The sequence below is a fragment of the Zingiber officinale genome, chromosome 9A (assembly GCF_018446385.1).
Source record: "Zingiber officinale cultivar Zhangliang chromosome 9A, Zo_v1.1, whole genome shotgun sequence".
Lineage (NCBI taxonomy): Eukaryota > Viridiplantae > Streptophyta > Magnoliopsida > Zingiberales > Zingiberaceae > Zingiber > Zingiber officinale.
In genome coordinates this window covers 9,396,645-9,468,733 of record NC_056002.1, presented here as the reverse complement: position 1 = coordinate 9,468,733, position 72,089 = coordinate 9,396,645, and the positions used below count along the sequence as shown (strand labels likewise).

General features: G+C 39.5%; 4 protein-coding genes and 1 long non-coding RNA gene across 5 annotated transcripts; 3 read left to right on the top strand and 2 right to left on the bottom strand.

The window, feature by feature from the left end:
* The first annotated feature begins 24,557 nt into the window (after positions 1-24,557).
* On the top strand, positions 24,558-28,888 carry LOC122020577 (IQ domain-containing protein IQM3-like). Its single transcript, XM_042578552.1, has 9 exons — positions 24,558-24,974; positions 25,082-25,196; positions 25,324-25,389; positions 25,796-25,884; positions 26,802-26,889; positions 27,468-27,614; positions 27,736-27,828; positions 28,061-28,162; positions 28,286-28,888. The coding sequence occupies exons 1-9, from the start codon at positions 24,712-24,714 to the stop codon at positions 28,739-28,741; spliced, it is 1,419 nt and encodes a 472-aa protein (XP_042434486.1). The 5' UTR covers positions 24,558-24,711; the 3' UTR covers positions 28,742-28,888.
* Positions 28,889-32,464: 3,576 nt separating this feature from the next.
* Positions 32,465-33,429, top strand: LOC122021505. Its single transcript, XM_042579628.1, has 2 exons — positions 32,465-32,883; positions 32,985-33,429. Exons 1-2 carry the CDS (start codon positions 32,472-32,474, stop codon positions 33,134-33,136), a joined length of 564 nt encoding a protein of 187 aa, XP_042435562.1. The 5' UTR covers positions 32,465-32,471; the 3' UTR covers positions 33,137-33,429.
* A 1,727-nt stretch (positions 33,430-35,156) lies between these two features.
* LOC122021273 lies at positions 35,157-36,544 on the top strand. The gene is made up of 2 exons (XR_006122492.1): positions 35,157-35,448; positions 35,541-36,544. It is a non-coding gene; the product is annotated as an uncharacterized LOC122021273 (long non-coding RNA).
* Positions 36,545-41,974: 5,430 nt separating this feature from the next.
* LOC122018595 lies at positions 41,975-43,943 on the bottom strand. Its single transcript, XM_042575960.1, has 4 exons — positions 43,639-43,943; positions 42,964-43,550; positions 42,370-42,885; positions 41,975-42,286 (listed from the first exon to the last, which is right to left on the bottom strand). Exons 1-4 carry the CDS (start codon positions 43,868-43,870, stop codon positions 42,140-42,142), a joined length of 1,482 nt encoding a protein of 493 aa, XP_042431894.1. The 5' UTR covers positions 43,871-43,943; the 3' UTR covers positions 41,975-42,139.
* Positions 43,944-57,134: 13,191 nt separating this feature from the next.
* Positions 57,135-67,386, bottom strand: LOC122019015. Its single transcript, XM_042576526.1, has 3 exons — positions 67,156-67,386; positions 66,313-66,755; positions 57,135-57,519 (listed from the first exon to the last, which is right to left on the bottom strand). The coding sequence occupies exons 1-3, from the start codon at positions 67,384-67,386 to the stop codon at positions 57,135-57,137; spliced, it is 1,059 nt and encodes a 352-aa protein (XP_042432460.1).
* Between the last annotated feature and the right edge of the window lie 4,703 nt (positions 67,387-72,089).

The following is a 72,089-nucleotide window of genomic DNA, read 5'->3' as shown; positions in this document are numbered from 1 at the left end:
ACCCAAGTCTTTCATAGCAAAACAATGAGCCAATTTAGACTTCAAGAAAGCAATTCCATCAGAATCATCACTAGTAATAATCATGTCATCAATATATAATGATAAAAGAATACAACCTGCACTCGTACATCTGACAAACAATGCTGAATCATGATTATTAGGATGAAAACCAAACGAAGTAATCACTGTAGAGAACTTCTCAAACCAAGCATGACGTGCTTGTTTAAGACCATAAAGTGCTTTACGAAGCTGCAAACTTCACCAGGTTTGTGTGAAATACCAAGAGGATGTGTCATATAAACTTCTTCATGAATATCACCATTTAGAAATGCATTCTTGACATCCATCTGGGATATTCTCCATCGACAAACAGAAGCAACAACAATCAGAGTACGAATAGTTGTCATTTTTGCAACAAGAGCAAATGTTTCTTCATAATTCATGTCATACTCCCGAGAATAACCTTTAGCAACAAGATGAGCTTTGTATAGTTCGATAGATCTATCAGATTTAGTTTTTATCTTATATACCCAATGAGAACCAATAGTATATTTTCTTGGTGGCAATGGAACCAAATCTCATGTATGACTCTGATGCAAAGCAGTTAGTTCCTCAGTCATAGCACTCTGGTAAAGTGGGTTACAAATAGCTTTTCTATAGGATTTAGGCTCAGAAAGACAATGAATAGATGCAACAAATGAAGCAAAAGAATTAGAATAACAAGAGTAAGCAAAATCTGGTAGTTTAGTAGACTTACAAACACGAGTGGATTGACAACGGTGGAGAGAAAGATCATCCACAACCTCAGAATATAATTGGGTAGTGGAAGAAGAAGGAACATGTCGAGCGGATATCTTGGGAGCCAAAGTACCAGATTCAGTTGAAATACCAGTAGAATTTGTGGGTGAATCTTCCTCAGTATCGGTATTAAAAGGATCAATGCAAAGCAGATATGACTTTGTCATATTATGCGAACTAGCCGGAATAGAAAAGAATTGAATATACTCAAGAAACACAACATGACGAGAGACATACGATTTTTTACTAATGGGATCAAAACAATGATATCCTTTTTGACTAACACCATAATCGAGAAAGACACAAAGAGAAGATCGAGAGGCTAACTTATTACGCTCTGCATGTGGACGAAGGACAAAGCAAGTATAACCAAAAACACGTAAAAAAGAATAGGCAGGAGCATACCCATACAATTTTTTGAAAGGCGACAAGTCTGAATTGTGTGAGGTTGGAATTCTATTAATGACATGAGCAGCAGTAAGGATTGCTTCCCCCCAAAAGGCACTAGGAACACTAGCAGACAATAAAAATGAACGGGCTATTTCAACAAGATGTCTATGTTTTCATTTAGCCAATCCCTTTTTGTTCAGGAGTATCTGTACACGAGATTTGATAAATAGTACCATCAGAAGTAAGTAAATGTAAAAATTGATTCGAAGTGTATTCACCCCCCAAATCACAATGAAATACTTTATGACACTAGATTGTTGAGTTTTCACAAGAACTCTAAAGTTATTGAAAATTGTAAGATAATCAAACCTGTGTTTTGTAAGATAGATCCAAGAGTAACGAGTACAATCATCAATAAATCGAACATAATACCTTGACCCCCCTTTTGTAGGAATAGGAGAGGGTCCTCACACATCAGAATGGATAAAATCAAATGGAGTAGAAGAAAAAGAAAGACTTTTAAAAAATGGTAAAGTAGAAAATTTGACCAGTTTACAACCACTACAATCAGAAATATCAGAACTTTTTAAAGGTCCTAATGCTTCTGTAGAGGCTAAAAACTACAAACGAGACGTTGAAACATGACCTAAGTGAGAGTGCCACAAATAAAAAATAAAAGATGAACGACTCAGATGAAAAGATGATAAATCTACACTTGAAGCTATAACTTCTGGTAATTTGAGTTGATCTAAAACATAGATTCCTCCTTGCTTATGGCATGTCTCAATCAACCTCTGAGATTGCGGGTCCTAAACATAACAATTGAATGAAGAAAAAGAGATTAGATATTCAGACTTATATAATTGATTAACAGAAATAAGATTTAAAGTAAGACTCAGAATATACTAAACATTAGTAAGAGATAAAGAAGATATAACAATTGAACTAACACCTACTAATGACATAGGAGTACCATCAGCAGTCACAATAGATATAAATGAACTGGGAGAAAAAGAAACAAAAGATGACAAATTGGATGACATATAATGGGAGGCACCAGAGTCCAAAATCCACAAGGATGAAGATATACTTGAAATACCAAACGACGACAAACCTATATAAGAGGAAACTGACATGACAGAAGGCTGTGAAGCAAGGAATTGTTAAAATTGCTCAAACATATATGAATCAGATTTCCATGAAGCATCTGCATGATTAGGCATGATGACAGAATGAATAATTCTCAGAATAACTAAACTGTAAGAATACACATTTGTATGATCCGTAAAAACTGATGTTAGGATAACTCGTGGTCACACAAAGAATCTAAGACAGAAAAAGGATGTGAAATGTAGAAATCAGTAACACAGGGCGTCGGTGTCGAAATCAGTAGAAAAGGACATCAGTGTCGAAATCAACAAATAGGGCTTTAGCACCGAAATCAGTAGAAAAGAATGTTGGCGCTGAAATTGACAGCATAGGACGTCTGTGTCGAAATCGGCAGAAAATAGCATCGACGCTGAAATCGACAGAAAATAATGTCGACACTAAAATCGGTAGGATAGGACGTCGACGCTAAAATCTATAGAAAATAGATGTCGATGCCGAATTTAATAACAGCAGTAGGAGACGACAGCGACAACAGGAAGCAATAATAGGGGCGGTAGAAAAAATTAGGTCAGAGAAGGAGAACCACTCTGATACCATGTAGAAATTAAGAGAAGGAAAAAACTAATCATATTATTAGATCTTAAAATTGATACAGAGTATAAGGTCTTATATAGTTAAGTTAAGAAACCCTAAACTCTATAAAAAAAGTCCAAATTACCTTAAAAATTATAAACAAACAAATATATAATCTAACATAGATGACCATTCCAAGATTTAAACTACTTTTAAATTGATTCATGGATAATTATCATGCAATGATCCCTCAAGATTAATGGATAGCTTATGAAACTTACTCTTTGGATTTTTCTAATTAACTCATTTTAATTAAACACATATTTATATAATGTAATATATTCTATTCAAATTTACAAATGCTCCCTTATCTATCTACTCATCTAAAGTCGACTTATAAAATAAACAAATACGTGACGTTCCATTGTGATTTTAATTATTATCATTTTATTTTATTGTTTCTTTGATCCTTATCTTCCTTAAGCGATGTAATAGTTAAGACATAGGATATTGTCATATAAAATCTTGGGATTGAAACTTGGTATATCCGAGCATGTCTTCCCCTATGCCTTAGTTACTTGCACTAATAGCTAGTAGTCACTCATGATTTATCTCATCCGTATTGACTTAGGGACAAGTTGGTGAAGACATTAGGAGCGAGTAAATCGCCTTTTTTGCCACATGTTTTTATCATCTTAAATATGTATCATACATGTGCATACATATATGTTGATGTGGGAGTTAATCAAAGGCGGCCACATGGCACCATAAGTTAATAATCCTACTGAGATGACAATCAAAGTTAATAGAGAGTCGTTTTATGATTCTGTAGCTCCCTAACTCCAAAAAGGACCTGGATCCACACAACCCAAACTCCTTGCAAGGTTCCCCGACTCCAAAAGGTTCCTCGACTCTGAAGGGACCCCCGACTCCAAAGTGATTCCCAACTCTGAAGGGACCCTCTACTTCGAAGAGATCCTGACTCTGAAAGGCTCCTTGACTCTGAAGGTTCCCCGACTGTCACGTCCCGGAGGAGTCCCTGTCCGAAGAAATTTCGGCAGCATCTCCCCTGTATGACGAATAATATGAAACTTTCTACATATCCATATACCTCAGCCACATGCGGCTGGAATAACAACAATAATAAAATACAACACACAGGCATTCCACGTAGTTTAATAAGAAATAAACAAATCAGTAATACCATGACTCGAAAACAACCCTACTCCACTACACTCATAAAACTCAAATCCGATTTTTCCTACTCCACTACACTTATAAAACACAAATCCGACGAACTCACCTCTTCTGCCGTCCAGGCAGACATGTAGTAGAACAAAACCAAATCATACCAAAATTCATTTACAATAAGAATCCATACAAGATCCATAAGTAAAACCAATACAAGACTAAGACATAGTCTGATAGAGATAAAAAAAAATAACAACTCGAGATCAGCAGAGGACTAGCACTACGTGCAATGCGGACTAGCGACTGGAACTGCTCCGGACAACTTCAACCTGAAAATATCAACGGAGGAGGGTGTGAGTCCAACACTCAGCACGTACAACTGATATGCATAATAAAGTAAATAACAGACAACACTAATCATGCGTACAGTCTCCTGAATACGAGAAAAATAAATGCAACTGAAACAAAAATAGGAGAAAACTGTACTAACCAGGACCAAGGTATAAAGGTAACAGGGTCGTCAAACCGAGGGTGTCATAATCCTGTATGCATGTCAATCATATGCATCCATATAAATGCAGCAAGTAAATGCAGCAAACACAAACAATAAATGCACCATGCATATGATGCCAATGACATGGTCACCCCTGACTCCAGTCAGCCATCTCACACACAATGGTGAGTCCAAGTGGGTAGAGCTATGACAACCGTGCACTCTGACATCACTGCCCATGATGAGTGACCGAGTGGACGGGATGCTGTCGGAGTACACACATACTCCTACCCCAAATCATAAATGGGGGAGCGCAATGCTCTCATCTCCCGGTATACGATGACGGGGAGGAGTCTCTGCCGGCTACCACGCTGCGTCACACTACCCATGAGCGGACCAACGGAGTCAAACAAAGTCCAACTGCCTACCGACTACCACGCTGCTACACTAAACCAACGGAGCCAAACAGAGCGGAACTGTCTGCCGGCTACCACGCTGAGTCACCAGACCAACGGAGCCAAACAGCAGAACTGCCACACACCTGTCTGATATACCACTAACCCATGAGTGGTGGTGTGTACAGATACATGTAACTGGCGATGTGCTCGACAATAATGGAGCAGACAATCGCACAGCATGCAATCATGCAAGATGATGCATGACACTAAACATGGCAATATCATGAACAACATAACAATAACCATATAAATAAATACAAAGTATGTACCACAGGACAATGAATCAAATGGAAGGTACACCGATAAGATAGGGTATCAAATAAACCCTAGGTCCTGAACATAATGTATAATATGGTTGTGTCACTACCTTTATAGTCTGTATGATCAGGTAAATAATAACATGCAGTGCATAATAAGTAAACAAGCAAACATGTAACAGACCATGTAGTAACCAACCGAAACAAATGGAAAACACAATCATTGCTATATGTTAAACACATTATTATGCATATCAAAAGACATAAAGTCAAAGTACCCACCTCCAATATAGATCAAATTGAACCAATCCGATGTCGATACGCCCATCTCGAATCACAGTCCTGTATCACCAACATAATATATTTTATTTAGATACATTCTTATAAATAGCTAAATAAAATCTCTTATACTAAATTAGGGTAAAACCCTAATCCACAAACCTCAATCTGTCTAATTAAGTTAAATCCAACGGTTAATTAGGATTAGTTTTCCTAATCCCAAATCAACTCATTGAAATAATAATCCATACCTAAATCAATTACACTAATCATGAAGTCATAACTTCTTAATTGAACTACTCTTACCTCTACCTCATTGCTAGAACAGAGGTGATTGACTGTCGGATGTCCGACACATTTCTTCAAACACCGAACGACCACATTCATGTCTCCAACCCCTGCATAACCAGAGACGAAGGAGTTAATTAACACCTCATTGCTCACAGACATAACTTCGAGCACATGGTGGACTGATCAAGTAACACGCACTTGGAGTCCATATCAATGAAAAATTACCTACATAGAGGTTGAAGATAATCCCTAACCTGACAATGTACGCCAGGAACTGTGGTTGTGGTCGGTGGAACAGGTGGTGGCAATGAATCAGAGGAACAATAGTCCACGAGGCAAGAACATCAGCATAACCAGTGGTGAGTAGGTGATTGGCTCTGCTCCCTGTGAGTACTCGGTGTCCACGACCAAGAGTAGGTAAGCGACAGCCAACGTCGGCACTGCTCTGTGTGGGAAGAGGGCGACACTTAGGCACCGGTGCTCGCCCTCATAGCCACAATCACGGCTCGAGCAGGGAGAATAGCGGTGGATCAGGTGCTAGGGCACCTCTGGAATGAAGAGCGCGTGCTGGTGCTCCGAAAAGGAGAACAAAAGGGCCGACGCTAGGGTACTCCTCGGAGAAGTAGCCGACGATGGTGCTAGGGATAAGGAGAAATTGGCCGGCAACACTGCTGTTTGGCGCAAGACAGCTGCGTCGGGATCACTTCGCGAGGGCGGCTGTCGGCAGAGGAGAGGAAGCTTCTGTGGGCGTTGGCGCCATCGACAAGGAAACTAGGGCACAGCAGCGATCGGGCAGTGCTCGGGTGTCGCCGAAGAGGAGGCGTCGACGGGAGATCTAGGGCACGGTGGCGTCGTCGGCAGAGACAAGAGCGAGGAGGACAGTGCTAGGGCAGAGAAGCGGCTCGGCCGGCGGTGGCTCGTGCTCGCTGGCGCTTGGGCAGGGACAGAGGAAAAGGGAAGAAGTAGAAGGAGAAGGGCGATCGGGTTGGCTTGGGAGAAGACAACCGCAAGGGTGCGGCGCAGGTTCGGCGAGGATCGGGAAAAGAAATGGGAACAAGAAATAAATGAAAAAGAAAAGAAATTAAAAAGGAAATTAAAACATTTTCTCAATTAAATGGGTAGCCTAAACAGGTTTTCCCGGGCCCCGTTTTTATCCTCGTTAACTCGTCCATACGAGCTCCGAAAAATTTCCAAAAATTTCAGAAAATTTCCTTATTAATATTTCGCCATTTTTCGGTATTTTACACCGACTCCGAAGGTTCCCTGACTCCGAAAGGACCCCTAACTCCAAAGAGACCCTTGACTTCGAAGGGACCCCCTACTCCGAAGAGACTCCCAATTCCGAATAGGTCCCAGACTCCCTAAAAGATTCCTCGACTTCGAAGGGAACCCACTCAAAGGTGAACGTTAGCCATCTCTCATGGAAGATGCGGATAACGTCGCCATTTAACCCGAAAGTCGTGGGTAATGCCTTCATTTGTTTTAAGAGAACTGGAAATCATGGGAACGCAATCGTCACTCTATAAAAGGTAGCCCACTCTTGTGGAATTCCGGCCGAGCGGATGAGGCACAAGAACGACAGGATTGTTGACGAGCGGACTAAACACAGTGGAGCCCCGCAGAGCGGACGGGACACAGGAACAACCGAGCTTTAGCCGAGCGGCCAACCCTATCAGCCTAACAGCATACTGTTGGATCAGATAAGTGTTGGTTGCTACTCGGAAAACCTAGAGGTTCCACTGTACAAAAATTTTGTACAAAGGTCTGAACCTTTTCCTAGCTACCATGTGTTCTTTTAAATTAAATTTTGGATCACCTGCAGAACTTAACACTTTTGATCCAAAACTTAATCTATATGTTCTTTTAGGTTTAGACTTGGATCTCCTGCGGAACTTAACACGTTCGACCCAAATCACCTTAAGTTATTAATTCCATTAAATATTAATTTCCATAATTGGTTCCCAGTACTGACGTGGCGAGGCACATGGCCTTCTTGGATATGGGAGCAACCACCACCGACTAGACAAAACCTTTTATAGAAAGCTAATATTTAATTTCCTAAAATAACTTTAGGTTAACAAAAAAAAAACAATCAAATCACAAGGAAAAGAAAAACAAAAAAAACACTATATCGAAAACAAATTCGAAACACTAGAATCGTATGCCTCTTGTATTTGGTATTATTTCCATAAATAACTAGCATGATGCGGAAAAGGAAAAACTACTAGTTATACCTTCTAGAAAGACCTCTTGATCTTCTACCGTATTCCTCTTCTAACCTCGGACGTTGTGTGGGCAACGATCTACCGAGATGAGAAACCACCAACCACCTTCTTCTCCTCCAAGCAAGGTTCGGCCACAAAGGAAAACTTCACCAAGGAAGAAAACCAAAACACTAACCAAGCTCCAAGAGATGCTAGCTTCCTCTCCTTCTTCTTCTTCTTCTTCTCCAAGTAGTATCCGGCCACCACAAGAGCTCCAAGGGAAGAGAAGGGTTCGGCCACCACAAGAGGAAGAGAGGGAAAGGATGGCCGGCCACACCAAGGAACAAAAGAGGGAGAGAAAATAATAGAGGTTGTATCTCATGAAGGCACCCCTACCCCTTCTTTTATATTCCTTGGCCTAGGCAAATTAGGAAATTTATTTACAATAAAATTTCCTTAATTTCCTTGACATGATTTATTTGAGAAAAATAAAATAAAATTTCCCAAATAAACTCTAATGGCCGGCCACATCAATGAAGGAAAAAATTAGACAAGTTTTAATCAACAATTAAAACTTCCTAATTTGTTTCCGAAAATTTTAAAAATAAAATTTCTCTTTAAAAATCTCTTCATGGTTGATAAAAGGAAATTTCTATAATTTTAATTTTATCAACATGTAGATAATTTTTAAAGAGAAAATAAAATAACTCACCAATCTACAAATAAGGAAAGAGATCTAATCTCTTTCTTTAATCTTTTGTAGATCTTTTACAAGAAAGATATTTTAATTTTAATTCTCTTTAATAAATTATCTCTTCTACATAATAAAAACTAAAATTAAAATCCCTTTTTAATTTAATTTGGCCGGCCCCCACTAGCTTGGGTTCAAGCTAGGGCCGGCCACCCAATTTTATACCTAGGCCGACCCTAGCTTGGTTCCCAAGCTAGCTTGGCCGGCCCCTTATTGGTGGGTATAGAAGGTGGGTATAGAACTCTATAAATAAGAGGCTACGATAGGGACCGAGAGGAGGAATTGGTTTTGGTCTCCCGATAAAATTAAGCATCCCGTGTTCGCCCCGAACACACAACTTAATTTTATCAATAATAATTCATTCCACTAGAGAACTATTATTGAACTACCGCACCAATCACAAATTACATTTTTGGGCTCCTTCTTATTATGAGTGTGTTAGTCTCCCTGTGTTTAAGATATCGAATGACCACTAATTGAGTTACTGACAACTCATTTAATTAATATCTTAGTCCAAGAGTAGTACCACTCAACCTTATTATCATGTCGGACTAAGTCCACCTGCAGGGTTTAACATGACAATCCTTATGAGCTCCTCTTGAGGACATTATCAACCTAGTATCTCTAGGACACAGTTTCCTTCTATAATCAACAACACACACTATAAGTGATATCATTTCCCAATTTATCGGGCTTATTGATTTATCGAACTAAATCTCACCCATTGATAAATTAAAGAAATAAATATCAAATATATGTGCTTATTATTATATTAGGATTAAGAGCACACACTTCCATAATAACCGAGGTCTTTGTTTCTTTATAAAGTCAGTATAAAAGAAACGACTTCAAATGGTCCTACTCAATACACTCTGAGTGTACTAGTGTAATTATACAGTCAAGATAAACTGATACCTAATTACACTACGACTTTCTAATGGTTTGTTCCTTTCCATTTTGGTCGTGAGCTACTGTTTATAATTTATAAGGTACTGATAATATCATCTTCTGTATGTGACACCACATACTATATTATCTACAATATAAATTAATTGAACAACTACAACTAAATGTAGAAAATTTGACCAAATGTGATTCTTTATTCATAATGAATGTTTACAAAGCTTAGACTTTCAGTATACACTCCAACAATCTCCCACTTATACTAATGACTAAGCTGTCATATCTTCTACCATACATCTGATTCTCATTCCCTCCACATGCCGATCAAAAGCTTTCGCCGGAAGGGCCTTAGTGAAAGGATCTACCAGGTTATCTGCTGATGCAATCTTGGCGATGACAACTTCTCCTCGCTTCACGATATCTCGTATCAGGTGGTACTTGCGCTCTATATGTTTACTTGCCTTATGAGCTCGTAGTTCCTTCGAGTTTGCAATCAGCTATTATCACAATAAATTGTGATAATTTTGGGCAAACCAGAATCACATCTAAGTCCATTAGAAAGTTCACGAGCCATACTGCTTCTTTGCTGCCTCAGAGGTGCTACATACTCAACTTCCATGGTTGAGTCGGAGACTTCCGCTTAACACTCCTCCATGAAATGGCTCCACCTCTAAAGTAAACACATAGCCGATGTAGACTTACTATTGTCCCTATCGATTGGAAATCAAAATGTAACCCACAGGGAGCAAATCGTCTGCTTGGTAAATTAGCATATAATCTCTAGTCCTTCTCAGGTACTTTAATATATGCTTTACCGCAGTCCAATGTCTTTGTCCAGGGTTACTCTGATATCTGCTGACCATGCCCACGGCGAAACAGATATCAGGTCTCGTACATAGCATTGCATACATTAGGCTTCCTACAGCCGAAGCATAAGGAACTGCTTTCATGTCCTCTATCTCTTTCGAAGTCTTTGGAGACATCTCTTTAGATAGAGCTACTCCATGTCTAAAAGGTAAGAAACCTTTCTTGGAATCCTGCATGATAAAACGAGCAAGGATTGTATTTATATATGAAGCTTGGGATAGACACAACATTCTTTTCTTACGATCCCTTATAACTTTGATCCCAAGAATGTGTGCACAATCTCCTAAGTCCTTCATATCAAATTGTTTGGACAACCATACCCTTATGTCTGATAATACCTTGACATTGTTGTCAATTAACAAAATATCATCTACGTATAGTACAAGAAATACCACCACGTTTCCGTTACACTTCTTATATACACAAGACTCATCCGGACTTTGAATAAATCCATATGACTGAATTACTTCATTAAACCGGATGTTCCTAGATCTTGAAGCTTGCTTCAGTCCATAAATGGACCGATTGAGCTTACACACTAGATGCTCTTTGCCTTTTTCAATGAACCCTTCTGGTTGCTTCATATGAATGTTTTCTTCAAGACTTCCATTAAGGAAAGTTGTCTTGACATCCATTTGCCAAATCTCATAATCCATATGAGCAGCAATGGATAAGAGTATCCGGATAGACTTAAGCATGGCTACCGGTGAAAAAGTTTCCTCATAATCGATTCCCTCTTTCTGAGTATACCCTTTCGCAACAAGCCTAGCTTTGAAAGTTTCTACCTTCCCGTCTGTCCCTCTTTTCCTTTTGTAGATCCACTTACATCCAACGGCTTTTACACCATCAGGTGGTTCTACAAGCTCCCAGACCTTATTAGAGTACATAGACTCTATTTCAGAATTCATCGTCTTTTGCCAAGATGCTGCATCTATATCTTGGAGTGCTTCGTCATATGATCGGGGATCAGGTTCATGTTTACCCGGGATCAAATCCGAAGACTCTCCCAAAAACATGAATCTCTCAGGCTGCCTCACAACCCTCCCACTACGACGAGGCACTGTCTGTGGTTGTGTATCATGTGTGACACGTGTTGCAGTCTCTTGTGGTACTTCATCTTGTACTGTTGGTACTAAAGTAGACGTGTCCTCTCTTAGTTCTTCTAAAACAACTTTACTACTGGGTTTGTGATCCATTATATAGTCTTCTTCTAAAAACTGGGCATTGGTGCTAACAATGACCTTCTGGTCTTTAGGACTATAAAATAAACCACCTTTCATTCCTTTGGAATATCCTACAAACACGCGAACTTCTGTACGGGATTCTAACTTATCAGCATCTGGTTTCAGCACATGTGCTGGACTACCCCAAATCCGAATATGTCTTAGACTGGGTTTTCGCCCATTCCACAATTCTATGGGAGTAGAAGAAACTGATTTAGAAGGTACTAAGTTCAAAACGTATACTGCTGTTTCCAGAGCATATTCCCAAAACGAATTTGGTAATTCTGAATAACTCATCATCGATCTAACCATCTCCATAAGAGTCCTATTCCTTCGTTCTGCTACACCATTCTGTTGGGGTGTTCCAGGTGCAGACAATTGGGATTGAATCCCGGCCTCTGATAAGTAATTCCTAAACTCTCCTAAGAGGTATTCGCCACCACGATCAGATCGTAGTGTCTTGATACTTTTACCTAATCGTTTCTCCACATCAGCCTTGTATTCTTTGAACTTATCAAAGCACTCGGACTTGCGGCGCATTAGGTAAATGTATCAATATCTTGAATAATCGTCTATGAAGGAGACAAAATATTCAAAACCTCCTCTTGCTTGGACAGACATAGGACCACACAAATCAGAATGAACCAATTCTAACACTTCTTTGGCTCTATACCCCTTGGCCTTGAACGGCCTCTTGGTCATTTTTCCTTCTAAGCAGGATTCACAAGTTGGAAAATTTTCCAACTCTAATGAACTCAAAAGTCCATCGGCTATAAGCCTCTGAATCCTACTTAAGTTAATATGACCAAGCCTTAGATGCCAAAGATATGCTTGGTTCATTTCCGAAGGTTCTTTTCTCTTATTAGAATTAGAAGATGAGTTATAAATTTCCATGTTTTTCTTTGTGGAAGAAATTGGATTTAAAGTATACAAATTGCCAACTACTGCACCAGAACAGATAATCACTTTATTTCTTTTAATAACTACATCGTTACTAAAGGAAACTGAATATCCATCTGAAAATAGTTTAGAAACTGAAATTAAATTCTTTCTAAAACTGGGTACATAAAGACAATTTTTTAATTCCTATTTCTACTAAAAGATAAGTAGACGTCTCCCACTGCAACAGCTGCCACCTTAGTAGCATTGCCCATGTAGATGGTAATTTCTCCTTCAGATAGTCGTCGGGTTTCCTGGAACCCCTGCAAGGAATTGCAGACATGATCAGTGGCTCCCGTATCTACACACCAGGTGCTGGTAGATAACACCGCTAAACATATTTCAACAACTAGAGCATGAGATATACCTTTGTTTTGGTTCCTACGAGGATAGTCCGCCTTCCAATGCCCTGACTGCTTGCAAATGAAGCACTTGCCCTTCGGCTTCTTCACTCCAGCTTTAAATCCCATACTCTGAGATTTATTCACTTTCTTTGCTGAGCCAGCTTGTTTCTTCTTCTTCTTTCCTCTTGGTTTAGAAGTAGAACCATTTTCAGCATAGTGAATTTGAGAATTGTGACGAAATAATCCTTCTACCGCTTGAAGTTCTGTCAGTAGTTCCCCTAATGAATAAATCCTTTTATTCATATTATAGTTCAGGCAGAACTGCTCAAAACTTCTAGGTAGCGTTTGGAGGATCATATCGATCTGGGTTTCCCCATCAATTTCTCCTCCAAGGATCTGTATCTCGTTCAGATAAGCCATCATCTTTAGGATATGATCCCTTACAGGAGTACCCTCTTGCATGGTGGCTGTCATTATCTTTCTCATGGCTTCTTGCCTAGAAGCCCTATCCTGATGACCAAAGAGTTCCTTGAGATTGTTCATGATATCATAGGCTGTTGGTAAATCTTGATGCTGATGTTGCAATACATTTGACATTGAAGTCAAAATGTAACACCGCGTCATCTCATCTGCTTTTACCCATTTCCTATGATATTCAATCTCCTCTTGGGTAGATTCACCACTAGGTGCATCAGGGCACTGCTCAGTCAGTACAAATTTATAGCTTTCAGCAGTAAGAACAATGTCCAGGTTCCTTTTCCAATCTATGTAATTAGGTCCAGTAAGTCTGTTTTGTTGAAGTATGATGGACAGTGGGTTGAAAGTCATCCTAAGAATCACAAATAACTTTTGGTCAGAACTCTAAATTTAGAATAATATTGATTACTCAAACAATACTATTTTAAATTAACCAACACCTTAAAACACCGTGAATTTTGTATGCCACGTTAGTGTGAACGTATACAAATTCAACATTTGTAAAAGGAGGGTTTTATCCCATTAATTTTATTATCTTGTCAACCTAACTTTTTGACAAATAAAATTAATAGTTGGTATCATTTGGCCACACAAATAATAGCAGTGACTCCGTTGTGAAGGATACTATTAGATATGTCTAAGTGTATACCATTACTTGACACTAAGTCCATTAATAAGATTATGCCCCTTCCGTTGGGGAAGATCACACGCTCTTAATTAACTTCCTATAGTCATCCAAAAATGGAAGTCTGTTCTAGTGATCCGCAAGCAAGCTCATCCGTTATGGAGGAAGGCACTCAGAGCCAACGCGCAAGCTTGTTTGCATCACTTACAAACCAGTAATGGAGACCATGGGATTTATTTAAAATCCCTCTCCCACTTAGTTATTTATAAATGAGGAATTTTAACTATGCTAGCCTACTAAAACTTGTAAACTAACATGCACACACAGCATTATATAAAAGCAATAAATAGAAAATTTAATTTTCAACTATTATGGCTTTTATCTCTAATTGTCCTCCGTGTGTTGTCATCCCAAGCTGCTGCCATATTTGGCCACCGCCACCGGGTCTAGCTGTCGCATCCATCTTGCTCCTAGTTCCGCTGCGCCTCTGGTCCTTAGAAGGTTCCACGCTTTGCAAGATTCGATCCGCGACATAAATAGAATTTTACATTTTGATCCTATATTCCATAAAAGGAATGTACATGTATCTAGATCAAAAAATAAAATCCTAATAAAACTAAATACAACTCCTGCTGTATTTTAATACAAGCATGCACACACAAATAAATGCCCTTGACATGTCCAAGGGTCCAATCACACACATAATAACTAAAAGCCATAATAGTTGGATCCCGCATCCACAAAGTTAGCACATCCTACTATTATCCTGCCTAAATTATGTATGACATGTGCATAATTAAACTAAATACCAAATACACAGAGGCAAAACCCTAGCTCTGATACCAATTGATGGTTGCTACTCGGAAAACCTAGAGGTTCCACTGTACAAAAATTTTGTACAAAGGTCTGAACCTTTTCCTAGCTACCATGTGTTCTTTTAAATTAAATTTTGGATCGCCTGCGGAACTTAACACTTTTGATCCAAAACTTAATATATATGTTCTTTTAGGTTTAGACTTGGATCTCCTGCGGAACTTAACACGTTCGACCCAAATCACCTTAAGTTATTAATTCCATTAAATATTAATTTCCATAATTGGTTCCCAGTACTGACGTGGCGAGGCACATGGCCTTCTTGGATATGGGAGCAACCACCACCGACTAGACAAAACCTTTTATAGAAAGCTAATATTTAATTTCCTAAAATAACTTTAGGTTAACCAAAAAAAACAATCAAATCACAAGGAAAAGAAAAACAAAAAAAAACACTATATCGAAAACAAATTCGAAACACTAGAATCGTATGCCTCTTGTATTTGGTATTATTTCCATAAATAACTAGCATGATGCGAAAAATGAAAAATTACTAGTTATACCTTCTAGAAAGACCTCTTGATCTTCTACCGTATTCCTCTTCTAACCTCGGACGTTGTGTGGGCAACGATCTACCGAGATGAGAAACCACCAACCACCTTCTTCTCCTCCAAGCAAGGTTCGGCCACAAAGGAAAAACTTCACCAAGGAAGAAAACCAAAACACTAACCAAGCTCCAAGAGATGCTAGCTTCCTCTCCTTCTTCTTCTTCTTCTCCAAGTAGTATCCGGCCACCACAAGAGCTCCAAGGGAAGAGAAGGGTTCGGCCACCACAAGAGGAAGAGAGGGAAAGGATGGCCGGCCACACCAAGGAACAAAAGAGGGAGAGAAAATAATAGAGGTTGTATCTCATGAAGGCACCCCTACCCCTTCTTTTATATTCCTTGGCCTAGGCAAATTAGGAAATTTATTTACAATAAAATTTTCTTAATTTCCTTGACATGATTTATTTGAGAAAAATAAAATAAAATTTCCCAAATAAACTCTAATGGCCGGCCACATCAATGAAGGAAAAAATTAGACAAGTTTTAATCAACAATTAAAACTTCCTAATTTGTTTCCGGAAATTTTAAAATAAAATTTCTCTTTAAAAATCTCTTCATGGTTGATAAAAGGAAATTTCTATAATTTTAATTTTATCAACATGTGGATAATTTTTAAAGAGAAAATAAAATAACTCACCAATCTACAAATAAGGAAAGAGATCTAATCTCTTTCTTTAATCTTTTGTAGATCTTTTACAAGAGAGATATTTTAATTTTAATTCTCTTTAATAAATTATTTCTTCCACATAATAAAAACTAAAATTAAAATTCCTTTTTAATTTAATTTGGCCGGCCCTACTAGCTTGGGTTCAAGCTAGGGCCGGCCACCCAATCTTATACCTAGGCCGGCCCTAGCTTGGTTCCCAAGCTAGCTTGGCCGACCCCTTATTGGTGGGTATAGAAGGTGGGTATAGGTGGGTATAGAACTCTATAAATAAGAGGCTACGATAGGGACCGAGAGGAGGAATTGGTTTTGGTCTCCCGATAAAATTAAGCATCCCGTGTTCGTCCCGAACACACAACTTAATTTTATCAATAATAATTCATTCCACTAGAGAACTATTATTGAACTACCGCACCAATCTCAAATTACATTTTTGGGCTCCTTCTTATTATGAGTGTGTTAGTCTCCCCGTGTTTAAGATATCGAATGTCCACTAATTAAGTGAGTTACTGACAACTCATTTAATTAATATCTTAGTCCAAGAGTAGTACCACTCAACCTTATTATCATGTCGGACTAAGTCCACCTGCAGGGTTTAACATGACAATTCTTATGAGCTCCTCTTGAGGACATTATCAACCTAGTATCTCTAGGACACAGTTTCCTTCTATAATCAACAACACACACTATAAGTGATATCATTTCCCAATTTATCGGGCTTATTGATTTATCGAACTAAATCTCACCCATTGATAAATTAAAGAAATAAATATCAAATATATGTGCTTGTTATTATATTAGGATTAAGAGCACACAGTTCCATAATAACCGAGGTCTTTGTTTCTTTATAAAGTCAGTATAAAAGAAACGACCTCAAATGGTCCTACTCAATACACTCTGAGTGTACTAGTGTAATTATACAGTCAAGATAAACTGATACCTAATTACACTACGACCTTCTAATGGTTTGTTCCTTTCCATTTTGGTCGTGAGCTACTGTTTATAATTTATAAGGTACTGATAATATCATCTTCTGTATGTGACACCACATACTATATTATCTACAATATAAATTAATTGAACAACTACAACTAAATGTAGAAAATTTGACCAAATGTGATTCTTTATTCATAATGAATGTTTACAAAGCTTAGGCTTTCAGTATACACTCCAACAATAAGTGTGATAGAGGGGGGGGGGTGAATATTGCGCTCTTTTAAAACTTTTCTTTTTCTTTGGAAATCAGAATTGTGCAGCAGAAATTAAAATAAAAGACAAATTCATTTACTTCGTTCGGAGTCTAGGTCGACTCCTACTCGAAGGCCCACGGTCCTTGACCACACCGATGGGCAATCCACTATAACTCTTTTTTCCGAAATCCTCGAAAAGAAGCAGATCGTACAAATGAGCAAGATAGTAACAATCCTACTATCTTACTAATGAAATAATACAATGCAAGCTAAAAATTAATATACTGACTAAATGTAGAATTTGAAGCTCGGTCGGTACTTCCGGATGGAGTAGTTTGAAGAGTTGCAGTGAGCTTGCAGTACGAACAGCTTGCGCAGAGGTGAGCCTTTTTGTAATCAGAAAAGTTATTTTTTGCCTTAAACCTCGAGCCCCTTTTTATAAGTGCCTTTGAGGTTCGATCGACAAATCCCTCTGTTCGGTCGACCAAACCAGCTCCCTTCCTTCCTGGCTGGACTCTAATGTTGGCTCGATCTTTTGCATTAACTGCTCATTAAGGGTTCGGTTGACCGATCCCTACTTTTGGACAACCGAACAGGCTCCTTCCCTGTTCGTCAAGATTTGCCAAGATCCTTATTTAATGGTGCTTTAATGTTGATTGGTTCAGTCGACCGATCCTTTGGTTCGGGATCAGCTTTTTTTTCCTTTTGCTTCTGATCAATGCTGATGAACTGGATTGTGTTGAGTCATCATAGTTCGTTCGACTGATCCCTACGTTCGGTCGACCGATCCGGCCGAACCTGTAACACAGAGTTAAACAAAGTATCCCTGCAACACAAAGGTTAGCACAGTAATATATATAATGCATGAGTAATATTAGACAGTAGAACTGTCTTAATCTCAACTTGGAAACTCTCCCGATTTCTTCAGTTGGATCAACGACCTTAGGTTGTTCCCTTCAGGAACCCGACCTCACTGTCGCTCCTCCAATTGTTTATCTCAACTTACCTACCAAACATGGTCCTCTAGACATGTTTGGACCTTGCCTGCTCAGTGTCTGATCGCCTGATCCACTAAGACTTTTCCTGCAATACTATATTAGCCAACAACAATAATAGTAATACAGAATATAATGGTAAACCTAAACCTAGATTTACCGAGATCCGCTGGTCCGGTCGACCGCGCGCGGCGGACCGGAAACCATCCGATCAACCTTGCTTAGAGTTCACTCCTCCAAGGCTTCCCGTTACCTAAGGTTACCACCCCCTAGGGTTTTCTCAACCTGGCTTCACTCACAATGACTCAGTATTCGGTTACCCAGGGATCAGGTCCTCTAGACCTATCCACATGGCTTCCACGATATACCGAGATTTCCCTTGCCTCAGTATTCGGCTACCCAGGGAGCAGGTCCTCCATACCTATCCACCTGGCTTTCACGATATACCGAGATTTCTCTTGCCTAGCCTACAACTAGGACTTCCCATGATCAAGCTCCATTAAACTTAAACAAATTTGTCGGACATTAAAACCTTGGAGATCGATTGCACCAACACATACTCTCTCTCTGGTATCCATCGACATCCTTTTGGGAGTTAGTGCCGCCGACACCGGGCATGTACAACCAGAAGATCGTACGGTGGAAGCTTCTACTGTCACTTCAGAGATATGCTCGGCCCGTTGCGGTACTATGTCAAGGATACTTTACTGACAAGTCTTTTCAGGGAAAACTTTGGAAAGTATGTTCATTTTGGGGAGCGTGCACGCGCGCTACAGAAGCTCTATATAAAGGGGGGGTCCAAGCATCGGCAGAGGTATGCAATATTCACTGTTTGCGCTACAGTCTTCTTGTTGCTCCACCTTATACTTCATCATCGGTGACTGACTTGAACGTCGGAGGGCCAACGCCGGGGACCCCTTCCTTGGCTCGGCACTGACGTAGTTTGTGTTGCAGGTCTGAGCAGAGTCTATAGGTGGTCAGCGGGAGCGCCACATCTCTAGCATTCCATCTCATCGACTTTCAGACAGGATCAGTCGAAAAGAAGATCATACGACGGAAGCTTCCACGGTCACATCAGAGATATGCTCAGCTCGTTAAGGTATGATGTTAGAGACACTTTACTGACAAGTTTTTTCAGGGGAAACTTCAAGACGCGCACCCGCCTGGGGAAGCATGCATGCGTGCTACAGGAACTCTATATAAAGGGGTGTCCAAGCATCGGCGGAGGTATGTTGGATACACTATTTGCGCTACAGTCTTCATTCTTGTTGCTCCGCTTTCTACTTCATCGTCGGTGATTGACTTGAGCGTCAGAGGATCAACGTTGAGGACCCCTTCCCTGGCTCGGCATTGATATCATCTGTCTTGCAAGGCGGAGCAGAGTCCATTGGCAGTCAGCGGGAGCGCCACATCTCCAGCTTTCTACCTCATCAACTTTCGGATAAGGTCAATGTAATAGCGCAAAATAAGGGTAACGTTAGATAATCGCAAAAGCAAATTATTATAACAAACTCTCTTTTATAAAAATTTAATTTAATTTAATTTTTATATCATATATTAAACTGATAAAAATAGATACTACACTTGATCTTAGCAAAGATTGAAAAAATTATATTTTCTAATGTCGTCGGGGTATTTATAGAAGCTTCTCTATTTACGTTGTTATCAATCCTAAGATGTGAGACTAAAGAAAACCATGAAAATACATATTTTTCATATAAAAAATAATTAAGAAAATTACTAATAAATCTTAAAATCATTTTAATAGGAAAAAATATTAACATAATTTAATTTTAAATTTCATCAAAATTAATTATTAAATGATTCATATTCTTAATTAAATAGTAAGATATTTTAGTATCTAATTTTATTTTTTAAACTTATATATATAATATTTTCACGTGATTATAATATATTATTTTTAAATTTTTAGGGATCTAACGAGGTGATATCAGATTTACGTACCGCCAACAGCATCAGTTTTTGCAGTATTAAAACTTTATATAAACTGAATTGATGGTAAACGTGGAAAATACTTTAATTATATTATGGTTCTAAGAATATTTGATGAAATATAAATTTAAAATTTATCATTCGATAATTCGAATTCTAAGATAATATTGAAAATAGTTAACTGAATACTGAAAATAGTTAACTATCTTGAGGTAAGGTTTAAAAAATATAGTATAATAATTAAACAACATAATTATAATTGCAAGTAAAACACCAAATAATATTGACATATGGTAAAGATATATATAGTTGACTAATGAAATATTTAAAATACACGAATACTTTCTTCTAAGGTGGGGAGACGGATAAGGTCGGGGTGAGAAGAAAAAGGAGAAAATGAAGGAAGGTGAAATGGAGAAGAAGGATTAAGTAAAGAAGCAGAAAGTTATACAAACAAGCAAAAATTATATGAGAAGTTTATCTCTCAAACGTATTAATTGAAATAAAAAAATGATATTGTAGGTTCTATAATACGATACATTTTGTATCTTTTGAAAATTAATCATAAAATTTATTGTAGACATATGTTAAGAGAGAAATTACTAAAAACTATGAGCATAAAAATTATTAAAGATTTAGATAAAATAACAAAATCTCAAATTTGTTTTAATTAGAAAATTTTATTTGATATTTAATTGAATTTATCTATTAAAAAATTTACATTTCTTTTTTTTATAATATATTAATATTAATTTAGAATATTTTATTTATTTTTAAAATTATTATATTTTTATATTGAATATTATCTATCATGTATAATAATTATTTTTATCACCAAATATGTGATTCTCCAGATCTAAAATCCGACATCGGTTCCACATAAAATTTACTCTCTCACTGGTTTCTTTGGGCAAAGTTCTAAAGAATCTAATGAATTATTGAACTTATTAAATGAATAGTTAAGTAATGGATGAACAAATGCCTGGCGTAAATTAAATATCACGTACCAATTAAAAAAAATAAATGAACTCGTATGTGAACCCTGGGCCACACTTACATATAAAATTCATGCCCACGGTTGGTGCACCAAATTTAATGTGGACGTGAGCGGTACCTAGGAGAGGCAGTCAAAGTTGGACAACTTTTGTGCCATGTTCCCATTCTTTGTATTAAGGAAAACAGAGAGAAACTTCCCATCGAAGAAGCTGCAGGGAAACTACACTCTCTGGGACACAACTGTGGCCGACAACTAGATCATCCATCTACCTTTTAATCTTTTTTTTTTCCCAATTGAACCCGTGAAGATTGAACTGAGTGGCAAGTCAAACTTGTTGATCTTATTAGTAAAGAAGCAGAAGTTTGCAGGAAGACCGGGAATGATGAAATTAAAGATGGAGAATAAATTATGATCCAACAAGTTAAGAACGGAGATTAAGCTGAGATTTTGAAAAGAAATGAATATCCTACTCTAGATCTTCTGGATGATCACTACACATCAATGGAGTTCGATTACAAGAGCTAAAGTAAAAAAAAAACTGAAGAAAGCACTTTAATTACAATAGAAGCTGATTTGAAAAAAAAAACAAGTCATGCAATTTAGTCAAATTAACTATCTAGTCTGCATAGATTTTTTCTAAATGGACTTACTTTTTTTTTTCATTAGAATTTATTAAGGTATGCCTTATTGATGTTTAAAGAATCATCAATTTTTTAAAAAAAATATATATTATTTTTTAAAGTTTATTATGGGCCGGGTATTATGGGATTTTTTTTTTTTTTGTTGGATTCACATGAGTTTCTCATGGTTGTTGGCTAGTTTTAAATGGCAATGAAATCATAAAGAATAAATTATTGACAGACAGAGTCGCAGTCAGCCTGTGCATGTGACAACGGCTCCAGCTGACTTTGGGTCTGCATCCTGATTCCGACATTAAAAAAATAAAATTGATAAATCCCTTTAGCCGCTAGTTTTGAACTAGTGAAACTAATGGTTAGCGCATGAAATGTTATCATTATAAAGTATGAGGTTTGAATCTCGATAAAGTCGAGGTAAATATCTTCTTTATGTGTTAGTCACTATTCCAAAGACTAGTAGCCGCCCGTGATTTACCTCCTCTGTGTTGACCTTGGGACGATTGGTGGAGGCGCTGGGGAGCGAGCGTATTCGTTTTATTTTTTTGCCACCATAAGTGATCGATTTAATTCTATAGAATTTTTTCATCCGTTATTAAGATAAATAAAAAAAATATTGGAGATGGTTAAGAAGCTTAATATTTTTTAGTTGTGTGTCTTATTTAGAGAATTTTGTTTTATAAATTTGTCATAGATGCCCTGTCGCTGTATAGGATTATAAACGAATCGAGTCGAGTTTTAAGATGTTCAAGTTTATTTGATAAGGTAACTGAGATAAACTGAGTCGAACTTAAAATGAACTAAACCTTTGAAATGATTGTTCAAATTTAACTTACTTTATTTTTTATAAACTTGAACTTGTTTGAATCTTGGTCTGAGTTTGGTTCTTTTAGATATTATCGAGCTCTCAATTCAAACTTGGCTTAAGCTTGATTCGAACTTAGTTTATATAAATATTATTGAGCTCTCAATTCAATTTTTTAAAATTATTTGAAATTTTTAGTTGTCTAATATATATATATATTTATTTATTTATTTATTTATTTATTTATTGAATGGACATAAATAATATTTTACCAAACTAAATACTAAATTTATTCATAAATATTTAATTTATTTACACTCGTACAATACCATATTCCCGCGGCCCGATTCCTCATGTTAGACCCATAATGGAGGCGTAAGTTAATAAATAATCACTATCCTTCGGGATAAAAATTAAAAGGATAGTCCTAATTATTACCGTCATTAAAAAGATATTTTTTATAAAAAAATTTAAAAACATTTCATCATATTACTAATATCATCAAAATATCTAACAACTATTATAATATTAAAAAATTAATTTAGCTCGAGCAAAAAATATTATGTGGGATAAAAAAACTCCTCCCATCCTCTAAAATTATTTTAATTTTTTAATTAATTTGATAAAAAAATATATAAAATATGTAAATTTTTAGTAGATTTTATTTTGAGCTTATTCATTAATTATATATATATATATATATATATATAAATAATTTAGATGCTCGGACTTTAATCTAGATTTATCCACGGGCTGAGTCCTAATCAGACCCAATTCAACCCATACTACATCCTAATTGGATGGGTCAATTAAGATTCAAGGTCCATTAACCTGTCATATGTTTATATATATAAAATTTAGTTAGTGACTATATGTAGGGTGGTCGATCCAGTCCTATAAAAATTTTTCATTTGTCATCAAAATAGTAAAAGATCAAATTATGAATACTTAGGTGACGATATAAATATTCTATTGTAGCACCCGCCCAGGACAAAATAGATCATTATCAAGTATTTTAATCAACGGGACTATAATTATTAATATCTTTGTATTAGTTAGTTATTTAATAATGAATTAATAATTTTTTATTATATTACTATTTTTAATAATTAGACATTATTAAGTATCTTAATCAACGGGACTATAATTATTAATGTCTTTATGTGTTAATTAATTATTTAATAATGAATTAATAAATTTTTATTATATTATTATTTTTAATAATTAGAACATTATCAAGTATCTTAATCAAGGGACTATAATTATTAATGTCTTTATGTGTTTGTTGGTTATTCAATAATGAATTAATAATTTTTTATATAATTATTTTTAATAACTAGAAAAGAGTAAGGGAGATATTTATTTATTTATTAGTTAATTTATAATAGTTTATTAGTAAATGATTTTTAACTAATAATTTTTTAAAATCTTTTATGAATTTATGATTTTAATTGTTTTTAATATAATAATTTTGAACAAGGATAAATCATGATGAATCGTAATCGAACTGTGAATCGGTTATTTTGAATCGTGAATCAAATCGTACGTGGATTTATCAGGCATCGTCGAGTCGAACCGACAGTCTCAATTCGTCGATTTCGAGCCGGCATTTCGAACGAGTCTCCTTGAATCGACCAAGATGACCTAATTGCTTTTGTCGTCCTCGACATGCGTCACCAGCCAGATTTAAGAATTGAGCAACCACAATAAATGGCTATCCACCGCCCTCTTTTTCTTCCACCTCTTTCTCCATTGTCTTCTTCCTCTTCAATTATAAGAAGTGCAGCCATCATCTCGACTCAGCTCAACTCAACCACTCTTCGCCAAGTCTCTCCAGAAGAAACAGTCTCCACTGCGTCTCTGTCCTTCCACCGCTGAGACATGCAAGTGGAGCCACTCTCCATCATCCGGAGCAGCCTCGATCATGCTCCGCCGGCATTCCAGCTTCCCGAGGAGCCCGAGTCTCCGGGATCCGGCCAAGATCCGGCCTTCATGAAGGGAATGGAGGTCTCCGATGACGGAGGATGTCGCTCGTCCAACCCGCCAAAATCGGCGGCGGCGGCTACCAAGCTCCAGAAGGTATACAGGAGCTACCGCACCCGCCGCAGGCTAGCGGACTCCGCTGTCGTCGCCGAAGAGCTATGGTAATTTGATTAAAGAAAGAGTTTCATTTTTGGCTCTCTCTATCTTTTTCGGATTAAGATGGAGGATGAAAATTTTCCTATTTGTCTGTCGTCGGCGAATTTGGAAGGTGGCAGGCGATAGAATTTGTTCAACTCAACCGTAGTACGGTGTCGTTCTTCGATCACGTGAAACAGGAGTCGGTGATCTCGCGATGGAATCGCGTCAAATTAAATGCTTCCAAGGCTCGTTTGCATATCCCTTGGCCGTTTCTTCCTTTTTTGTGATCTAGATTTTGGTAGCAACCGAATTAAGTTTTGGCTTGCAAATACAAACAAGAGAAGCGAGTTATGTTTTGGTGTTTTTTTTCAGGTTGGTCAGGGCTTATCTAAGGACGCCAGAGCCCTCAAACTCGCTTTTCAACACTGGATTGAAGCCGTACGTATACAAAATGTTCATTTTCCATCTCTCTTTTATTGCTATTTTCATTCTTCTGCTGTGGATTATCGACTAGCTCTTGGTGTTCAGACACTTTTAGCCTTTTTGCTCCACATATAGACTGATAACCGAAGACTGGAAAGTCATCCTTTCCCTTTTGTTCTTATCTCTAATTATCGAACCTTTTATTTTATTTATTTATTTTTGAAAACTGAAACCAAGGAACCTTTTATATTCGCTTAAGGATATGTCTAACTTTTTCTATTTTATTTTTATTGACCAGTGACATTCTGTTGAGAGTTTTCCCAGTGGCCATCCCTTCGAAGTCATTTGAATCCTATGATAAATTGAGCTTAAACAAATGGATTTTCTTCTTGAGTGTTCACTCATTATTTAATTTCTGTAGATTGATCCAAGACATCGATATGGCCATAATCTGCATATTTATTATGAAGAATGGCGCAAAAGTGAAGCAGGCCAACCTTTCTTCTACTGGTAAGTGATAGACTCCTTCCTATCCTCTCTCTTTTCTTGACTAATTTTATTTTATTTTAATTTATCTTCTTTTTGTAATGTAAAAACCTTTTACATATTCGCAACAACTATCTTTTGTTTTAAAAATATGATATTGTTTAAAGTGTCTCATCCAGCATAACAAAGTCTCAAGAACTTGAAGCTTTACCATGAGTATCTTTTGTTTGGCCTACTTATCCACCTCTAGGGATGAGCGTCTATAACCTTAAGCATCCAAACCAAATCAGTTTGGATACTTGGTCAAGTTATTGGTTGATGTTTAATTTTGGTTTGAATTTACACAAACCTTTAAAACTGAACTAAACTGTTAACGTTTTCATAGTATATGTTTGTAGGTAAATTAGTATTTTAATTATTATAATATCTTACCATTATTGACCCTTTATGTTCCTTAATCTTTAATTATAATATTTGTATTATAAATTTTAATAGGATTTCTGATTGTAAACTAATTTTAAAAGATGTTTGATTGATTCACATTAATTTTTTTCACATAACAGTTTCAAACTGAACCAAATCTATATCAAATTGAAAGTTTCAGTTTGATTTTAAACCGAACTAAAACTGCTTTGGTTCTAGTTTGGTTTGGTTTGGTTTTTCCAACTGAAATATTTGTTTTTTTTTTCATTTTCCTCACTAAATCAATTAACCAAACCATGCCCCTATTTCATTACCTAGTTTTCTCACATGATCTCTGATCAATTACCATTAATTGCTGCAATTTACTGTATGCTAACACATTATATTGTTGAAGAATGATAAGTCCTTCAACGTTCTATTCTTTCCCTTCATTGATGCTAAGCTAGATTAAGTAATTTATTCAAGTGTGACAGATTGTTGTAATGGCCTACCTCACAGTGTGTAATACTTTTATGCAGGTTGGATATTGGCGATGGCAGAGATTTGGATCTCGATCAGTGTCCGAGATCATTCCTTCGGAAGCAATGTGTCATATATCTTGGTCCTGTAAGAATCTCTCCCTTTAATCCTTTAGGAGAATTTTTTTGAACATTTTCTACCCAAAAAGAAGGTAAGGCTGCATACAATAGATCCCAAAGGCAGCTGCCTTGAAGATAGATGCAATATGGCAATATCTCAATAATCCCAAATAACACAGCACTCATGTCCTATCTTATTTGGGTGGTGCATTTTGTGCGTAAGTTGCTGAAAGGCTGAAGCTTCTTATATAAATTTAAAATGTAAACAAACATTTCTTCATTTAGGAGGATAATATGTGAAACATTCTCAAATAGTAAGGTGTATTTCTACCTTTAATATATGTACATTTTTTTTTTTTGAGAGACTTTATTGGGTACTAGTTATTTCTCCCAATGTAAGGCAATTTTGTCTAATTTTAGTAGCTGATGGAAGATAGATAAATAGTTATCTAATTTTAGTAGCTGATGGAAGATGGTTAAATAGCTTTTCTCAGACTAATGTTGCTTGATGTTTATGGAACACAATTAAACATTACCATGAGCTTAGGTTATCTGAAATGCAGCTCCAAACTGCAAGCTTAACCCCTTATATCTAACATTCTTCAGCAAGAACGGGAACACTATGAATATGTTCCACTAGATGGCAAACTGGTGCACAAACAAACTGGAGTTCTTTTAGACACAACTTCAGCAGCCAAAGGAGGAAAATGGATTTTTGTCATGAGCACATCCAGGAAATTATATGCTGGTCAGGTAATTCATCTAAACTTGCTGGTTTTGATGTCTTTCAAGCCGGATTTGCAGTATTAAAGTTGGTCATAATATCTTTCTAATGCTTTCTCTCAAGTCAATAATGAATAACTTTTAATTGCAGAAAAAGAAAGGAATATTTCACCATTCCAGCTTCCTTGCTGGGGGAGCTACTGTAGCAGCTGGAAGATTCACTGCTGAAAACGGGATGCTCAAGGTAGAATATGCAGTTTCTTGCAAATGATGTTAAGTTCAATTGCAGGTTGTCATGATTTAATCTTCTCCACCTACCTTGGTATTTTGTGCTGAATTGGGCTCCCTCTTGGACTTTAACAATAATAAATATTTTTTATGTTCACCAATTCTTCCATATCATCAATAGCCCATACGTCTTACAAAAGATGTGAATTCATTTATTTGTTTAAATGCTAAGGTTGTTTGGCTTGCAGCGTATTTGGGCTTATAGTGGGCATTACCGTCCGACTGAGGAAAACTTCAACAACTTTTTAAGCTTCCTCAAAGAAAATCATGTTAATCTGGATGACACTGAGGTAATGCTACTTGTGATTCCTTTTTATGTAGCATTGTAGTGCTGGCTTGCTCTGCAAATGTATGTATCTATGGAGTTTACAGATCTCTTCTCAATAGAATCTTGCCAATCTTTTAATCCCCAGATAATGTCATCATCCAATGAAGATTATTATGAGGATGCAAAGAATCCTCGGCTCGAAGAGGTGATTGAATCAATGAAAGTTTCTAGAACTCCTCAACTAGCTCTGCCTTTAGAAGTAACAGGGATGGCAGCTTCAGAACCAACTGCAGAATCTAAATCAGCTGTAGGCCTTCAAGTCAAGTACCAAAGAACTTTATCTGGTGGCCTTCAGAGTCCAAGAGCTGATGTGCCTAAGAAAGCCATTCTAGAGAGGATAAATTCAAAAAGGAAAGCTAGTTCTTATCAGTTGGGTCATCAGCTTTCTTCTAAATGGTGCAGTGGAGCTGGTCCTAGAATTGGATGTGTTGCAGATTATCCAGTTGAGGTCAGATTACAAGCATTAGAGTTTGTAAATCTCTCACCAAGGATGGCCATGCCACCAAAAGGCCAATCGAGCAAGAGCTTAGCAACCCCGTGATATAACATCACATATCGGCTATATTTTTGAATCAGGTTGTGTCTTATCCATATCTGAAGTACCCCGTTTCAGTATTAGCACTCTTCTTATCTGTATGTTTTGCAACTGTGGTTGTATTTTTATGTCAGTAACAAGTTCATTTACTAATTATGAAGAGAATCTATAGTTCTCATACTCTAGATACTAATTATGATAGTTGAGAATGCCCAATTTACTGAAAAATTTAGGCTTAAAATTCAATAAGAAGATAGTCTATTTTTTGTATACTTCAACAGGAGTGGAAACCTATCATAAACCTATAGAGATTGAATACTTCAAACATAGGAGAACTCTTGAGCACTCTTATGCATAGAATATGAGAAATCAGAGGCACAAACTCAACCTAAAATGAAAATAAATTTATACAAAAAAAGTGGCAGTTACCTTAATTTCCAGAATCCTTTCAAGGTTCACATTCTTGGAGATAAACAAACCCTTAGTCATTTAAACATTTAAGGACTATAATAAAGTAGCCACCTATTGTCTCTAGCTCAAACATCTTCCAAGTTCATTTTGGCCCATCTTAGTTTATTTATTTATTTATTTTTTGCAAAAAATTAAAATGATGTTCTATACTCGTATTCCAACAGTGTAGTAATTATAATGTAGGTGCTATAATGTGTTAAAGTAGTTGGTATAATATAAACCAAAATTACTCCAATTATCAATATTTTTTTATTAATTTTGTCAAGATGATCTAAACTCGATTGAAATTATTTTAATTTGATCAAATTAGATCAACATTATTATAGCATTTATTGTTTAATATGTTATAATAGTTACTACAATAATAATAAAATAATAATATTTTTTAAATGAGAAATATGAAAAATATCCTTGAAATGAAAACGATAATGAGAGGTAATCTATCAATTTTTACCTTCTAACTTCAACCCGCAACTACCAAAACCTTTCTTGATTATAAATCCATCAACTTTTAATGGTAAACTCTCCGACTCATCTAGTGTAACCATGAAGCTAAACTAAACAAACTTGACCAAACCCCATCAGTTCTCCAATCATGGCTTCCAAGGTGCCTCAACCGGTGCGGTTGGGCAAGAAGTTGACATGATCCTCGATTGTATGATTGCGATGGGCAGTGAGATGTTGGATGTTGATTTGGATTCAAATGCACATGCTCTTCTAATTCAATTCAATTCAATTCTTGCCTTTCGACTCTATTCAACTGTTTGGCTTATAATCAGCTCACTTGGATCCATCTATTACGGCCTCTCCTAGATATCATCATCGACCGGAGTTGGATTGAAATCACATGGACTGATTTCAAAAATAAATCCTCTAATATTGAAATGTTTTTTAAACTTTTTTTATTAAAATTCTTTCAAATTTTCCTTTGCAAACGATGGTCTTCCAAATGTTGGTTGAAGACTAATTTGTAAATCAGTTTTTAATTATAATTAGTAGATTTTTGTTAGAATATTTTAATTACTTTTTTTTTTAAAAAAAAAATCTCAGTAGATCATATTATTGAGAGTATTTACAAGGTTAAAATGAATAAAGCATGCATTTTTAGATTATATCTTGATTGGCACAAACTTGATATCAAATACTCTAAAGTTACAAATAAACTTATGATGGATTTTTTGTAAAATAGATTTTTTTTAAAAATTATTTTTTTTACTAATTGTACTATGAAAGTCTTCCTGATTAAAATTATCGGACCAGATCTCCTTGTCCATATTTTTATGCACCAAGGGATGAATAACATAAAATTATGATTGAATCATGACGGTGATCCGACCGTAATTGATTATAATCCCTCCTTGGGTTTACTGTCCCCTCAGGTTATAGTTTGGGTTAGGACGGGTGGCCGGAGGCTGCCTAAAGACCGCCAGTGGTGGGTAAGTGACCAGATTACTTGTCGCCGAGCGGGGGTGGCCTTCTGGCGGCCTCCGACCACCCACTCCGATTTAAATTATAACTTAGAGGGGACGGTAAACTTAGAGAGAGTTTGTAATTAATTATGGTCGAATCTCCATCATGATTCGGCCATAATTTCATATGATCCACCCTATGATCCACAAAAATATAAACTAGGAGATCTCCTTCCAAAATTATCACATGTGAATATAGTTTTTTAATCAAATGTAATCATGAACTTGTGATTGATTTTTTTCACATTCGCAATTAATCAACCAGTTTGAGTTCAAGTATTAGTGATTGATAATCCCAATGTGAATAATACTTAGATGATTATGAGCTTGCTTAGGTGATTATAGTTTATGTTAACAAAATATATGTTATTTTTTTTTAATTCAGATATCTAAGTATGAAAGTTTTCCATCCGTAAATCCGGAAGAGTCTATACATTGGCTGCCCCAATAATATACATGTTTTTTTTGATAATTCAAATATTTAGATTTTACCTTTCCATTAATTTATACTTAGCTGACTCCATGAAAATTTTCCAATGACTGTCCCAATGATTTAAATACGAGAGATCCATTTTTTTAAGCTTTCCTGAATTTTGATAAATAATGAGTATTATAAATTTAAGATATATAATAATTAAAAATAAATAAATAAATAAATATGAAATTAAATGAATAATGTGTAGAAAAAGAATCCATAAACAATGTCAAACCTGAGTGAAAAAAAAAATTAGATCAGGATTGAAAATTTTTTATGTTCGGATTAGATTTGGATTGGGAGGTTTTGGACTAAAAATTTCAAGGTCTCGGGTTGGATTCGAGTTGATTTGAATTTAAGATTTAGAGGGTGTTTGGCTAAGCTTATAAGTTCTCTAAAACAGCTTATAAGTTGTTTTGGAACTTATAAGCTCTTCAAATTTGTTTGATAATTTTTTTTTCAAACAGCTTATAAACTGTCAAAATAAGTTGTTTTGGAGCTTATAAGCTGTTTTTAAAAAAGTATGGAAGACCCTACTTTTTAAAAAAAGATCTTATTTTAATAATTTATTTCTCTAAAATATCCTTATATAATTTCATAAATCCCCATCTTATCCTCCATAAATTTTTATAAGCCTAATATCTTTTTATCTCCGTCGACTTTTCTTCCAACGTTGTGTCATCTTCTCCGCCAACGCCTCTTTCTAATTTTCTCTCCCTCGGTGCAGAAATTTGCCCAAAACCCTCTATTAATAAAAATCTCAAAACCCTCTATTAATAGTATTATACCATTTTTGATAATTTTATTAATAAAAAGATCTTATAATACCAAACACATCAATATCTTTAAGTTGATTGTAATAAGTTCACCCAAACACTTTAACAACATATTTTTAAAATAAGGCCTAACAACTTATAAGCTCCTAAAACAACTTATAAGCTGTTTGAACTTATAAGCTGTTTTTAATAAGTTTAGTCAAACACCCTCTTAGTAGATTTTTTTTAGTTAAATTAAATTTTATTTTAAAAAATAATATATTTTTATGTATATTAATATAATGTCAATGAAATATCAAGATAAAAATAAAGAATTAATTTTTTTTGAAAAAGTCATTTTAAATAGGATTTTTTTTTTTATAGTTTTTCGAGTTATTGAGATCGGGTTCAGATGAATCGGATTCTTGGATTCGAATTTAAGGTTTCAGGTTCGGATCATCAGATTGAAATTAAAAAAAAAATTTATCTCAACCATCCGAATTGGCACCTTAAAAACCCCAGTGATATATCAAATCAAAGAGGCAGGACGATGCCCTTGCCCGCCGATGGCTCCAGCTCCATTCTCCTCGCAGCACAAGAACCTCCGCAGCGGCCGAGCGGAGCGGGGCGCGGCGCTAGGCATGCGTATACGGCACCGCACGGCCTCATTCAACGGCTGCACCCCGACGCCGGAGCACCGCCCGCTGCGGAGGCCCGAGACTCAGCCCGAGCTGCTCCTTCGCGGAGTGGAGACGTCGCCGGCGGAGGAGCGGAGGGTGCCGGAGAAGCTTCTGGTAAACGTGACGGTGCAGCGCAGCCTGGGGCCCGTGCAGGTGGTGGCGCCTACCGACTGGACCGTCGGCGATCTGGTGGCCGCGGCGCTGCGGCGCTACGTGGAGGAGGGCAGGCGGCCGCCGGTGCCCGCGGACGTCCCCTCCTCCGCCTTCACCCTCCATTACTCCCAGTTCAGCCTCGAACGTGAGCAGCTAATTTAATTAACCACATCGAAATTAACCTTCTCAAAATTGGAGAAATTTACATCGATGATTAATGAATCCTCTTAATTAATTAATCACCAGGCTTGAATTCCCAAGAAAAGCTTATCAATTTGGGATCGAGAAGCTTCTTCCTCTGCGTCAAGCCTGCCCTTGTTTCAGAAAGAATCGTAGCATCCGCAGTAGCTGAAGCTTCTCCGTCGACGTCGACTGCTTCTTGCTCGAAACAAACCTAACCGAAGCATCTCATGGTTAAGTTTCCTGAATTACGCGCTAGAAAGAATAAAATAAACACATATTTGCTACTGAACGAGGCAACTACTGGTGCATAATTCATTTAATTTTTTATCACCAATCAATCTTCTTCAGGTTATCCAGAAATCTTTGCTATCTATCAGAATTCCATCTATGTTTTCCTTGTATCATCTGGTTAATCTGTCTCTCATTAGGCATATAGATGGAATTCTCTATTTCTCTGTCAAAAGACCAATGCCTTTGCATTAGACGTCAACTTTTGCTTGGACCTGTTTTTTTTCATTATGGATCGATCGTTTGCGGAATGTGGATCACTAGAGATATTATCGATCGTTTGTGGATCACTATAGACATTATTGTGATGGCTGGCCACTGTCCTTGCATTAGATGCCAACCTTTTGTTTTGTTTTGTTTTTTTTTGCAAAAATCAAGCACTTTTTTTTTAAAAAAAAAAAAAACCGACCCACCTTGATTTCTTTTTTTCATAAAAAAGACATTTTATTTTATTATTCAATTGTTTATAATTACCCAACCGTTCTCAAGACTGTTCAATATTATTTAATACGGTTATTTTGGTCTAAATTTTTTTATCATATTAAATATGTATTATAATAACTATAAAATATAGCTGTACAATATATACCAGTTATAAAATCATTGTTGTTATAATACATCCGGCCGACTTAAAATTTAGATGGAAAATAATAATATTGAGCTGCATTAAAAGATAGTAATATAATTTTATATCGTTAAACAGTAATTATGATATCCAGATTTATCCCCTAGTTAATCCTCTTCGACTCAGAACTTTTAGTCGGATTTCATTTGACTTTACTCTTCAATCTAATTTAAAAGAGGGACATATGATAATATCTAGATTTATCCCAGAGTATCCTAGGTCGAGAGTATCCTAGGTCGATAGAATATCCTCCCAAGCAATTACATTCTTAGATACTACAATAATAACATTTGTACAATAATATTATAATATTACGAAGTCAAACGGCCCATCTATTCTCCTGAGCATCACAACTACAATACTGCGACAATAATTGTAACAGTAGATCGTATTGTTTTCCCGAGCAAATCACATGCTTGTAGTTGAGTAACAATATTGTTGCAGTAAACACTATAGTACTAACATTTCTATAGTACCCACATGCTACCATGGGATCAGTATATTCTCTCGAATAATTACATTCTCGGATGCTCAATAATATTGCTATGGTGCCCTGAAAAATTAAATTAATCCCAAGCAATCGTGTTACAATACCTTTACTCCACGTCTCCACAAACTAGATTGCTCTCCCTAGTATTCTTATTCTCGGTGCTACAACACCTACTATAGTACCCTTTACTCCACAAATCAAATTGCTCTCCAGAGTTTCCTCATTCTCGGTGTTACAGTATTATAGAGCTACAATGCTTCAGAAATTAGATTAATCGCCCGAGCATTCACATTCCCGTATGCTCCAAAATACATTGCTATAATATAGCTACAATAAGGTGAAGTTACGATGCTCAATCTATTTATCCCGAGTATTAAAACAGGGTCCCCCAAATATAAAAATCTACTTCTACCAGTATACGCCCACCAAGTACCAAAATCATCTTCCCTTAATAATTAGTTATGTAGCCTTTGGTTATAAGGAGGGTCAAAAGGCTCATTCTCGCCAACTCATTGGAAAAAACATAAAGGGGCACCCAACATCTGATGTGGGAATATTTTTTACACATCTATACAACATACTAAGGGTGTATTTGATTGGAGATTATCTTTGATAATTTTGATTATTTATCTAAGGTTATCAACGAAAATCCTGTTTAGTTTAAGTAATCGATGATTTTCGAATAATGTTCCATGTTCGATATGTCAGTAAAAGAGACATGCAATCCGGAATTAGAAAAACTCGAAAAATTGAGATTTTTTTTATTCCTGGATTAACGAAATTTTTTTAAATATAGAAAATATGAAGGTTGGTTCTCTGATTCGTTGAGACGACTCTTTTCCAATAGCTTTCTTCACAACTTCTTTCTTCTTCTTTTTCTTATTCGATCGGTGACTGATTTAAATATTGGAGGGGTGATGCCGGCTAGCCATCTAATGAGTTGGGAAGCACATCTAGTTTTATGGAGCGGGGAATCCCGAGCCGAAGGAAAATGAGGTTCATCAAAAGAAAATCCTACAAAAAGCTACGATAGAAGATGAGCAGAAGGAGGGGAGAAGAAGAGCAGCGGAGGCATCGACCGTCATCTGCACATGAGCAAAAATGTTGAGGTTGAGGTGTCGAAGGTTGAAGAAAAGAACTACGAAGACTACTCCGATGTTTTTCTCAATCATCCAACCAAAGCATCCTCTAATCTGGAATTTTTTTATCATGTTAGATTTCGAAAGCTTTAATCCACCATTAGTACGGAGATCTGACAACGCCTCGAGGAAGGACGATAGATTCATGCCTTGGCCGTCAAAAGAGGCCTCTCCGCTTCCTCCATCTTCGTTCAGCGATCTCTCCTCCGGACGAGCTGCGATATGAAGGCAGCATCCTCCTCTTTGGCGATGTTGCCGTCTCTGATAAGGGCCTCTGTAAACTCCAGGACCTTCCCTTTTCTACCCTCTTCAACAACTGCACCTCCCTCGGCGCCGTCTGACTCGACCGGGAATTGAACGACTACTTGATAATTATAAGACACATAGGAGGGAATGCTCGCATCTGCTTCTCTTCGAGGTCCTCGTGAGTTTCTACCCAGTGTGGTTTTCTGTTGCAAGCACGGAAGGTGTTCGACCAAGTGCCAGGAGATATTCAAGATCCTGACCATGCTGCAACTACTGGTTCAATGTTTAACAAATGTGCAGCAGATCTAATGTGCTATCAGGATATTGACCTGATTGTTGAAGTGCTAAAAGTTAATCATACTGTTGTCTCTAGCATGATACATCATGCTGGAAAAAACCTTCAATCACTTATGTTTGGAATTCGTTCCAATCCTGCTTCAACAACAGAACTTTGACCCCTCTCCTATTCCACAATACATTCTACGGAAGCAAAATTCTGCTTGAAAATTTTGATGTTCCATATGACTTCACATGGTTATGGTCTCAGTTACAACACAGAAGGCCTCTAACCCAATACACAAGTGTTCTGATCAAGAATGTTTGGATGTTCAGGGTATTTCAAAATCTAGAAAGACTGCTTACCTTCCTTCCCTAGAAGGTCTGGAGGTCAAATGGACTTGAGAACTTCAATTTCAGGTTTAAAATGGGTTAATTAAATCTTGAAAAATCTCTTGCTGCCCCTACCAATTTATATCTGGAAGCTCACTCATGTCATATTACTGAAAATGGCCATTCATCTTCTTCCTATGGAAATGTAGATACATCTTTTGCAATTTCTGACCTGAAGTAGAGGTAATTACATCCTGCTTTCAATATACAAGCTAAGGTTAGATAAGCCGGACCACATTGTTGACCAGAACTTAGTTCCTATCTAACAACTTGGAGCTTCCGCTAGTAATCTCAAGGGGGTTTTTCACTCACAAGATAAGTCTCCCACCTCTCACTACCATATTTATCTTTTATAGTTATTTTGTCTTCCTAACTTAAGTCAATAGTCATATCACCTAGTAATTTATACATTTGTTTGCTGCACTTATTTATTCCTACTTAAAGCATCATTAGCATCAATTTTAAGGACCCTCCGATGCTCGAGGAGTTCACAGAACAAGGAACCTAATGAACACTATATAAATACACCTCCAGACATATGTCCTACTAGGCAACATCTACGCTTTTAATTATCATAAGAAACAACAATAACTTAGAAACTAATCATTTAGTGCTAAATAATTACTAACGTCACATGAAATTAGGAGATATAAATTTCCACTAAACTAATCATATTCATCAATGAAATTTAGTAGACAAATAATAAAAGACTTATAAATGGGGAACAATGAGATTGGTGGCACACCTCAAACGTGAATCCTAACTTATTATATAGTTGAGTTCCCATATAGTCCATGGTATCATTCTGTAGAGATGTAATAAGGTAACATTCTCGGGTTTTAGATCAATAGGAAGTTTTTTGTAATTCATAGATATCATGATTTCATCACCCTTAATGCCATAATTAGTAGTGATAATAACTTCCTGACCCTCCTTTAGTTGGATTGGTTTTCCATTCTTCAGGAAACTTGTATGAATCTCACGGTTTTGTCTTATGGTTTCTAGTATGATTTTTACTATCATGGTGCGCCTTTGACATTTTCAGATAATCGAGCTCTCCTTCTTAACTCTTTTTATAAGCCTTTCATATTGTCAATTTACTTATGTAATCATTGTCATTTCACCTCTCACCTTGGTGTTCAAAGAACATATTATTGGGTTTTTGACAAGTGGTTATGTTTATCAAATATTGGCTTGAGTTGTTATTGCTCTTCCTTTCATAATCAACATTTATTTCTTGGCTATTGGCTTGAGCAAACAAATTCATTGAGCCTCGTGAAATGAAATAATTGGATAATAATGGGACTTCCCTTATTTATGGCATTCTAGGCATTTTGACACTCTATTAATATTATGGCGCTCTTAAAGGCCGAATATATTTTTTATCGGATTGTCGCCGAAATATTGCTATTAACTTACTTTTTCAATTATTCTATCTAACGTTGTTTCAAAATGTGTGTTGCAGGTTATTATCATTAATGAGCTAGATATATACTAATAGTCTCTGGGCAAACTATAACGGCTTATGGGCTAGATATCCTACAACAACCCATGGGCACTATAACAACGATATATGCTATAGTATTTGCTAACAACCTCCGTGCCAACTATGACAGCCTCTGGGCTACTTACTATGACAGCCTCCGGGCTACTCTCTAGGACAACCTCCAGGCTACTCTTGTGACAATCTCCGAGTATCAGTATAACGGCCTAAGTGTAAGGTAGCTAGTACCTCCGAGCCATAATAACTACCAATGTGTCATGTATTATTACTCTGACAGCTTCTAGAGGCTACTCTTGTGACAACCTTCAAGTATCAGTTTAACGACCTAAGTGTCAGATAACTAGTGCCTTCAGACCATAATAAGGATCAATATGTCATGTATTATTACTCTAATAGTCTCTGGGCTACTCTTGTGACAACCTCTGGGGATCAGTATAACGACGTAAATGTCAGGTAGCTATTGCCTCTCGACCATAATAATGGTCAATACATCAAACACACACACCTATCTCATATTATCTTTTGAAATCACAGTCCAGGTTGTATTATTGAATCATATATCAAAATGATGATTAGTTTCATCAAATTTCTTCAATTACCTTCCCAGATAGGAGTCAATATTATTTCTATCAACATCACTCAATATTCTTAAGTGGAACTAGATTTTTGGTCATCTTAGATTTCTTAGTAGTATCCCCCAAGCGAGATTGAAATTCTTTTCTTATTTGACTTTGTAGTATTTAATTTTCTGTTACCATTAACAGATCCCCTAGCGGGATCGGATTTCTTATCTTATCAATATGTTCAGTAATATCCCATGGCGGGGTAAGATTTCCAGTCTCTCTAGTGGAATCAGTTTTCTGATCTCATGATTCAATTCATAAATATCCCCAAGCAGAACTTGATTTTTAGTCTTCTTAGAACCTCTTGGTTCCATCTTGATCCGGTGGTAAAGGGGGGGGGGGGGTCCATCCAGCAGGAGGTCAAGGTGGTCAATACCCTGTAGGCGCCCGACCGGGCGAATCACCTCCCCGATTGGCGGGAGGGAGAGCCGACCCAACATCGCGACAGCTCGGCTCGGGTCCGAGCTCCTGGCGCCCGACGAGTGACTAGCACGGCTTAACAGCAGGGGACGAAGGCTGAGCGATTTTTTCGTCTCGGCCGAACGGGAACCATGGCCACCGAGGTTCTCCCGTTCGCCCCAGCAGTGCCGGGGCCGCCTTATGATTGGCTGAGCAAATGTCCCGCTTGGCCAATCGCGACATTAGCCGAACGGTTCTTCCGTCCGGCTTGGTACGAGACAAAAGAGGCAGGTAACTCTATCTTCCTCGAGACAAGCATCACCGACAGGCAGTATGGTAGGCGGTCGGATCAGACAGAGAATTGTATGACGGAAGTTTCCATTGTCACGTCAGGGATATGCTCGCGCTATTGAGGTAGGGCGTTAGACATGCTTTTCTGACACACTCATTATATGTATGCTTTGAGAAGCGTGCACGTCTCAGTAAGCGTGCATGCGCCTTTAGGGAGCCCTATATAAGGACCCCCAAACTCCAACGGAGGTATGCGCTATTCATTACTGTAGCTACAGTTCTCGCCACTCTCTTTCGATTTCTTGCCGCCAGAAGTTGATTTGAGCGTCGGAGGGCCGTCGCTGGGAATCCTCTCCCGACCCGGTTTTGTACTTGCAGGCTCTCGCCGGAGGTCTACGTCACTCGGAGGGCCACGCGGAGTCAATGAGAGCGCCACGTCCCCAACGACCATCGACTCAGCACTCGGACAGGATCACATCTCTAGGCGGAATTTGCTCCTTTTATTTTATAAGAACTTCTTAATATTACCTTGGGTGAGATTAGATTTTTGTTTTTCTCAGTCTTGCTACTTACATCATAACCAAGAGATTGAACACCTCTCCCTAATCCGGACATTAGTCTTTTGATTTTCATGATATTCTCGTTATTATCCCCAGGCAGGATTGATTTTTTATGATCTCGGATTGGGTTCAGTTATTCTTGGCATTCTTATTCTTCCCAGTTGGGGCTATCAGACTTTGGAATTATTTTTGGTTTTTTATGTTCCATAATAGTGTTTCTATTTGGTATTGCTATCATGCTTATTTTATTCCTATGTCATTCCTTTGTTAGATACTAAACATAACCTTCATTCGTTCAAAAAGTTTTCATTATATAGAGAGGAAGTATTTCTCCTTGTCAAAAGAAAAGAATCAAGTGTGGCATGTGCATGAAGTTTTTTTTTACTCTTATTGGAATATTAATACATGTTCTTAGTCTTGGTGTATGATGACATCCAGGTTTCTCTTCAGATTGATTTCGTTGAACTTAGCAATTTTAATCGGACTTTATTCGATTTCGCTCTTTAGTCCAACATGAAAGAGGGATATTTGATGGTATCCAGATTTATCCTCAATTAATCCTCTTCGGCTCGACACTTTTAATTGGACTGACTTCACTCTTAAGTCCGACTTAAAATAGGGGCATATGATGATATCCAGATTTATTCCGAGCATCCCAAATTTGTAGAATTTCCTCCCGAACAATCACATTTTCGGATGCTACATTGACAACATTTGTATAGTAATACTATAGTATTATGAAGTCAAAGGGCCCATCTACTCTTCCGAGTATCATAACTATAGTACTGTTACAGCTATAGTACTGTTACAGTAATTGTTATAGTAGACCTGAGCAAATCACATCCTCATAGTTATAGTAATAACACTACTGTGGTAAAGGCTACGACACTGCTACAGTATCCACATGCTACTATGAAATCAGTATATTCTCCCGAACAATCACATTCTACAGTAGCATCACTGCTACACTACATGATAGTCATTGCTATACTGTTCTAGAAAATCAAATTAATTTCGAGTAATCGTGCTACAATTCCTTGCTCCATAAACCAAATTGTTTTGCCGAGCATCCTCATTCTTGGCGTTACAATACTACTACAGTACTTTTGCTCCGCAAACCATATTGCTCTCCCAAATATCCTCATTCTCGGTGCTACAGTATTATACATTGCTCCATAAATTAGATTAATTGCCCGAGCATTCACATTCCCGGATGCTCCAAAATACATTGCTACAATATAGTCTTATTGAGCATTCACATTCCCGGATGCTCCAAAATACATTGCTACAATATAGCTACAATAAGACGAAGTTATGATGCTCAATCTATTTCTCTTGATCATCGAAACAGGATTCCCCGAGCTTCTGGTTATACATTGCTACAATATAGCTATAGTGATATCATGTTTTCATCACCCTTAATATCATAATCAATAGTGATGATAGCTTTCTGACCCTCCTTTAGTTGGATTTGTTTTCCATCATTAGGAAACCTGTATGGATCTCACGGTTTTGTCATTGGTCTCTAGTATGATTTTTACTATCATGGTACATCTTTGACATTTTCAAATAATCGAGCTCTCCTTCTTAACTCTTTTTATAAGCTTTTCATATTGTCAATTTACTTATTGGATCATTGTCATTTTGCCTCTCACCTTGGTGTTCAAAGAACATATTATTAGGATTTTTCATAAGTGGTTTTGTTTATCAAATATTTGCTGAGTTGTTATTGCTCTTCCTTTCATAATAAACATCTATTTCTTGGCTATTAGCTTGAGCAAACAAACTCAAAGAACATTCTAGGCATTCTAGCACTTTATTTGTATTATGATGCTCTCAAAGGCAAAATATATTTTTTATAGGATTGTAGCCGAAATGTTGCTATTAACTATCTTAGTTTTTCAATTATTCTAAGGTTGTTTCAAGATGTGTGTTGTAGGTTATCATCATTAATGAGTTGGATATATACTCACAACCTCTAGGCAAACTATAACGGCTTATGGATTAGATATCCTACAACAACCCCTAGGCATTATAACAACGTTATATGCTGTAGTATTTACTAACAGTCTGAGATCCAACTATGACAATCTTTGGGCTACGTTTATAATAGCCTCCGGGATACTCTTGTGAAAAGAAGTCATTTCCTTCTTTTCATTGTGGCTCACTGTATTCCTATTACATCAGTCTTGTGTAGTATTAGTACACATGACAACCCATAACAACATTATTAGGCATGTTCTTCGACAAACAAAAACTGTCTAGTAACATTATCAAGTCTAAATGAATAGCGATGTTCGCTCTGAAACTCCAAATAATAGATAAAATGACTAGGTGCGAACAGATTGCCACTGGATCGAGAACCTCAAACGCAGCTGCAATGCCTATGATGCTCCAAGTTTCCCAGTTTTAGGAACAATTATATCAAAATCGCTCAGAACCCACTCAGCCTCTGCATGATCATAGACATAGATCTCTGTTCCAACATCCAGCGAAGTCCACTTCCTCGTTGCTGGAGGTGTGCCTGGCTCCTACACCAAATCACTGAACATTCAGCCTAATATCCAACAAGCAACGAGACCCAAAGAGGCCAAAACCGAGAGACTTCACGGACCTGATAAAAATAGAGAGCCTGGGACATCCTGCCAACATCAAGCTCCCAAGTCCTGGGATCGCCCACCCAACCGTCTCCCTTCTTTGTAGGGTACCCATACTCCCCCCATACGGGATGAGGTAGTATCTGCAGTATCTCCTGTGGCTGGGGATTGCTGTAAGGATCGCAGAACCGGTATGGATTCTCCGGGTGCTCGGCGTTCCCCGGAAAGCAATAGACGTGATAGGCGCTGTATGGGAAACGAGCAGTATCAGTCCGGTGAACTCGAGTGCCGTTGGCGAAGGTGTGGTATGGTGGGCACTCGTAGAGGGTGTCGGGCCGGCACCAGGCTTGGGTTTTCGGGTTCAGGATCATCTCGCTGTATCGAGTGACGTCGGACGTCACATCGCCGTCGCAGGGGTCGCCATTGTTCTTCCAGCAGCTGCCCATGTCCATCAGATAAAACTGGCTGCTCGGACCTCCACCTTTTTTGATCTCCAGCGTGAGCCTCACCTTGAAGTCAGGAGATTCTGGGATCTACGAATGTAGCAGCAAAAGTCATTGCGGATTTAGGAGACGACGGGAGGGGTGAGTCGATTCGATTCGATTGCTTACGATTTTGGTCATGCCTCTGGTGTCATAGTGATAACCGCCAGAGAATCCCCTTGTGGCATCAGATCGCTGGTAGAGCATGAGCCATGGGTACTTCTTGGTGGTTCTGAGAACATGGTGAAAGGTCCAGCCGCCCTTCCCCATTTCTTTCTCCCATGTAACGGAGAAGAACGATATGCCGTGCTTCCCCAATTTGGAAGCTCCGTCGAGATCATAGGTCCCGAAGAATCTGCCCCAGAGCTTGGTCCCTTGCAAGGAAGTGTAGTTGTGGAACACCAGCGGCTGGTTCATGCACCCTTTGCCAAAGCACGGAAACCTTTTCTCAGGCGGGAAAGGTCCGATCTTCTTGCCGTTGTCCGGGCAGAGGCCCGCAGAGGTGTCCAAATTTCCGTTCTTGAGCATGACCATCCAGAACTGCCACGGCGCGGGGACGTCGTCCACCTCGCACTTCGACCCCAGGAAGATCTCCTTCTCTGCGGCGTAGAGGTCGACGTTCTTGATGCATTGGAGCGAAGCTCCGTGGAAGGGATCGCCGACGCTGAGCTTGTTGTCTTTCTCGGTCACCTTGTGCGACACGTTTCCGCCAGCGTCTGCAACACGAATTCTGCAATTAGGTGAAGACCGGAATGGATTGTTCAGGAGAAGTAGGGGGGAAAATGGGAAGCAATGGGGGCCGACCGATGTCGAAGCAATCGGCCACGCGGGGGCTTCCCATTCCGGGGGCCTCTGCGCCGACCTCATTGCAGAAGTTCCAGGCCTCCAGAGCAAGCCTCAGACCGTCTCTTCTCATCCCGGGGTCTCCCACTGCTGAAATGTACTCGATTTCGCCGCCGACGAAGATCGGAAAGAGAAAACAGCAGACGGCCACCAAAAGAGGGAGGGCAGGGGCGAGGCCAGCTGAAGCCGCCATTGATGTCGAGGGAAAACCCCAGTGGATGTGTTTTATAGTCTAGAGGATGATCGGAAAAAAAAAACCTTGGTCAACGGGTTCATTACTAATTTTGGAAAAATAACCTAATTAGTTGGGGAGTTATAGCTCTTTGCCCACGTGGCATATGGGAGAGGGAGCTCCTCGGTTTAATTCACGGAGCCGCTCTTGTGTTTTTTCTTTATATTATTTTTTTTAAAAAATAATTTCTCTTTAAAAAATAAAAATAATAAAATATTAATTATAAAAATTTTATGTATTTAAATTTTTTTAGTTAATTAATAAAATACTTATATATATATTTAAATTATATATATATATATATATATATATATATATATATATATATATATATATAAAAGGATCAACGTCACGTGGAGGCTAAGGTTAGTGGGGTCAACTACGGGTTTGGTCGATCGGAGAAGTCTCATGACCGCCCAACCTGGAGAAGTCTTATGACCGCTCGGCCAGGATAGCGCTAGGGCTGGTGTGACGACAACTCGATCATGGGGTCGGGCTTCCGACGCTCATAAGTTGTTAGTCCCGTCCGCTCAGCTGAACTACAACTCAACCAAGGAATCATTCTCACTCGGTCCGGCATGCCTTCAGGCCCAAGCCTTACGGCACGAACAGCTCTTCCGCTCGGCCCAAAACGTACAATGCATAGAAGGGGACAAAGGGAGCGGTTGGGAATATCCTTCTCGAGACGTACGTCGCCGACAGGCAGCGTGGTTGGCGGCTGGACCGGACAGAGAATCGTACGGTGGAAGTTTCCACTGTCACGTCAGAAATATGCCCGGACGATTGCGGCATTGCGTCAGACACGTTTTTTCTGACAAGGTCATTCCAGGTATGCTTTGAGGGGCGTGCACGCTTTGAGATGCGTGCACGCATCCCCTGGGAGTCCTATATAAGGACCCCAGACTTCGACGGAGGTATGCATTCTACATCACTGTAGCTACAGTTTTCATTTTCGTCATTCTACCTCGATCTCTTTTCGTCGAAGTTGACTTGAGCGTCGGAGGGTCGTCACCGGGAATCCCTTCCCGACCCGGTTTTGTGCTTACAGGTTTTCGCCGGAGGCTCACACCAGTCGGAGGATTGTACACCGTCACCGAGAGCGCCATGTCCTCAACGTCTGTCGACTCAGCGCTCGGACAGAATCATATATATATATATATATATATATATATATATATATATATATATATAAAAGTATGGATATGAAGGAGTTGTTGAGAGGTTTTTTTTTTTTTTTTGATAGTGAAGAGATATATAGGGTTTTTTTTTTTTACTTTTGACGTAATACGGATGTGGCAACGAAGGAGCCCTCAAAGAGTTTATGGAGCATGTTTTTCTATTTACCGTCACCTTCTCCTTGGATTCCATAGTTATAGATACTGACTCTCAGCTCTCTGTCACACCAGTCTTCTCGTGGGACCCTCCGACACTAGTGTCGCAACCTACCACTAGCTGTATCCACCCGCAACTGACTTCTTCACCGTTGTCATCTCTGCCGCCATCATCGCCTCCTGTTGTCGGGCCGTCCACGCTACCTAGTGGCGATCGAACCTCTAGCCCATCACCTCTCTATCCTCCTCTCGCTTCTCTAAACCAACATCCCATGCAAACTCACTCCAAAAATGCCATTTACAAATCCAATCTAAAGTATCATCTTCATACTAGCCTTCCACAACCCTGTGAACCCTCCTTTGTCACGCAGACGCTTAAAGATCTGAATTGGGTACATGTTATGCATGAAGAGTATGATGCTTTTCTCCGTAATCAGATTTAGACTCTTGTTCCGCCTTCGTCAGACCAAAATGTTGTAGGTAACAGGTGGGTGTGTCACATTAAGCATAATTCTGATGCCTACATTTATTGGTATAAGACTCGCCTTATTTCCAAGGATTTTTATCAGCATTTTTGTGTTGACTTTCATGATACATTTAGTTCTGTTATTAATCCAGTAACAATGCACATTGTTCTTAGTCTGGCTGTGAATTAGGGGTGGTGCATTCGCTAACTTGATGTCAACAATGCGTTTCTTAATGATCATCTTACAAAACAGGTTTATATGGCGCAATCTTTGGGTATGTATAGTGCTGAGTTTTTAGATCATATGTGTTGTTTGCATAAGGTGCTTTAGGCTTGAAGCATGCTCTGCGTGCCTGGTATTTGGAGCTCCATGCCTTCTTAGTCTTTCTTGGCTCTGTCGCATCTTGGGCTGACACTTCCTTATTTATTTATTTTTGGGATGGTACTTGATCCTGTCCGGAATTTGAGTCAGACGGACCCTCGAGTGAGGTGGATGGAATGTTGATTGAATCGCAATATCCCGGAGGGGGAGGGGGTATGTTGAAATGACTTCTATGTTAACCAAGTCGTCAGAAGTCCTCTGGTCAACACTACCTGCAGCCAGCGACCGGGTTAACTCAGTCCCTGGTACTTGATGCTCGAGGTTGATCCAACGAATATACAAGTAACATACTAAGACATAAAATAATAAAATGTGTATAGAATATGAACGAAGAACGTACCCTGGCCCAGGGGGCGCCCTCGGGTGGATCGGTGAACTGGTCGGGATGTTGCTCGAATTGTCGTGATCCAAAAGAGTAGATAACTCTGAACAGGCTGGAGAGCTGGATCTGATGATGTGGAGTCGAACGCGATGACATGAAACCGGATTCGACCTCGGCACACAGGCCGGACTATGATATTGACATGCAGGCGAGGGTAGTAATAACGGTGTACAAACTAAACATCAAATCAGCACAAAGACAGTAACACAACAATGACACAAAGGTCGGAGATAATGACACATAGGCTTGAAGGTCAGAACGTGATCGCGACATCCGGACCAGAGGCATATGACGACGATGAATCTGCACCGGCTAAGCATCGAATCCCTAAAGATGGCGCTTGCCAGCCATGGCACGGAGGTGGCAGCCGGTTATAGCGGGATGCTGGCACCCTCGGCTCTAGAATGGGTCAAGAGTGGCAGGCGGCAGCCGCTGAAGGGCTGTCGGTGTACCGACGAACTCAGAGATGGAGGGAGGTGGAGCGTGTGCTACCGGCGCACAGAGGGGGAGACAACGTCGTTGTTCAGCCGTGAAAAGCAGAGAAGAGGCTGTCCGGCAATGGAGGCAGCTAGCGTTAGAGATCGGCGATAAGGGAGGCGGCTGCGTGATGAAGGTTGTGTTGAGTTCGTTCGATGGCAGCGGTAGCGTGAGGAGGAGAAGAAGAAAAGGAGACGGTCGATGGCAGAGAGTCGGGCGAGCAACGAGGAGGGCAGTGGACTGTCGGCGTGTTGGCGAGCTCAAGCAATGTTGGCGTAGAGGAGGAAGAAAGTGACTCCAGGCGTCGAGATAGATAAATAGAGATGAGAAAAAGGGAGTTATGATGGCGCGAGGCGACCCTCTAGTGGCGAGTGGGACGAGTGCTGATTGAGCGGCGAGTGTCGACCGAGCGACGAGTGAGAAAAGTACTCGGCCAGGGAGGAAACATGACTGGCTAGTAGGTGTACGTGTGGACAGCGTGCTTATAACTCGCACTGGGGTGAGAGTCTAGAACACAGACCAAGAGGTCGTTGGTCGTGAGAGCATGCTCGCTTATAACTCGCACTAGGGCGAGAGTCTGGAACCTGACTGGGTGGTCCTTGGTCGCGAGAGTATGCTCGCTTATAACTCGCACTGGGGTGAGAGTTTGGAACCCGACCGGGTGGTCGTTGGTCGCGAGAGTATGCTAGCTTATAACTCGCACTGGGGTGAGAGTCTGGAATCTGACCAGGAGGTCGTTGGTCGCGAGAGCATGCTCGCTTATAACTCGCGTTAGGGCGAGAGTCTGGAAAGTTGACCGAGAGGTCGTTGGTCGTAAGAGCATGTTTACTTATAACTCACATTAGGGCGGGAGTCTGAAACCTAACCGGGAGGTCGTTGGTTGCGAGAGCATGCTCGCTTATAACTCGCGCTGGGGCGAGAGTCTGGAAAGCCGATCGGGAGGTCATTGGTCGTGAGAGCATGCTCACTTATAACTCGCGCTGAGACGAGAGTCTGGAATCTGACCGGGAGGTCGTTTATCGCGAGAGCATGCTCACTTATAACTCACGCTGGGGCGAAAGTCTGGAATTTGACCGAGAAGTTATTGGTCTCGAGAGCATGCTTGCTTAAGACTCTCGCCCGAGCGAGAGTCTGGAATCTGACCGGGAGGTCGTTGGTCGCGAGAGCATGCTCGCTTATAACTCGCGCTAGGGCGAGAGTCTGAAAACCCGACCGGGAAGTTGTTAGTCGCGAGAGTAAGCTTTCTTATAACTTGCGCTAGGGCGAGAGTCTGGAAAGCCGATCGGGAGGTCATTAGTCGTGAAACCATGCCCACTTATAGCTCGCACTGGGGCGAGAGTCTTGAACCCGACCGGGAGGTCGTTGGTCGCGAGAACATGTTTACTTATAACTCGCGCTGGGGTGAGAGTCTGGAAAGTCGACTAGGAGGTCGTTGGTTGTGAGAGCATGTTCACTTATAACTCACGCTAGGGTGAGAGTCTGGAATGTTGATAATATAGTCCGAGACCGATGGCGATACTATGGTCCGAGACTAGCGGAGATACTCCGGTTCGAGACAGGTGGCGATACTCTGGTCTGAGACCAGTGGCGATAGCTCAACCCCAAACGGGGGAGATGAAGTCCTGAAGTCCATAGAAGCGGAGCCCGTAGCAATATGAGGGACCAGAGCCTTTATCATACCTGATCGCGAAGTGGTGTCGACCGGCTGAGGATCTAACTTAATCCCTCGACTCACAAATACCTGTGAAGTCGAGGAGAGGAATAGTGTCGATCCTTTGGCTCCGCGGAGTCAGGGAGAAAATAATCTGAGCCCTGACCGTCAAAAGGAGTGAGCCCATATCTATATAAGGGAGCAGAGCTTGTAGACGTAAGAGGATGCAAAATCCTATAGGTGGAGAGTGCAGAGCATATAGTAGTTGATCCTGTCCGAACCAGGGGTCAACGAACGCTGGGGACGTGGCGCTCCCTGCTGGATCCTCGAGTGCTCCAGCGAACCTGCAACAAAACCGAGCCGGGAGGGGTGTCCCGGCGACGGCCCTCCGACGCTCAAGTCAGGCGAAGGAATAGATGAAAGTGGTTGCCGGATGAAGACTCGCGTACCTCCGGTTGAAGAAGTGGAGGCCTTATATAGACTTCTGAGGAGGCTGATGTACATATACTGAGGCACACACACGTGTCCTCAACCCATACCCAGTATGGGCTTGTCAGAGGAGCTTGCCTGACTCCTTACTGCTACAGTACGAGCACGTCTTTGATGGGACAGTGAGCACGTCTTTGATGAGACAGTGAGCGCATGTCCTAAGATCCTGCATATCATCTGCTGTCAGAAGATGTTTCTATCCTTGCCTTTTCTTACTCCCCGTCGATCATTCGACCGGTCGGCAGTTTCCTCGCGTCCGGCCGATCGGGTGTTCTGATCCACGCGGGAGCTTCCTGGTCATGTGCTCTCTGGACTGTTCGCAGCGTTGATGTTTTATTCCTTAGGCCGAGCAGGCCCTCTGCTCGGCCTTTCCTACTGTTCATCATGAGCGTCGGAACCCCGACTCCGGCGGGGTGTATTGCTTCCGCTCGGAAGCTTCAGCTGGTCGTCGCCCTCCTTATCCGCTCGGCCAAGGCCTTTGGCCCTCCGCGGCGTTGACTCTGCTAAATGGGGTTCCCCATTCTTACTACCGGATCAGTAGTAATAGGGTGCAGAGCCCTATGGATGAAGGGTGCAAAACCTGTAGCACACCTGATCGAGGAGTTGGGCCCCGAGTCCTTGATCAGAGAGTAAGGCCCCTAGCTTGTAATCAAATAGAGAGACCCTTAGATCCTGATCGGGAAGCTGTACAACGAGTCACTGATCGGGAAGTTGTGTCCTTAGTGTCTGATGGGGGAGTTGTGCCCCTAATGTTTGATCGGGGAGTTGAGCTCCTTGTATATGTTGATGATCTAATCATTACAGGGAGTGATTCTTCTTCTGTTGATGTCATAGTATGTAAACTTCATACAAAATTTGCGATTAAGGATCTTGGGGCTCTTTCCCTCTTCTATGGTGTTGAGGTTCGCCTAGCCTCAAATGATCTTCTCTTATTTCAGCAAAAGTATGTCACTGATATGTTGGTGCAGTTTGCACTAACGGTCTAACTCAGGTTTTGATGAATAACAAATAAGTTAAGTTAGTATAATTGTGATCTAACCACTTTACTAAGTGTGTAGGAGTAACCAGATAGGTCAATGGGCCAACCGGATATCTGGTGCGAAGTCCAGATAGGTCAACGGACCGACCTAATATCTAGTGAGAAGTCCAGATAAGTCGACGGGCCGATCGGATATCTAGCGAGAAGTCTAGATAGGTCGACGGGGCAACCGGATATCTAGCGAGAAGTCCAGATAGGTCGACGGGCTGGCCGGATATCTCACGGAAAGTCTAAATAGGTTGACGGGTTGACCGGATATCTGGCAAATTGGTAAATAAATGTAAGTCACTGGAGGAGTGTGACTAAATGAGGACATATCTCAGTTGAGGGGATGGTAGACATCGGTCCAGGTAAGGTCCATTTCGAATTCCTAATATGAGACCTTGACTAGTTCCTGGTCCTGCGAGGACAGAAACTAATTACTACTCCTCATTATTATTTTACTAATACTTGTCTTGCAGGTCATTACTTGGTTTATTAGACTAACGTTATTTTGCAGGACAAAAGAGTATATTTGCCTTCAGATGAATAGTATTTGAATGCGCCTTCAAGCACCTGAAGGCTCCTTCGTACTGTTCATCGAAGGCGCCTTCCAAAAGATTAAGTTTAGCGATCAGAGTAGATAAGGTACAACATTTACGGGATAAACTTTATCTCATTAGAGACGCCTTCAATGCATATGGAAGGCGCCTTCCATGCTTTATTTAAGGCCGCTCGCCCAAAGCTTCTACAAGAACTCACATATAAGTTTCTACACATTCGATTGAGATTCCGACTGCTCCGGTCTACTGCTGTGACTTTGCTGCAATGTTGTTGCGCTTGACTACTATCGAGGAACCGACCGACACTGAGCCTAAGCTGACAATTTTCAAAGGTGTTGCGTAACGAGCTGTAATTTGTGTATTTAATTATTTGCAATAGGACAAGTATAGAGTGTTGCACTTGTTTCATCTTTTTGTGTACTCAATTCCTTTTTCCGAAGGTACCGGAAAAGGTATTTTAGTGGATTGTTCATCCATAGGTCCACGGGATCTGGGTCTTGGAGTAGGAGTCGCCAAATATTCCGAGCCAAGTAAAACTGAACGCGTGTTATTTTACTTGTTTTTCTATTTCTGTCTTTTCTCATAGTTTTTCGCAGCATACTGAGTTCTTAAAAACGAAAAGACGAGTTTTTAAAAATCACGTGATTCACCCCCCTCTCACGTGCGTATTGATTCAACAAGTGGTATCAGAGCGGGTTCTACTCTGAATTGGTGCAACCACCAATCAAGCCAGGGGGATTTTTTTTATTTCAATTTTTTTTCTAGATAATATTTTCTCATTCGATTTTAACTTGAAGCTGGTACAACACCACTCAAGTACTTTGAAATATTTTTTTAACTCTACTAATCTAAGACCAAGTGTTGGTACCTCTCTGTAGTTTTGTTTTACAGCTCTAAAATGGTACAAAATGAAGGATACGTCACCGTTCGTCCCCCACTCTTCAACGGGGATGACTTTCCATACGGGAAGAAGCATATGGAGGTGTACCTGAAAACGGATTTTGACCAATGGTTTAACGTTATCAAAGGATACAAGGCACCCATCGACAACTCCAAAATTCCAATAGATCAAGAAAATTGGAATCCAGAAAAGAAGAAGAAGGCTCAGATCGACTTCAAGACCCTTAACGCAATCCAGTGTGGGCTAACGAAGGAAGAGCTGAATCGCGTTGGCCCACACAAAAATGCAAAAGAACTATGAGACAAGCTCATAGAACTGCACGAGGGAACCAACGACGCAAAGATAACGAAGAGGAATTTATTTTTAAATAAATTATTTAATGTTAAAATGTAGGAAGGTGAGACTGTTAGTTAGCTTCATGCGAGGATAAAAGATATTCTCAACGGGCTTCACACAATCGACCATCAGATTAAAAATCGAGACTTGATCAGGTATATCTTAAAAGTCTTCCCTCGAAATGCACTGTGGGCATCCATCGTGAATGCTTATAAAATCTCAAGGAATTTATCTAAATTGAAATTGGACGAACTTTTCTATGAATTAGAGCTACACGAACAGACTAACACCAAAATCGAGAAAGCTATTGCTCTTGTTGCAGGAATATCAAAAGGAAAATCTAGAACTAAGCCGGAACCAGAAGTTGAGTCTGATCTAGACTCAGATGATGAAAAATACCTGGTGAACTTAGTAAGAAAAATGTTCATCAGAAAAAGAAGAACTTTACCAACAAGGACCTGTAGAAGATCAACTCCACCTCCAACTTTAACAACAAGAACGTGACATGCTTTGGATGCAATAAGAAGAGCACTACAAGAACGACTGCCCGAGTATGAAAAAGAAGAAAGCCCTTAAAGCGACTTGGGACGAATCGTCCGCGAAGGAATCAGACTGCGAAGAACCAAAGCACACCAACTACCTCGTTTTGATGGCCTACGGACCAGAATCGGAGTGCGAATTGGAAGACGGGTCCGAATCCGAGTCAAGCTACGAGTTCGTCGTTTCCGAAGGTTCTGATGAGGTACATTTTAATTTAAGCAGAAAGTTTTTTAAGATCATTGCATGCTTAAATAGGAAATTAACTAACTCTGAAAATAAAATAAATGAACTAATAAAAGAAAATAAAACACTTAATGAACAATTAAAATCAAATTCAACAGCTGAGCCGATTCAACCTGAAATCCCAACTCAAGTTGTAAAACTTGCGGAGGATAATTTCAGATTGAAAAGCGAAATAGTCAAACTAAAAGAATTACTAGAGAAATTCACAACTAGCTAGATCCAAGTACCTTGACATGATACTTCGATCACAAAGAGTTGTGTACAATAAGTTCGAACTCGGATACAAGTCCAGCTCAACCAACAAACCTTTATATCTTTAGTAAACCAAAGTAAAAAAATCAAATTAAAGTTTGGGTTCCAAAAGCGTGTCTAACCATGCAAGTAGGACTCAACCAATACTACGTACCTAAAGATAAAATACATTATCTAAAACCAAATAACTCAAATGCAACTACTCCCTCTAAAATAAATCCAATAAAGCCACATAAAACAAATCGAACTAAGCCTAGATCAAGTAAAAATAAAATTAATCCAAATTCAAACTATAATCAAGTCTATTATAACTATAAAATAAAACGACACAAACCAAAATTTAAAATCTAAGTCCAATATTTCAGGGGGAGACTCCAAAATAGTTGACACCTCTAAAAATAACAACTTACTCGAATGGGTAATTAGGACTAATCTAAAAAGGGATAAAAGTTTAACTCGACCAACGGTACTGGTGAAGTTTTGGATAATAATAAATTAGGAAAACTCTGTCTATGCATGTCTAGGAAGATATGACTTTAACCTGATGCATTTGGCTTAGTGGAACAAATTGAAGCTATCTCTTACAGATCCTAACTAGTTAGACCAAGATTTTGTATTAAGCTCAATGGATAGAACTATTTGGAAAACCTCGAAGGCATGGTTACTCTAATGATTTCTAAGTGACTCACCATAACTCAAAAGTTTATCCAAAAAATACCTATTTGTTGAGTCCAAAGTTAAACTTGAATCTAACACAAAGTTAAATCCAACATTGAAATTGAACTTGAATCATAGGATTTCCTGATTGAAAATATAGATCAAGTGAGATGACTAAAGTAAAATATTTATTTTAAATTAAATTTAAATTAAGAGTAAATTTAAATTAAATCTAAGTGAAAATTAAATTAAGATTAAAATTAAGTTAAATTAAAATCAAGTTAAATTAAATAAAATCAAGTTAAATTAACTCAAATTAAGTTAAATTAAAATTAAATTAAATTAAATTAAATTAAATCAAGTTAACATAACTCTAAATTAAATTAAATTAAATTAAATTAAATCAAGTTAAATTAACTCAAATTAAGTTAAATTAAAATTAAGTTAAATTAAATCAAATTAAATCAAATAATGTAAAATTAATTCAAATTAAGTTCAATTAAAATAAAAATAAAATAAAATAAATAACAGTAAATTAAATTAAAAAAATTCTTTTAAAATCTTTTTAAAAATTCTTTAAAACTTATTTTTACATTTTAAAAAAATCCTTACTTAATTTAAACTTAAAGATGCCTGGCCCCGGCTGCCCGCTGCCTGGAACAATAGATTTGTAAGCTATCTTGTCATACAAGAAAAATATATATCAAAGCTGAGTAGGAGGACATAGTTGCAGAGGAAATCACATGTTATTAGAGAAGAAGAAGAGAGAGAAGGTGGATGAATTGAGGGGAGACGGATGACCTTCTAAGGAATAGAATACCTCTATTGGAACACTGTAATGCTAAAAGGGTGCTCTAATACCATGATGAGTTTGGAGAAAAAGGAGAAATTCTATTTTTCTTGTTATAAAGGGATAATTATATGTGTATGTATTGACTCCATAATAGAATTCCTAAACTTAAAATATCAATGTAGTACTAGACTCACAACACCTAACACCAAGTAGCGCTAATACCTTTAAGACAAGCAATCAAGTCATTTTCTTAGAAAGGATAATCAACCATATAACATAGTATATGAACAACCATTGCTGCAAAACTAACTTCTATAGAATTGCATAAACAATTCCATACTTTGAGTCACTTGTTAGTAAATGTTGCATCTATTCTAATATTGTGGTAAAAAACGAATACGTTTATCTCAGTACCCCGTCAATCCATTCCAGCTGGATCAATACGTATCTATTCTAATATGCATCTAGACTAGTTTGTTAATTTGTTAGACATAACCAATTACATCATCTGAAGATAAAAAGATACAAATGTTTAGAAGATGCATAAGTATGCCACGTTGAGGGAAGGAGATTTGCTGTCAAGATGAAATCTCCTAATAGTTTTAACTACCGTCTTATGGTCTAAGTGGCTGGTTAGATGTATATATTTCAAAATAGCACATTGATACTTTTTTAATGCTAACCTGTAAGAATCAATGCGCGATCGGGATATCTCTTGGAGACTACATTATTAGAGAATCGTATCAGTCTGTCAAAGAATAACAACCACTTGTCAGAGAATATTATTCTGTTATTATATAGACATTCAATAGAATCTTCCTCGAAAGTGACTACATTTTTCATTCGCCGACACATTATGAGAACATATTCCTTCAACTGCCTCATTAATTGCGTCAGTTACAAAAAGGATACACATGAGTAACAAAAGATTGCTCGGACGGTGACTGTATACCTCCCAGAATATATATTCTTTTACTCGATAACTTCTGACATCCGATATTCTCTTTCACCTCATGATTATGGAGATTATTAGTGTGGTATATAAAAAGGAGTCTTTTCCGATAGCAAGGTATGCTTTGGAACATATTTTTACTATGCACATGCTCTGCTACACATCTCATGTTCAATTTTTCACTCGTGTATTACACTGACTTGAGTGTCGGAGAGTTTTCACCAAGGATCCCTTCCTTGATTCTTGGTACTGACGTTTGTCTGCTCTCTTGAGTATACGCAAAAAGAATTTTCGCTCTCGTTTGTAGCCTATATTCTAATCTAAAGTCTTCATTCATTCAACCTCATAATTATTTACCCAGTACGTTATCTCTCTAGTTTTGGGTCAACCTATTTTCTAATATCAAATACTCTATGGACCTCAATCTATTTGGATTTTATTCAATTTCAAATATCTAATCAATGTTAATTTACTTAACATAGGCAATCAACAAATCTATTATTCAAACATTATAAACCAATTAGAACCAAGCTAGTCTGAATTTATAATTTTTAAAAATATAACCCATATAATAACTTTTAGAAAATTTATGTCAGAATTCATAATATTTTTATTTTTTCCAATATATATATAATCTACAACTCGAATAATAATATTTTATCTAAAGTATTACATAAGTTTATTCAAACGCGCACGTTAAATTAATTCCATGGTCGGTCTAGTAAATTTAATTCGACATCATTCTGATAGAAGCATCACATGAGATATTGTTTTGGCAATTTTCATGGTCACAATCATGTCTTCCGACCAATAATAAAATATCTATAGAACAATTAATAATTTTAACATTTTTTTTTTTGGCCCCAATTGCTTCTTCTCAGAATATATCTAGAACATTACTAAATTCAATGATTTCGTCTCAAAGCAAAGAAGATAAAATGACCAGAATAATATGATTAAAATGCTAATTGAGTTATCATTCTCTTAAAGAAAAGAGTATGAGAAGCTATTTTCTATATTGATGAATTCGTCAAAAGGTCTCTAGTCAATATTATTTGTAGATAATGATCAGGTTGTCCCTATTGTTGACATTCTGATATTCGAGACAGATATAATAAATATATAAGGAACAAAATAATAGTAGAATAATAAAATAAATAAATAATGAGTACGGTGACATACCCTGACTTAGGGGAGCGCTCTTTGATGAACTGGTGAGCTGGTCATGATGTTGATCGAGTTGTCGTGACCCGAAAGAGTAGATAAATGTGAACCGGATGAGGAGCTGAATCTAGCGGCATGGATCATAACAGTGGCTCGTAGGCTGGACCATAATAATAACTCGTGGGCCAAAATGCTACAGCGGCACGAATAACGGCTCATAGGTCAGATAATACCAATAGCTCATAATCATAATAGTGGTGCGAAGGCTGAAGCACAACCATGACACGGAGTTGGAACGGAATAGTGGCTCGATGGCCAGAACACAACGGTGACTTGAAGGACAGATCAGTGTCGAAAACTCACGTTCACGTGGATCAGATACTCGATCGGCGTCGGAAGTGTACGACAGCGTAGATCTGAGACGACCTACAATGATGGGACCGACTTTGGCTCAGAGGTTGGCTGCGATGATAGGAACCAGATGTTTCTCGGGGCTGATCTTGCACTGGCGTGGTCGGCTCGCGACAAGGCAACGACAATAAGGTCGGCGCCGACCCTGGAGGGCAACGTCGGCTAGCTATGGCCGGTGGAGAGAAGGGCGCTGGTAAGGAGGGAGAGGGAGGCAGCGCTAGGGGTGGCACGTGGCCTTCCTATGAGGAGGCAGGACATGGCCACCGATGAGGTGGCGCCGGACGGAGAGGTGGCGTGAGCCTCGCCTCGAGATGGAGGAGTATGCTGTGGCAGCGCTGTGTCGGTGATGGCCAGCTGCGAGTGGAGGAGGGAAGGCTGTGGACAAGCGGTTGTGGCTGTCGACGAGAGGAGAGGGAGAGGGGGCTGCTGGCGCGTGGTGGTGTGCGCGGGAGGAGGGGGAGGCGGTAGCGTTGTCGTCAGGAGAAGAGAAAAGAAGAGGCAGCGGCGTGCTCGCGTGAGTCCGTGCGACGGCGATGGCGAAGGAGGCGATGGTGCTGCTCAGCGGCGTTAGGGTAGAGGAGGGAGGAGGCGATGCCTTTTTTCTATAGTGAAAGAAAAAAACCCCTCTTCTCTTGTGAATAGTACCTCACTCCTCGAAAGTCCTAGCCCTCCAAATGTGTAATGATCAACTTGCCCTTCTCCTCTATGAGCCGAGCGAAACCTGTGAGCTGAGCGAGCATGGAACCCGAGAACTTTGCGGGAGTGTATCTCGTAAAATTAAAGATGAACGGGAATGAAACCCATGAGTCGAGCGAGCATGGAACCCGAGAATTGAGCTGGAGCATAGCTCGTGAAATCGATGGTGAACGGGAACAAAATCCATGAGCCGAGTGGGTATGGAACCCAAGAACTGAGCGAGAGCATAGCCCATGAAATCAAAGGCGAATGGGAGCGAAACTCGTGAGCCAAGCGGGTATGGAGCTTGAGAATTGAGCGGGAGCGTAGCCCGTGAAATCGAAGGCAAACATGAGTGAAACCCGTGAGTCGAGTGGGTATGGAACCTGAGAACTGAGCGGGAGCATGGCCCGTGAAATCGAAGGGCGCAGAGCCCGTGGGATACTTTGGTTAGACCAGTGATGATGTTCCAGTCCAAGACAGGTGCGATACACTAGTCCAATATTGCTAGAGATACTCTGGTCTAAGACCTGTGAAGATAGCTCGACTCCGAATGAGGGAGGTTGAGCCCTGAAGAAGATATATCGATAAAGATTCTCTGGTCTGAGAGCAGACATATAACCTGGCCAAACGACTCGGGAGTCTAGGACATACCCAATCTAAAAATCGGGGGCTATAATTTTGAGGTGCGAGAGCATGCTCGCTTATAACCCGACCGGTGACTCGAGAGTCTGGGACAGATCTAGTCTGAAATTTGAGAGCTACAATTTTGAGGCGCGAGAGTATACTTACTTATAACCCAGCCGGTGACTTGAGAGTTTGAGACATGCCTGGTTTGAAACCCTGGAGCTATAATCTTAAGGCGCTCGGCTTTGCTTCTTACTATGTTGGGGTTTAGAGTCGACGCTCGGCTTTGCTTCTCACTAAACTGGGGTTTAGAGCCGCTGTTCGACTTTTCTTCTCACTATGCTAGGGTTTAGAGTCGTCGCTCAGCTGTATTCTTCACTGCTCAAGGATTTATAGCCACCGCTCGACTGTGATATTTACTGTTCAATGGTTTATAGCCACTGCTCAGCTATAATCTTCAATGCTCAATGGTTTATAGTCGCCGCTCGACTGTAATCTTCACTGCTTAAGGGTTTATAGTTATCGATTGACTGTGATATTTACTGCTCAAGGATTTATAGCCGTCGCTCAACTGTAATATTCACTGCTCAAGGGTTTATAGTCGTCGCTCGATTGTAATCTTCACCGCTCAAGGGTTTATAGTCGCCGCTCAACTGTGATATTCACTACTCAACGGTTTATAGTCGCCCCTCGGATGTGATATTTACTGCTCAAGATTTTATAATCGTCGTTCAACTGTAATTTTCACTGCTCAAGGGTTTAAGTCGCTGCTTGATTGTAATCTTCACTTATTGCTTAAAAGTTTATAGTCGTCGTTCAACTATAATCTTCACTGCTGAAGGATTTATAGTTGCTGCTCGACTATAATCTTCACTGCTCAAGGGTTTATAGTCGCTACTTGACTGTAATATTCACTGGTCAAGGGTTTATAGTCGCCACTCAACTGTGATATTCACTGCTCAATGGTTTATAGTTGTCGTTCAACTATAATCTTCACTTCTCAAGGGTTTATAGTCGTTGTTCGATTGTAATCTTCACTGTTCAAGGGTTTATAGTTGTCGTTCGACTGTGATATTTACTTTTTAAGGGTTTATAGTCACCGCTTAATTGTAATCTTCGCTGCTCAAGGGTTTATAGTCGCTGCTCGACTATAATCTTCACTGCTTCAGGATTTATAGTCGTCGCTCGACTGTGATCTGATTCAGTCTCTCGACTCCCGAATGCCCATAAAGTTGGAGAGATAAATAGTATTGATCCCTTGATTCTCAAATGTCCACGAAATCAAGGAGAGAGTAAACTGAGCCTTGGCCGTCAAAGGGAGTAAAGCTCATAGTAATACGAGAGATCAGAACCCGTAACAATAGGAGAAAACAAAGCCCCATGGGTGGAGGGTACAAAGTCTAATCGAGGAGCTGAGCCCCTAGTACTTGATCGAAGAGTAAGGCTCCTAGCCCATAATCAAAGATCGAGGCCCCTAGATCCGAATTGGGAAGTTGTACCGTGAGTATCTGGTTGGGGAGTTGTGTCCCTAGTATCTGATCGGGGAGCTGTGCCCCTTGTCTCAGATCTGAGAGTTGTGTTCCTAGTCTCTGATCATGGAACTAAACTCTTACTCTCTTATTATGGAACTATAGTAGATCTTGTGACCGTAAAAAGGGAGCAGAGCCTGTAGCATATCTGATCGAGGAGTCGTGTCGACCGACTGAGGATCTGCCTCGGTCCCTAGACTCCCGAATACTAGTGGAGTCGGGGAAAAATATAATAGAAAAACTAATCTATCGACCATCTGAGGCTTCGAGTCAATCCCTCAACTCCCAAATACTCATGGAGCTGTTACAATTATGCAAGTACACGGATTCGTCGTCAGTAATAAAGATTATCGATTCCACGAGGACTGGTTATAAGCACTAGCAATGGTTCACTTAAGATTAGCTAAACTATCAATGGTTGTAAGTAATCTAAAGAAAAGAGAATGAGAAACGGAAACGAGAACTAGCAAAGAAGAGATAATAGACTTGGTTTATGAAGAGTCCTAGGAGTTTGGTTTCATTGTGGTGGTATTGATGTATCACATTCTGTCCTTTACTCATTATCCATCAACATGCATTCGCCGGAAGCTAAAGTGTCTATTCTTAGGTACCAAATAAAGAAGATCCCTATGAAATCCAGTTACAGTTAACCCCTATCACTAGGGCGCCTCGGTAGATCACAAGAACACTACTCTAATTGGTGTCACTAGAATAGAGATAAGAAGCTTAGTTTGGGCTCTCACTTCCTTGTGAGGAGTTGTCTCTCCTTTCAAGGAAATACCCTAGATGTCCGTGAACGGGTTACCCCTGTCACTAGGGCCTCTCGGGGTGTACAATCAAGGATATTCTCTCTATGAGGTTAGCAATTCCTATACAATCAATTAATACTCAACAAACAAGCATAATAGTTGAAACGAAGCAAGCGAAATCATCCAATAAATAAAGGCATAAATCTGAGTCTTACATCAAAATCGATCCACAACTACTCCCTAATCCTAGAACAAGGAATCTACTCCATAGACGTCGGAGAAAAACCCAAAGACATAATATTAAGCATACAATTCTCAAACAAGAAGAGAGGGAGAGAAAGGACGCTTATCCAACGACGGCGAGTGATCTTCGGATCCAATCCTTTGCTTCTGGAGTTGATATGGTGATGAAGGATCGCTGGACGGAGGTCCTGGAAGGCGTGGAACGTCACCAAGTCGATTCTCTCTCTGACGGCTCGCCACCGACTCCCTTCCCCCTTGAGAGAAAGGGTTAAAACCCTTTTATAGGCTAGGGCACGGCTGCGGCAGCACGGTCGTGCCAGTATGGCACAACCGTGCCCTTTCTTGTCTCTGGCTACGCTGCACGGCTGTGCCAATTGGCACGACCGTGTGAACCTGGGGCTCGGCTCTAGGGACACGGCCGTGCAGGATTGCACGGTCGTGTACTACTTGGTTGCCGCCATTGGGGGGGCACGGTCGTGTAGGATTGCACGACCATGCTCTGATCTGCCTCTGGTTGGCCGCACGACCATGCAGGAGTTGCATGGTCGAGCAGTTTGGCCACACGGTCGTGTGAGGTTGCACGGTCGTGTTCTCTTGCTCGTTCTGGTACGTCGACAATTGCTGTTTTTGCTCCGAAAGTTGTCCCTGTCAACACAAAATCAAACAAAGAGCAGATATCCGAACAAGAGAGTATATATGATGAGTACATGATAAAAGAGGCGATCATGCAAAGAATATGTACGTATAAAGCAAGTGAATGTACGTTAAAACATGCATAAACGATCATAATATTTACGCATATCACACCCCTAGACTTGAACCTTTACTTGTCCTCAAGCAAAACACTGCAAACTATATTCATGAGCTCCTAGCAGTGTTTCATAATCCCTAGTGCATTCGCCTAACTCTATCAACTAGTTTCATTGATAAGCATGATTGTGGAGTAACCTAAGTATGGCCTAATCATAAGTTCTTTGTACTCGGTGCAATAAGTAACTCAAATTCTTCAAGTTTTAATTCTCCGTCTTAATTAAGTCGTCATACAATTGAGTTCCTAATGTTCCCGGTGATAGGCACTTACCTGCCACACACTTGGTTCGTCTTCCTTAAATTACACAAGGTCTCAAAGGATACTACTCGGAATCAAGAGAAACATAACATTCATTTTCCCCAATAACCTAACTCAGTCTCAAAGGGGTGAATTGTTAGTTTCCACTCACGACAATTGTTTTTTATCCCTTATTCATTCATTTTTTTATATTTTTTTTGGTGTTATAGCATTAATCACACATGCGGAATGCATATGTTGGGATTTATATTTTTCCAAATGAGCTTCCATGATCCGAGGTCATCCAGTAACCAAAATGTAAATAAGAAATCACCACGGGAATAAAAGTACTAACAAGTTGAATGAATCATAACTATTCCAAAAATATTTCTACTATTCAAGCTTAAGTACTTAAGTATAGTGAAAATAAGATCCTTAAGGTTAGGCTAAAACTTATACCAAATTCCATACAATACTTAGCTTATTTCATGCTACTAAAGATAGAGAAAGGAGATACACCAAACATACTAACACTATCTTGACATTGTTGGATCAAGAAACGCTAGAGGGGGGGTGAATAGCGCTCATGGCTATTTCGTTTGATTTAAAACGTGTCGAGTAAATACGCGGTGGAAAGACAAAGCAAACACAGAAGAACACAGGTCGTTTACTTGGTTCGGAGCTTGTGTCGAGTCTTACTCCAAGGCCCACGCTCATTGAGCGTTTACGTTGGGCAACAACTATAATTTCGTTAAAGTGTTTACAAGCTAAGTACATAAAAAGCTATAAATAAATTTTATACCGACAACTAAAATGCTAAATCTGAAGCTCCGGGTTGTCGGCGTCGAGTTGTAGCTTTGTCGGATTGTCTCGTTAGCAGCTGGATGCAGAAAGATTGCTTGGAAGAAGATGCCCTTATTGCTACCTCGAGACATCATTATAAAGGGTGTTTAAGGCACCTCCATTAAGCTCCAAGGCGCCTCCAACCCAAGATTTTATCCTGATTCAGCTGCTGTCGATCAGGCTTTGACCGCTGCTCGTTATCCACCTGAAGGCGCCTTCAACGCCACTCCAAGGTGCCTTCAAGCAGCAGTCCAAGGCGCCTTCAGTCCCCATGAAGGCGCCTCCAGCTCCTTCTCACAGACAGCTTCCACCTTGTACCTGAGACGCCTCCAAGCTCCATGGAGACGCCTCGGGTACTGTTTATCCAAGGTGTAAAAATGCTCCTTTATTCCTGCAAAATGTGTTAGTCCCAAACACATACCCTGCAAAACAAAGTTAGCACATAATAGTAAATAAAATGTTGACAGTCTCTGGAATGTCCGGGTCTGACTTCGGATTTCCAACCGGAAACCCTAGGTCGACCCGACGCCTACTGTTCCCTCTGCGGGGAACGCGTCCTCACCTACTCCACTCAGGAGAGTTACCTGTTGCCAGTGTGATCCTCCAGATCGACTGGACTTTTGCTCAGCGCTCGATGCTTCCGGACTTTCTACTGGACGCCCACTCCTCGACCCGTCCAGTCTTCCACTTGGTTCGCGACACCAGGACTTTCCACCTAGGATTACCACCCCCTAGGACTTTTGCCTGAAGCCCTTGACCCACCAAGACTTTCCACATAGGGTTACCACCCCCTATACCTAGGGTTACCACCCCTTAGGGTTTTCCACCTGCCTAACCTCAGTTAGGACTTTTGCCTAAGTACACTTAGGACTTTCCTGCAAGCTCATTCAAACTGTTAAATCACAACATAACCTTAACTTTGAATCGTTTGCCATTATCAAAATACTAGTTCGATTTTCGGATGCTTCCCGCACCAACAGACAACACATGAACTAAGAAAATGCTAGACATTTTGCTATCAGACAAGTAGTAAAAAAAGTATAAGGTTTGATGTTCTCAAATATACCTCAAAACTATTTTTTTTTATTTTTTTTAGAAGAAAGAAAGTGCAAATGAGATGCAAATAGAAATATGAAACTAATAAAATGCAAATAAACAAAGCAAAGTAGTAAAATATGCAAAACAGAAAAATAAAATATGCAGAAAAAAATTTGACTCGACTCAGATTGTGTAAACACAACACCCTCTGGACTTAAACTTTTCATCGTCCCGATGAAATCAATACGGTGGTGGAGATGGGGGATAAGGGGGTCCCTGATATGTGCCAGGGGGAAATCTAGACATACTAGAAAGATGGCCAAGGTGTTGATGATATTGATAAAGGGCATCTACTTGTTGTCTAGTAATATCCATATCATCCATAAAATTCCTCATTCTTTCCTAGTCTACCTCATAGTCCTGAACGAACCCTGTCACCTGACTATGGAAGTTCCTAGTAAACTGAAAATGATCCTGTACCTCCTTAAATTGGTCGTCAGATAACTTAAAGCGACCCTCCAACAATCGTTGTTGGGTATTTTTCTTCTCATGAAGGGAGTCTAAGGAGGCATGGAAGTCAGAAAAATCAAATCTAGAAGATCTCGTACCGTAGGCAAAAGAGTGCCTAGGAGGTTCTAGATATCTGGAAGGGTGCGGAAATCCTGATGACAAGGACTCTTGGTGGTGCTCGGTTTCTTTTATAATGGACGGGACAGTTTCGGGATGTAAATCAGTAATCACCCAGTTTACAGGATTACGAATCGAAGTGCGCTCGGGGTAAGGAAGGGGTAATGGAAAATCATTGTTCCTAGGGAAAGCAAACTCATTCTCATCCCGACAAATCATCTTCATAGCAAGACAAGAATCGATGTCGATCTTGTCATTACCACGAATAACCTCTAATCCATCAAGCTCACAACCCATATTGAATGTAATTTGGGTGATCATCCACCAAACACTATCATCCCCGAAGATGTCTTAGCTGCCTTCAATAAATTTTGCAAGAAATGAAATCCGGAATCAAAATCCACGTTATTCAACATTGCCCAAAGAGAATAGAGCTCTACCTTTCTAACCACCTCATTACTCTCTCCTCGACCAAAGATCGTTTTGCTCATCACTCGGTGGAGGTATCTAAAGGTCAGATTTTGCATGCGGGATGCCTTAGCTCTAGAAGGTTCGTAAGGGTCCTTTGATCCGGTTATTGTCGTCCAAAACTCATTCCATCTAATCTCATCATCAAATCCATGGGCACCACCAATAGGTAAATCAAAATAATTATTAAAATAACTAAAAGTCCATCGAACTTCTTTATTCATCATCCTAAAAGTTATTACCTTTACGTAATCATCCTCAGACGAAAATTTAATATCAATTGAGCTAAAAAATTCAAGGACTAGGCGGGGTAAGTCGGTAAATGAGCATACATAATATTATTCCAATCCAAAGAACTAATCATCCAATCTACGTCATCCCTGATTCCTAGCATATCCAAAGTAGTGGGATCCATATATCTAGTGCATATAATTTTTCTAGCGACAAGGATATCATATCAAGCTTTATGTTCATGATTTTTAAAAATAATATTGAACTCGTTTTCATTACCTTTGTCGCGTGCCACTCTTTTTCTCTTGCGTTTTGAAGAAGAAGCCTTCCCTTTGCCTTTGTCGCCTTCCGGCGCATCTCCTTCGCCAAATCCATCGCTTCCTCGATGAAGTCTCTTCAAAATTTACGACATGATGTGCAAGGTGTAACTGGGGATGGATCTTAAGGAGGGAAGAGGAGAAGGCTTGAAGAAATGTTAGATCTAGATGTAGATCTAAGGCAAAATGAACTCTAGAGGTAGGAATTTGGGGTTTGATAAGGAGTAGTGGAGAGGAGAAAACTTTTGGAAGAGAAGGAGATGGAAACTAGGGCTTTTGAAGGAGTAAGCAGCGCACACGGGTAGAGGCACAACCGTGTCTTATAGACACGGCCGGGTTAGGTGGGGTTCTGCATGGCCATGCCGATTGGAACGACCTCCTCTTTTCTCCCCTCGGTCAAAGTCGCACGGGCGTGCCAATTGGCACGACCCCTTTCTTCTTCTTCTCGGCTTTGATCGCATGGCCGTGCCAATTGGCACGACCTGTGTCTCTTCCTCCACTGTTCTTCTAGCACGACTATGCCAATTGGCACGACCTGTGTTCTCCTCTTCTCTGCATAGGCCACACAGTCGTGCAAGGTTGCACAACCCGTGGCCTTTGTCCCTCTGTCGGCTTTGCACGATCGTGTGGGGTCACATGACCGACTCCTTTAAGCTCATGGTGACTCGCCTTTCGCTATTCTGGTGCCTCTAACACCTCCACGCCCATAAAATGCTCATGGCCAGCTCATGGAGGCTCTGTATATCCTGAAAGCGAATACCCAAAAATAAAGAAATAATAAAAGTACCCAACTTGAACTTACTAGAGAAATAAAACTATAAAAGGAATGATAACCTAAAATGAAAAACCCTTGGGTTGCCTCCCAAGAAGCGCTTATTTTAGATCTTTAGCTCGACCCCGTTTCGGTCAGTGTGGACTAAACCCATGGAAGCACAGCTCTCCTCCTAGGGTTAATGCTCCAGTCTGCACCTTTAGTTTCGCTCGTGCAGGACAAATGTACTTCTTATTGCTTGCTGGAGGGGGTCTCTCTTGAAAACTACACTTCACGACTTTGTGTATGTTCATCTTGCTCGAATTTCCCTGAGAAGAGGAGATGCAGTTAGAAGAATTAGATAAGTCAAATTCTAACTTTTCTTTGCCGATCTCCAAGGATAACTTGTGACTTTTTCCATCAATGAGGGCTCTAGCTGTGGCAAGGAATGGTCTTCCAAGGATGATCGGAATCTTGGGATCCACCTCTATACCCAGGATAATGAAATCTGTAGGGATGATGCATCCGCCTACTTCTACTGGCATGCCCTCCACTATTCCTATTGGGTATCTACATGAATGATCAGCTAATTGTAATGCCATAGTAGTCAGTTTGATGTTCTGAAGTCCTAGCTTCTTGCATAATGAGTATGGAAGTAGGCTAACGCTGGCTCCCAAGTCGCAGAAAGCTTTCTGTATTAGTTCAGACCCAATTTTGCAAGGTATGGAAAAACTCCCTGGATCCTGAAGTTTTGGTGGAATATTTACCATAAGTAGAGCACTGCAATTTTCTATTAATGCTACAGTCTCGAAGTCGCCCTTCTACCTCCTGTTAGATAAAATACCCTTTAAGAATTTTGCGAACTTCAGCATTTGGTGTAGTACATCTATCAGTGGTACTTCTATGCAAATTTCCTTGATCTTCTTCAGAAATTGGTTGAACTCTTCATCCTTTTGGGATGTTATCAGTTTCTGAGGGTAAGGAATCGTCTGACTTTGTGGGGGGAATTTGAAGAGCTCCTTCAACTTTCTTGGTGATCTCCTCTCCTTCCCTGTTTTAGATCTGATTAGGCATTAGGGGAGAGGGATCTACCTCTGAGTCAAGTCCTTTCTGAGTAGTGATCTGGGGGTCTCCCAAAGTTCGTCCGTTCCTCAGCTCAATGCGGTTGCAATGTTCCAATGGGTTTATATCTAGCTTTCCTGGAAATGTTCCCTGTGCTCTTGAGAAAGACTGAGCTATCTGGGCTATCCGGTTGTCTTGCATCTTTTGATGTTTCTTAGAATTTTCCATTCTTTGAGTCAACTGCTTGATCTCATTCTTCATCTCCTTTTTCTCTGAGAGAGCTTCTTCAAGCATCTTTTCGATTCGGGACAGCTATGAAGGTTGTTGTTGTTGATAAGTCTGCTATCCAGATAGGTAGCTCTGTTGCCCAGGTTGATAACTTTGTTTTGCTGGTCCTTGGTCCTGATTATTCTGGTATGAGAAATTTGGATGATTCCTCCATCCAGGGTTGTATGTGTTGGAGTACGAATTGTTTTGCTTTTGGTTGTAGCTCACTATCGCATCACATTGCTCAAGTTGATTTATCTATGCTTGTATTGGCCCTAAGGGGCAAGTATCTTGAGCGTGATCTGTACTTCCGCAGGTTTCGCAAACACAAACTATTGCATTGGCTGTGTTGTTTCCCATGGCCTCAAACTTCTTGGTCAGAGCGTCCAGCTTTGCAGACATGAGTGTGACTGCATCTACGTCGAATTTTTCTAGTGCCTTTATTGGATTCCCTGAGAAAGAACTACCAGATCTTTCGATTGCCCACTGATGATGGTTCTGTGCCACATTCTCTATGATCTCTTCAGCTTCATCAAGGCTCTTGTTCATTAGTGTTCCTCCTGACGCAGAATCGAGGGACACCTTCGTGTGATAATTGATTCCATTGTAGAATATGTGTAGAACCAACCATTTCTCAAGGCCATGATGGGGGTATTGTCTCAGCATACTTTTGAATATATCCAAGGTTTCAAATAATGATTATGAGTCTATCTGTTTGAAGCTTGCGATCAAGTTCCTCATGTGGGCAGTTTTGTTTGGTGGGTAGAACTTGTCCAGAAATTTCTGCTCACACTGCTCCCAGGATGATATGCTGTTTGCTGGAAGGGAATTTAGCCATTGCTTGGCTCTGTCTTTCAGGGAGAATCCAAAGAGCAATAACCTTACTGATTCTGGAGGGACTCCATTCACTTTCATGGTACCACAAATCTCGTAGAAAAGCTCTAAGTGGTGGTTTGGATCATCGTGCAGTCCTCCTCCAAATTGATTTTGCTGAACCATATGAATTACTGCAGACTTGATTTCAAAATTGTTGGCTTCGATTGGCGGTCGAGTGATGCTAGACCGAACCCCTCGTGCATAAGGTGCCGCGTAGTCCTTCAACAGTTTGTCAGCCATCTCTGAAGATTTTTGTACTTCTTGAACTGCTTTTTAAAGGTTTCTTCTTCTCAAGAAAGTCATATCGATCTCTAGATTGAACGATAGAAGTTGTCCTGAAAGTTAGCTCTTCGCATGCAAAAACAAGATATGGAGTATATTAAAGAAGAGAGTTGAAATAATAATATATTTTTTTTAACATTTTTTTAAAAAAATACATAAAATAAAGAAAAACAAGAATAAAATTATTTGTCTCTAAATGCAAAATATTAGAAAGAGGAAAAATAAAGGAAAAGAAAACAAAGTCTAGTCTAATCTAATATGATTATCACTAATGTTATAGACGCAGTCCCCGGTAACGACGCCAAAAACTTGTTACGATTCCGCAAGTGCACGGAATCGTTGTCAGTAATAAAGATTATCGATCCCACGAGGACTGATTATAAGCACTAGCAATTGTTCACTTAAGATTAGTTAAACTATCGATGGTTGTAAGTAATCTAAAGAAAAGAGAATGAGAAATGGAAACGAGAACTAGCAAAGAAGAGGTAATAGACTTGGTTTATGAAGAGTCCTAGGAGTTCAGTTTCATTGTGGTGGTATTGATGTATCACATTCTGTCATTTACTCATTGTCCATCAACATGTATTCATCGGAAGCTAAAGTATCTATTTTTAGGTACCAAATAAAGAAGATCTCTATAAAATCCTGTTATGGTTAACCCCTGTCACTAGGGCGCCTCGGTAGATCATAAGAACACTATTCTAATTGGTGTCACTAGAATAGAGATAAGAAGCTTAGTTTAGTCTCTCACTTCCTTGTGAGGAGTTACCTCTCCTTTCAAGGAAGTACCCTAGATGTCCGTGAACGGGTTACCACTGTCACTAGGGCCCCTCAGGTGTACAATCTAGGATATTCTCTCTATGAGGTTAGCAATTCCTATACAATCAATTAATACGCAACAAACAGACATAATAGTTGAAACGAAGCAAGCGAAATCATCTAATAAATAAAGGCATAAATTTGAGTCTTACATCAAAACTGATCCACAACTACTCCCTATTCCTAGAACAAGGAATCTACTCCATAGACGTTGGAGAAAAATCTGAAGACATAATGTTAAGTATACAATTCTCAAACAAGAAGAGAGGGAGAGAAAAGACGCTTATCCAACGACGACGAGTGATTTTCGGATCAAATCCTTTGCTTCTGGAGTTGATATGGTGATGAAGGATCATTGGACGGAGGTCCTGAACGACGTGGAACGACACCAAGTCGATTCTCTCTCTGACGGCTCGCCACCGGCTCCCTTCCCCGTTGAGAGAAAGGGTTAAAGCCCTTTTATAGGCTAGGACGCGGCTGCGGCGGCACGACTGTGCTAGTATGGCACAGCCAAGCCCTTTCTTGTCTCTGCTGCGTTGCACGGTCGTGCTAATTGGCACGGCCGTGTGAACCTGGGGCTTGGCTCTGGGGACACGGTCATGTAGGATTGCATTGTTGGACCGTTGCGGCCGGCTAGAGGGGGGGGATTGGATAGCCTGCAAACACAAAAACAAAACCAACCTTTCTCGAACTCTTAAACTAATACTTGCATAAAGAATAAGCAGAAAGTAAATAGAACATTAAAAGAAGAGGCACAAGTATTTACTTGGTTACAACCGATGTGGTTGTTAATCCAAGAAAGTTGAAGCACTAAAAACTCCTTCAGGCGGAGAAGCCTCTTACAACGTTGAAGCGCAAAAAACAGAAGCTTAACTCTAAATTACAACACACAAGCGTTGGAAGTGAATTTCTGAGTTTGTTAAAAAACTTCTGGATCAAGGTTATATTTATAGCCTTGGTCGGGGCACCTAGAAGGGTTCCGGGCGCCCTGGGGGGATAAAACTTTATCCCCCAACGTTCAGATCGCGAAAGACTCAATCTGGTCAAAGATGAACCTCCGGGCGCTCGGAATGGTTCCGGGCGCCCGGACCTGAAAGTCAACTCAAGTTGACTTTTTGGTTTGGGCTCTCTGCTCCGGTTTAGCTCCCCTCTGGTCCGGGTATTCCGCTCCGGATCCGCTCGCTTGGGTGATTTCTGCCATCCAGAAAAGGGCTCACCCGAACCCACGTTTCGGTCTTCTCGAGCAGCCTTCCGCCCCGGCTTCTCGTCCCTCGGAATTGCCGCGTGTTTCCTTCTCGTCTACCAGCGTACTCATCCGCAGTCTTCGTCCCTCGGTCGCACCCTGTGCCGACCTTCTCTCTAGCTGCGTCTCTTGCTCCCCGAGTAATCTTTCGCTCCGGCTTTCGCCCCTCGAAACCACCGCACGCTTCCTTCTCATCCACCGGTGTACTCTTCCGTAATGCCTTGTCCCTCGGACGTATCGCGTGCCGTCCTTCTCGCTAGCTGCATCTTCCGCTAAAGTACCTGTGCTCCTAAGCTCCTGCACACTTAGACACAATGTTAGAAACACACAGGACCTAACTTAACTTGTTGATCACACCAAAACAACCTTAGGGTTCCAACAATCTCCCCCTTTTTGATGTGATCAACCCAAGTTAAGTTAGGGTTAAAATAAACATAAAAATAAACAATTTATATTACAATTACGTGCAGCAAGATAGAAAAATTAAATTTTAAGAAATTTTTAATTTTTAATTTCTACCTCCCCCTAGACTTATACTTTTTCTTCTCTCCCTTTGATCACATAAAAAAAATTGGGATTGCAAGAAAAATCTAAGGGTTGACACTTAGAAAAATTATAAAAATATATTTCAATGATTTTCTGAAAAACATTTCTAAGTCAAGGAAAATTTTTAAGTTAAAAATAACTTTTGAAAAATTTCTATGTTTTTGCAATCAAAATTAAGAACTTTTTAAGCAGAAAATTTTATGCATGAAAAATATTTTTGAGATAATTTAGAAGAGAATAAAAAACTTTCTAAGCATTTATTATTATTATTTTTTAATTCAAATGTTTTTATCAAAAAGTTTTAAATTTCTATTTTAATTTATTATAATTTCTCAAATCACACTTTTTCAGATTTAAAACGACCAATATTAAACATGCAAAAAATTGTATCATGTTAATTTCTATTATTAGTTTATCGAGATTCTTTAATCGACAAACTATTTCTTTTAACTTAATATTTTTTGTTATATTTTGAATTTCTAATTCACAAAAATATTTTAATAATATAAAATTTAACTTGATAAAATTTTTCGACAATATAATTTATAAAACATCTTTCTGCAATGTTTCTACTTTACATAATTCGTTCGAAAAAATATTTTATAATTCTTTCGGCGACTTTTCGATTAATTTAACTAATTGTTCAGAAGGTGGAGACCATACCTGACTTACCTTGTTAGCAATTGATTCTCCCCCTGTCGAGTTGTTTTCTTCCGAAGTCTCTCCCCCTTCATCAATGCTCATCTGGGATGAGCTTTCTGTAGCTTCGGGATGGAGTTCGGCTGTCTCAGCAGTTTCCTCATTCTTGGACTCTTTTGACGATGGATCGGTGTTGGATTCAACTTCGACTTGTTCTTCGTATAGTTTTAAGAACTTTTTCCAAAGTTCTTTTGCGCTTTTGTAGTCTCCAATTCTGTCGAAATCTTCATAT

Excerpts from the sequence above, each read along its gene's own strand:
- LOC122020577 (XM_042578552.1), top strand. The coding sequence starts at position 24,712 with ATGCAAGTGGAGCCACTCTCCATCATCCGGAGCAGCCTCGATCATGCT. Across the intron at positions 25,885-26,801 it reads GGCCAACCTTTCTTCTACTG|GTTGGATATTGGCGATGGCA; the intron begins GTAAGTGATAGA and ends ACTTTTATGCAG. Across the intron at positions 27,615-27,735 it reads GGAAATTATATGCTGGTCAG|AAAAAGAAAGGAATATTTCA; the intron begins GTAATTCATCTA and ends TTTTAATTGCAG.
- LOC122021505 (XM_042579628.1), top strand. The coding sequence starts at position 32,472 with ATGGCTCCAGCTCCATTCTCCTCGCAGCACAAGAACCTCCGCAGCGGC. Across the intron at positions 32,884-32,984 it reads CTCCCAGTTCAGCCTCGAAC|GCTTGAATTCCCAAGAAAAG; the intron begins GTGAGCAGCTAA and ends ATTAATCACCAG.
- LOC122018595 (XM_042575960.1), bottom strand. The coding sequence starts at position 43,870 with ATGGCGGCTTCAGCTGGCCTCGCCCCTGCCCTCCCTCTTTTGGTGGCC. Across the intron at positions 42,886-42,963 it reads CCAGAGGCATGACCAAAATC|ATCCCAGAATCTCCTGACTT; the intron begins GTAAGCAATCGA and ends CTACATTCGTAG. Across the intron at positions 42,287-42,369 it reads AGGCTCTCTATTTTTATCAG|GAGCCAGGCACACCTCCAGC; the intron begins GTCCGTGAAGTC and ends GATTTGGTGTAG.
- LOC122019015 (XM_042576526.1), bottom strand. The coding sequence starts at position 67,386 with ATGAAGAATGAGATCAAGCAGTTGACTCAAAGAATGGAAAATTCTAAG. Across the intron at positions 66,756-67,155 it reads AGAAAGGACTTGACTCAGAG|AAAGCTTTCTGCGACTTGGG; the intron begins GTAGATCCCTCT and ends GAACTAATACAG. Across the intron at positions 57,520-66,312 it reads CCTCCAGCAAGCAATAAGAA|AAAAAAGGCATCGCCTCCTC; the intron begins GTACATTTGTCC and ends CTTTCACTATAG.